This window comes from Crotalus tigris, unplaced genomic scaffold (genome assembly GCF_016545835.1).
Source record: "Crotalus tigris isolate CLP2741 ecotype Arizona unplaced genomic scaffold, ASM1654583v1 scf7180000017695.2238764, whole genome shotgun sequence".
NCBI lineage: Eukaryota > Metazoa > Chordata > Lepidosauria > Squamata > Viperidae > Crotalus > Crotalus tigris.
This window is the reverse complement of record NW_024096573.1, coordinates 1,309,224-1,375,556: the sequence shown is the minus strand read 5'-3', so window position 1 is coordinate 1,375,556 and position 66,333 is coordinate 1,309,224. Positions and strand designations below refer to the sequence as shown.

At 43.3% G+C, this 66,333-nt stretch overlaps 1 protein-coding gene and 2 long non-coding RNA genes across 6 annotated transcripts; 2 read left to right on the top strand and 1 right to left on the bottom strand.

Annotated features, from left to right (window-relative positions):
• Positions 1–5,629: 5,629 nt before the first annotated feature.
• PITX2 (paired like homeodomain 2) lies at positions 5,630–48,519 on the bottom strand. Of its 4 annotated transcripts, none has more exons than XM_039338338.1 (5): positions 47,529–48,519; positions 34,368–34,423; positions 33,505–33,642; positions 11,009–11,214; positions 5,630–7,189 (listed from the first exon to the last, which is right to left on the bottom strand). In XM_039338338.1, the coding sequence occupies exons 2-5, from the start codon at positions 34,411–34,413 to the stop codon at positions 6,626–6,628; spliced, it is 954 nt and encodes a 317-aa protein (XP_039194272.1). In that variant the 5' UTR covers positions 34,414–34,423; positions 47,529–48,519; the 3' UTR covers positions 5,630–6,625. The 4 variants fall into 4 exon arrangements, with proteins under 4 accessions (XP_039194272.1, XP_039194271.1, XP_039194269.1 ...); XM_039338337.1 differs by lacking the exon at positions 47,529–48,519 and adding an exon at positions 46,162–46,305; XM_039338335.1 differs by lacking the exon at positions 47,529–48,519 and adding an exon at positions 39,796–40,249.
• LOC120305916 lies at positions 7,677–9,796 on the top strand. The gene is made up of 2 exons (XR_005556129.1): positions 7,677–8,237; positions 9,252–9,796. It is a non-coding gene; the product is annotated as an uncharacterized LOC120305916 (long non-coding RNA).
• On the top strand, positions 13,822–15,190 carry LOC120305915. Its single transcript, XR_005556128.1, has 2 exons — positions 13,822–13,959; positions 14,463–15,190. It is a non-coding gene; the product is annotated as an uncharacterized LOC120305915 (long non-coding RNA).
• Positions 48,520–66,333: the final 17,814 nt, after the last annotated feature.

The following is a 66,333-nucleotide window of genomic DNA, read 5'->3' as shown; positions in this document are numbered from 1 at the left end:
CAAGCCTAGAAAAAGAATTCTCAGCTATTGAGAGCTTAGTTTGATTTGAGAACAGCTGTTTATGGAAGTTTCCAAACTCTATGTAAATATTGATTGAAGGTGATTCATGATCATGATAACATTATTACTTGCTCTATTCATCCAGCTACCAGTTCAACTTGTTCATTTGCTGGGAAGACAGTTGTTACAGAATAGATGCTACCAAAAGGCATGTCGTTTAAGCAAATGGACTTGCACCAAAATCTAGGGAAATCGTCCGTCGGTTATCTAATAGCAAAACAGATTTAATCAAGAATAAACTGGAGGATTATGGTGAAGGTCACTCAGTAACAATGGGTGAAACATTGCAGATGGACCTATGATCCTGTCTATGTTTGTTCCTTTGCAAGTCTGGCTCATTAGAGGGGGAAAAAAATGAGAGTAGCATCTGTATATCAGTGTGCCTCAAGAAGTGGAATTTTGTTTGGCTGCCTGTCTATTCAATCTAGATTAAAAACTGTACTTGGTGGTTCTGTTTTATGTGCTTGGATTTAGATGAATATTTGTTTAGGACAACCTTTAGAGGCATACACACATTGCACTCATCAAAATTTAGATGCATTAAAACACTGACATAAAATAAATGTCTGCAGTTTAAATTCATAAGGGCACACTATGTTCCAAGGTGATATTGGTCATAATAAAGCAGCTTAATTATGAAATAAATGAAAATATTGTCTCATCCCACCACTCTTGCTTTTGTAGGAAATTCCTCATGTGACCTTGCCACCACTAAAATAAATTCCTGGCATTCTTACTCCCACCCCACTCTGCCATTTTTTTAAACTGTTAATTGCTCTTCAACTCAGCCAAGATTGAGTCTTTAGCAGCCTACTTTGCCATTAACTCCAGAAAGTAGAAGAACTGAGATTGCCTATTTGGGCACAAAAGGAAATGTAATTTTAATAGTCAATTTTTAAGGAGAGGCGAGAGTTAGACTGAGTTTGAGTTTTGACTGCTTGCAGTACCAAACCTCCTCAGAAAGAAGTCCTACTGTGCATAGCAAGACTTACCTCCAAAAAGTTAAGAAATTGCAGATTTTATGAATTCCAATGGTCGATTAAAGAACTCCAACAAGATACAATTCCTAAGAATTCCAACAAGATACAATTCCTCCTTCCCTCCCTCCCTCCCTCCCTCCCTCCCTCCCTTTGCTAATTCATTTCCTTCTTTCTGTCTAGAAATGCTTATTCTATCCTCAATTACAGATGACCAAACTCTTGCATTTTCCCCCAGTACCACCCATCCTTGAATTCAGAGTATGGCCACATTCAGACGAGCTGCACCTTCGGAAGGGTTCCATGGCTGGGGAACCAAGTCGGGAATTGGAAGAGTCCAAGCAGGGTCTCTACTTCCAGGCTGGAGGTCTTCCAGGCCTTGCACGCGCGCGCACACACACGGGACTCGCCCAGCTATCCCTGCCTCCCTGCCTGCCAGGGCCTCGGAAGGAAAGGCAAAGAAGAGGCAAGGGCTGTTGGGGAGAGTTGTCTCTGGACTCAGAAGGGTGGGGAAAGGAGAGAGGGACCCTGCCGGGGTTTTTTTCTTTTGTGGATTGCGATGTGGATTCCAGCCAGACAGCCCTGTTTGTTCACACGCCTGGGCTCAACCGTGGGGGATCTCGCTGGTGTTTTTAATAGACTCCTCAAGGGAGCAGCAGCAACTCCAGGCGCTTAATTGATGGCCTGGTGCTTAAGACCTGCAACTTTGAAAAGCAATGTGGATTTCTTCTTTAGAGCCCAGGCTTTTACTCCTTCTCCCCACCCCATCTCTCTGCCTTCTTCTTCCTTCCCGCCTTCCTGTCCCTAGGTCGCCTGCGATTCTAACAGACAGTTGGGGGAGCCTGCCAAATCTGTATGATTTGCTATGAGTAAACCCCAAATATTGAGAGAGAAGAGAGAAGAGGGAAAGAGAGAAGAGAGAAGAGGGAAAGAGAGAGGGAGAGAGGGAGAAAAGGCACTCATCGCTGCCTTTCCATTTTTGGCCAAGGAAAGGGATCAAGGCATGCAAAAAGTCCCTGGGAAGGAATAGATGGTCATGCAGAGCCAGAAGAAGGAGGAGACGAAAAAGGAAGAGAAGGACACGGGGAGAAGAACAAAGAATAATCCCTTAAAACGAGGTGGGGACCATCATTTCCTGCACCCCCTCTACCTGCTGGCCTGAAAAAGAAGTTTGTCTCCCATTTTAGACAATAAAATGCAATGTGTTTTTTGAGAGTCAAGCAGGATTCACGGATCTCGAGTTAACAAGGGCAGAATCCCACATGGGGATTCATTGGGCTCGATGTATGGGTCGAATCCACGTACATTTATGCTCCATTGCCACGAATGAGATTACAGATACACACTAAGGCTGCGGTCCGGAAGCAGGTTATGCGGGAAGAAAGGCCCACTGAAATCCAGTTTAATCCTGAAACGTCTATAGGACCCGTCTATAAACTGCAACTCCGTAATCTTTGAATGGTAAATAAGTAAATGCCCTGATTTCTCCGAAACTTGTTTCTAAATCTCCTTGACGCCGGAGCCCTGGCCCTCTCTGTTTAAGGCCCACCGCTCCATCCCAGAATGAACGGGCAACACTATAAAATACATTTGAATGAACAGAATGGGCGAAAAAGAGAGACCGTAGCCAGGAATTCTCTTGTTCTTTTTTCAAAGTGCTGGTTCGGGTTGCCCGCAGCTGGATTAATAATTACCATTAATTTAAACACTGTGCAGGTAGGAGAATAACCGTAATAAATATCTCCCAGACCCCTCATTCCCCAATCTGAAGTGTTGACAAGAGAGAATCAATAGACAGCAAACTCCTGGCGATGGAACAGCGTGATAAGGAAGAAAGTTCCCGATCCGGCTGCCTCTGTAGCCTCCCCCCCCCCACCCTTCAGACCGCCCTGCCTTTACCAAAGTTGGAGCTGGGGTGAATGCAGGCCACTGACACACACACACACACACACACACACACACACACACACATACACCGGCCTTTTTCACTCTGAGGCCTCCCGCCTTCAGGCCCTCCAGATGCCTTAGACCAGGGGTAGGCAACCTCGGCTCTTTTATGACTCATGGACTTCAACTCCCAGAATTCCTGAGCCAGCTATGCTGGCTCAGGAATTCTGGGAATTGAAGTCCATGAGTCATAAAAGAGCCGAGGTTGCCTACCCCTGCCTTAGACACCAACTCTCAGGTGGCAACGAGTGGCTGCCCCACGCATCTGGAGGGCGCCAAGTTGTGCACAATCTGCATCCAGATAAAATCCAGAAAAGATCGATCTTCAGCTGTGATTTTGGAACCTCAACATTCCAACTTTCAGATCTGACGGGGCGCGCGTTTCCCCCCCCCCCGGATTCCGACTAATTTTTTTTTTTTACTCGAAAGAAAATGTCACCTGGTGTTTGTGCTGATTTTTTTTTTCCAACCAACGTTTCCCCCGAAACCTGAAGATTATATAATCTAAGTGACTCAGAGTATCCCGCGCGGGTGAGTGAGTTCGGAGGGGGGGGGCTTCAGCCCTTTGGGGTTTTGCTACGAGAGCCCATTTTTCTTTTTCTTTTTATTAAAAAGTTTTTATTTTCCCTTTATTCATACAAAATAATTCAATTAAAATAAATTCCTAACCATTGGTACCGCCTGCCCATTCCCCCCAGGCTGCGTCCACCCTCTCTAAACCTTCCCTACTTCCCTCCTCTTTCTCTCCTCCCCTCCTACTCTCTTCCCCTCCCCTCCTCCTCTAACCATTTTTCTTGATCTGGACTCTGGGACATTGAGCCCACGCGTGTCTGAGTTGCTAGAAGGGTCTGTCTTTGCAGACGGTGAACTATAAATCCAGCCTTCGCCGAATCCTATTAAGCGGCGAGGGGTTTGTGAGTGGAAGGGATGCGTGACAGGTCAAGCCAAAAATGGACGGTTGAATGAGCTGCCTGCTGCCGGATTTCGCCGCAAAGCGACTTGCAAGTTGGCTTGGGCTGAGGCGACTTCAGGTGCTGAACACTTCCGGCTTCCCCCTGGCAGTCTTCCCCCTCCTTCAGTTCCCCTGCCTTTCCTTCCCTGTCCACAAAACGGGGAGGGGGGGGGAGAGAGGCTTTTGTGCACAGGCAGGGGTCTAGCCTGTTGTGGAAAATCAAAAAGGAAGAAAAAGAGAAGTTGCTCTGTAGGGCCTGGCCCTCACCAGCGATGGACTTTAACTTGGATCTTTCTCCCCCTGCTATTTGGCCACGATGCAGAGCAGAACAAAGGCAGGTCTGTGTGCTGGGATTGTTGATAAAGTTACAACATAGCAAAACCCGCACACACACACACAAACACACACACACACAAATCTGGGCGTCCGGGGAGAGGTGGGAAGACTTTCAGTCTCCAGTGACCAGGGGTAGGCAACCTTGGCTCTTTTATGACTCGTGGACTTCAACTCCCAGAATTCCCGAGCCAGCTATGGATTCGGCTATGCTGGCTCGGGAATTCTGGGAGTTGAAGTCCACGAGTCATAAAAGAGCCAAGGTTGCCTACCCCTGCGAGTCCAGTCCTTTGGCCATAACCACTGTATTCGCGCTGGATTCCCCCCCCCCTTCTCTCCTAATTTTACCGTAGTTTTGTTTTAAAACCTTTTAGCTCTTGTCTGTCCCTGTGTCGGAACCTCCAGGCTCGGAGAGCTGGCGGGCTAATTCATCCTGATTTGCTAATTCATCTTGCCGCAGACACGCAAAGCATAATCCGAAATGATTTTAAGAACCAGCAGCTCAAGATGCAAGGAGGTCCACCCTGCTGGAAGCCAAACATTGCAACAAATTGCCGACCAGCCTCTTTAAAGGAAACACTCAGCCCGTTTATTCCCCCCCACCCCCACTGCCGGTCCACAAGGGAATTGTGGGTCATTGTTTGGGGAGTGGGGGGGAGGCGCTCGCATCGATTTGGGGCAAAGGTCTGCTCCTCCTTAATTAACGGAGGAATCTCGTTTGAAAGAGGCGGAGGGAGAAAGAGACAAAAAAACCGGTGGGGGGAGAAACGTTAGGGCGATCTGACCACTTTATTGGTCAGTTATTTGGACTAGGCACACTCCGGCCAAGGTTCAAAACTGTAAAACCTCAAGTTTTAAAATGGGGGGGCAGAAGAGCAATCTTGTAATGGGGAGAAAATTCCGGAGATTTTCAGTGAGGCTTTACTCCAGATCAACCTCTGCTTTAAGGCTGCTTTTAGTTTCTTCGTGGAGAGTCAAGAGAATCAGACCTTCTGGATCAAAGCCATTCAGACATGGGTTGATTCGACCCAGGAAGTAAATGACAGGCCTTAATTCTCTCGGTCCTGGAAAACAGGCTCCACCTTTGCAAGACTCGGCACTTTATTTACACCTCGTTCATGCTGCTATGCCGGAGGCAATTTCCGAGGAGAAAAATCAGACATTTTCAGGCTTAAAGGCCCCAATAAAGGTTTCACGGGTTTGGTTTTTTTATTTTTTATTTTAAAAAAACCGAAATAAATTCCTCCCCCCCTTTTTAAATAGCAGGTTGATTCAGAGCTAAGTATTATTTTTCCTTAGTACTTGGGAAATCCTCTCTGGGAAATTCATTCAAAATTAAAAAAAAAAATCCAGACCAAACTGTATGCTGTATATTTTACTCCCATGAAACACATTTTTTTTTCCAATGTTGCTGAAAAGGAAAACACTAATTATACGAAATGTTATACACGGGGTATGTTTTACATTGCAAGTTTCAAAAGTCACCATTGCATCCACCAGAGGTACTATTCTAAAACTGATATTCACACAATGGGACTTCCTTTTTAATAATAATAATATTAATAACATGTTAGAAACATACAGTGTTGCATTTAGTACAGTATATACATTCCCTTGCTCGCAAGCGGAAAAAAAAGGAAAAAAAGGAAAAAAAGAAAAAGAAAAAAGAAATCCCTACTCTCTTGTGTAACATGCTTTATTTTAAAGCCTAACTTTTTAAAAACACTGTGGAGATATTACTAACAACTGCTTTTATAAAATTAATTTTGACATTTCAATATATATATACATCCTTTCCCGTCATTTTTTTTCCTTTCAATGTTAACAATGCTAAACATAAAAAATAACAAGCTTATAGGAACATTAAAATGTCATACCATATCCAGTCAAACGTTTTGTCCGTATTTTATATATATTTATAATATATGTCCTTGTCTCGGTCGGGAACGTTTCTTTCCCAATTTTTTTTTTTTTAAAAAAACCCTCTTTCCATTTATTTTAAGGAGCCGAAGAAGAGCCCCCTTTGGAAAGCAAGGAAGGCCGAGATTTCAAGGGTTTTCCCTCCTCTGCCTCTCCCTCCGCCTGGGTAGATTCAGTTCGGCCGCCCGGTCGCTCCTCCTTCCGCTCTCTGCCCACCCGCCCCAGCGCCCGTTTGCTTTGGGTCGAAGGCTCCAGTCCTCAAGAGGCCGAGGCGAAGGAGCCTCCTCCGTCCCTCCCGACTGTCGCGCGCGATCGCCTGCCCTCCTTCCCCGCCCTCCCCCTCCCTCCCTCCCCCCTCCCTCCTTCCCACGCAGCCAGGAGAGCAGCCACCCCGAAGCCCCGGCCGAAGAGGCTGGCCTGGTCCTTCTCCTCCACCTCACACCGGCCTGTCCACGGCGTACTGGCAGGCGCTCAGGTTGGAGGCCGGGGTCTGGACGCTGGCGTAGCCGAAGCTGGAGTGCTGCTTGGCTTTGAGTCTCAGGCTGGCCAAGCTAGAGTTACACGTGTCCCGGTAAACGTAGGGAGGGGTCGGCGGGGCATAGGGGCAGGCGGGCGTGGGCACGGCCGAATTGAGCGACGGGTTGCTCAGGTTGTTCAAGTTATTGAGGCTGTTGAGGCCGGAGCCCGGCACGCCGGCCACCGCCGAGGGCACCATGCTGGAAGACATGCTCATGGACGAGATGGAGTTGGGGGGCGAGAACATGCTCTGCGAGGAGAGCGGGTTGACGTTCATGGAGTTGAAGAAGGGGAAGCTCTTGGTGGAGAGCGAGGCGGAGGTCAGCCCCTTGGCGGCCCAGTTGTTGTACGAGTAGCCCGGGTACATGTCGTCGTAGGGCTGCATCAGCCCGTTGAACTGCGGCCCGAAGCCGTTCTTACAGAGTTCCGCCTGCTGGTTCCGCTCCCGTTTCCGCCACTTGGCCCGCCGGTTCTTGAACCAAACCTGGAGGAGAGGGAAGAGAGGGGGGGGGGGAAGAAGAGAAACAGAGCGAAGGATTGCTGGTCACTGCGGGGAAACCAAAGGACACCAGCGTGCCCCACTCAGCCCTCCGAGACCCCCGCACTACGGGGCTTCCCGGGCTCCTTGGGGGAAGGGAAGGGGCAAGCAAGCGGCACAAACCAGAAGCCCCCCCCTCCACTCCCCCCACACAGACACACAGGCACACTTCTTCAGTGCTGCCTTCCCTCCTGCTCCAGCCTCGGAGTTAATCAGCTATATTAACTGGTTTTTATTTTACCAAAAATCTCTTTTTTTTTTTTTGTTAGGCCGCCTTAAAAAAAAAGAATGTTAAGTCCTTCGGCTGAGTCTGAACAATAAACGCGCGCCGCGCTCTGATATGGCAAATAAGGCCTTTCAAGGCTGCTTTACACGAAGGGGCGGGAGAGAAAAAAAGGCTTGGAAGAGTTGTCCGAACGTGAAATGTACCGTTATTTATCTAACAAGAGCCTCTCCTGGCCCTCCCGTTTTTCGAGAGAAGAGCACCGCTGAAAATCTTGGGCATCCTCACGACCCACAAGATCTCGCTCTCAACAAGACTCCCTTCCACGAAAACCTTAAGTAACCTACACGGAAATGTGCGGGCTGGGCTCCAGAGTTAAAGGCCCAAGACCCAGTAAAACAGCGCGAGGTTCTGTTGGCAGAGACCTCCCCCCGCTCCCCGCCCCCCCGAACGCCATTTCCTTGGATTTCGCTGAAGTTAGCAGGCAAACCTGTTTAGCCTAGAATGTTACTCCTTTCACACAAACTGGTCCAAGGAGGGAACGGTTTTGTTTCTCTGGCCTTATTAACGTATTTATAGCTGCGTAAACAAAGCGGTCTACCCCTGGCATTTACATTCGGATAATAAGCACACAAGAGCTGGCCTGCGCCGAATTTAACGAATAGGCTTCTCCAGAGAGAGGCCAATCTCCTTCTCCTTAAAAGGGACAAAAATGCTTATCCGAAACTGACTTTGAGACGGGGAGGACTTTGTTCCTAGCCCCAACAAAAGGTATGCTGAGGTCCGAAGGCAAAGATAGTTCATAACAAACTCTGATACCTAGCCAAGAAAACGTCCTATGCATCTGCTGGTTGGTTTTCACCCCGCGTTTCTGCCAGCTCTCTCTCTCTCTCTTTCTCTCTCTTGCTCTGCACTTCATTCATTTTGATCCGAGTGGTAATCTTGAACAAAAGGGATGGGCTCAGTTTTTCCTCTCCAAACCTCTAACTCTCCCTTCCACCTCTAAAAGTCTCAGGCAAGAAAGTTAATCCGCTTTAACACCTATTTTCTACACGGGAGAGGAAGAACGATCCTCACGATTATATTAGTAAGCCAGAAGTAGCTTGAAATTTAAATCCGGTCAATGATTTTCTCTCCAGCAGCCCGAAAAACAGAAATCAACACAAATATCGGCTAAGAAACCTTCGAATAAACCTTTACCTTAACAGCTTGTGACGGGAGGGTCTTTCTTTCATGTGCTAATCATTAGCAGAGCTAAGCCGCGTCCGCCCCAGCTTCTTCTCCTGCGCTTTTGGCAGAGTTTGCTCTTTCTCAACGCGCCAAGGACGGGCGCCTCCACCGCCAGGACAAAGGCGGCAGGCGCGCGCCTCCTTCGCCAATCCACATTCCCAGTGGCCGGCTCGGCCCACCCGCCTCCTGCCACTTTCTTATGTGGATTCGGACTGTCGCTGCTCTTTGGTTGACCCCACGCGAGGTCTGGTCTAGCTAGACCCTCCGCGCTTCCCCCGCGCCACACCAGTCGCAATCTAGGCCGCCCTTCGTACTGCCCTCTGCACGGCCAAACGCTGAGGCGGCCGCTCCAGACTGCAGACAACCTGCAGGGTGGATCGTCTTTCCGCCATCCACAATGGAGGGCAGGGCGCCTTTTGAGGGCCCCACGAGCAGAGAGCCAGGCGCTTTCGGAGCAGAAGATCGGACTGCAGCATCGCGCGCAGCTGAAGGTGCATTGTTCAGTTGTGAGTAAAGGCCGCTTCCCTCCTCCAAGTTTGTTTGTTTTTTCCCTAGGCGCCTGGAAAGACAATCCGACATGTTGCTACAGAGTAAATCAGTCTCCATGTGGTTTACTGCTGATTGGAGCCACCACAACAGCACAATTGGAAATCGGAGGGTAATTGCATCCAACAGAAACACAAACTTGCCTAGAATCCCAATCATAGCAGCAACAGCCAAATCTCAAGAGCAACAATTCTATTCTATTAGAAAGAGCCAAAATGTCGCAAAGGAACCCGGAAGGCTGCTTCAATACACTGTTTCCTCATTGTTTCCGAAATTTTCCAAGCCGAGGACTCAATTCGAGGCCAGCTTAAATGCAAGCACTTCGGTTTAAATAGTTTGAACCGCAGGAATTCCGGATGAATTGACTGAGGAAGGCAAAAGGATCAGCTTCTTATACTTTGCCCTATTTTCCCCAGTCGCGTGTTGTTTATTTGCACTAAACTTGAGTCCCAGCCCTTCCGATTTTTAATTTTAAAAAAAACTTTGGGATTTTGTATACTGTCTGAGCAATTAAAAGGGATTCTATTGCAATTAAAAGGGATTCATCCAATGGACGGTATGGAATTGATTGGTGTTCATTTAATCTAGGAAAGACGTTACATTGGAAATGCAACACTTGCCCCCCCCTCCGTAAATATGGATAACTTTGTCACGAAGTTCTTTCCACTCTATTCTTCAGTGACAAAAGTTTGGAAAGGAACATGGTTAAGTAAGTTCTTCCCTTTCATAGCAACTGTTTTGGAGAGTCTTTTTCACTCCCGTCCAAGAAAACAACTGTGTGGTTTTTACACCACTGTTTTTTTTTTAATTGCTCCTTCCCCCCTCCCCCTTTTCTTATGTGTGTATGTCCGTGAATGTGTATGTGCGCGTGTGTATGAAACAACAGCAGCGACAACATTGAAACAAGCTGATCTTTGCTTCTCTGGGCATCTTCACACACACACACACACACACACACACACACACAACCTTCATTTCACTGACTTCAAGTAAACCTTGGCATCAAATCCAAAGGTTCACTTACCAGCTTTCCTGACTCCGAGCAGTAGTAATTATTCAAACCCTTCGGAGCTTTACAGTCACTAATGCCATCGAATTAAGAGAGCCCCAGCTACGAATTTCTGCCTAAAACCTAAACTCAGTTTACACCAGGAAAACTCCACAGCCGCGCTGGATTCCAACTGATTTTCCTACCACGCGCGAACTATAATCTCGGTAGAAAAAGGGCCCGTCCCCGCCCCCTTCCTCCTCGGCGCTTTGGGGAAGCTTTATTATTATTATTTTCTCTTCCCCTCCGACTGAGCTGCCTGATCCTGTCGGATTTCAGGGGCTTTGCGATGGAGCCATAAATCTAAGGCGAGAAGAGGGACGGGGAATAAGCCACCGGAGTTGTGAAAGCGGAGGGGAAGGAGGGCGGCGGCGGGGGGGGAGCAAAGAATGCAGAGGAGGGAGCGTCGCGGGGGCCCCGGGAAGGCGGCCGAGGCCTGGCGTTTGGCGCATTTGGGCTGGGCGCACGTCGGAGCCTGCCCTGAGCCGCTTTCTTGGCGCAGGTTCCCTTTTGCTCCTTCGCATCCCGTTCGGAACACGCCGCACAGTCGGGGCCATCCATCATCTTCGGAGGGGGGAGGCAATCCGTCAGGGCCTGACAGACACGGCCGAGGAGCTGCGCCCGGCCAAAGCCCGCCTCGCCGGAGGCGAAATCGAAAGCGTCCTCTCCCCGCGAAGTCCCGCCCAGCGGCCCCCTCGCACCTCGGCGTGTCTCTTACCCGGACTCTGGCCTCGGTCAGGTTGGTCCAGACGGCGATCTCCTCCCGCGTCGACATGTCCGGGTAGCGGTTCCGTTGGAAGGTGGCCTCCAGTTCTTGCAGCTGCTGGCTGGTGAAGTGAGTCCGCTGCCGCCGCTGCCGCTTCTTCTTGGACGGATCTTCGGCGCCCGCCTCCTCATTCTTGCTCGGCTGGCTCTTCTCTTTTTCTGCGGAAGGGAAAGCAGCGTCGGGTCACGGGGGCCCGTCGGGGAGAGGGAGGGTAGGAGAGGAGGGGAGGCGCGGCGGCGGCGGGCAAGGCAAGGCAAGGCAAGGCAGGAGCAAAAGGAGTCGCCCCCGGGCCCCCGGCCGGCTTCCCAGGCCCGCGACTGGAAGCCCACGCGAGGCCAGCCTCTGGGAAGGGCTGCCCCCCCCACCCCGCTTCCTTTCAGCCCGCGCCGCTGAAAGCCAAGGGGACTCGGCGTGCACCATCCGGAAGGAGCCAGCGCCACAGCGATACGGTTAAAACGCGAGTTAAGAACCACTAAAAAAAAACAAAAACAAAACGACAACCCAGGCGTGCAATCAGGAACGGGAGCTCCGGAGAGAAGAAGTAGAAATCCGAAGGGCTGCTTGAAATGAAGGCGCTTCCTTCCCAGTGAAACAACCCAACTGAGAATGGAAAAGCGCGCTCTCATCCTTGGAGTGCCTGTCTGCAGGACGAGTGCCACACAGGTGTGAGTGGGTTCCTTGTGCTGTGGACTCTCCCGGGCTTTGGAAATGTTACCAAAAACCATCGGCTGAACATGGGAAAGGAAGGAAAAGAAAAGGGGATTCCCACTGCAAAAGATACCTGCTTAGACTTGGAACGCGGATGGTGTAAATTAATCACTCCCAGCCTGTGCGTTCAAACTGCCAGGTCCAAGCAGGTTTGCTGTGAATATTCCAGGGATTGCTCACTCCTTCCCCCTTAAGCATACGGTTTTATTGCAATTAAATATACAACCACCGGTGATTGTAGTGGGACAATGCAAGTCTGAACTGACAAATCTTCCGTAATATAGAACATGAATCTACTGACAATAAGCTCCATTGCCCTGGTTTAGGGCACACAAACACACACACACACACACACAAAAGCTTTTAAAAGGACATACAGGTATGTATTCATTAGAAATTACCTCTCAAGATTTTAGAAGTACAGAGCATTATCTTGCATATGCTTACATTTGTAGACATGCCCACTTTGGGGGCATCCAGAAATTATATATACTGTACAATATATAAATATCTTGATTGATACAAACTACCAAAAGGAACAAATGCCGAATGTCTCAAAAAGTGCGATCAGACTGAGAATCCTTTCAGAAGCAGTTGTTTTATGCACTGCAGCACCGTTTTATGTACAATATGAATGGCAGCAAATATCTATGAATCATATAAAGATAGATACACTGATCTCTTTAGGTCTCAAGATTGTCCTTTATATAAATTAGTATTAATTTATGAGTTAAAATGGTTTGACCTTAGTATAATTTGAGGTGGTGACTCTAATCCATGGTCCATATCCAGTGAAAATCTGCATTATTCTACTCAGAAGGTCAACTTATCTGTGGATTTAGTCCCAAATAAAAATGTATGTGGTGTTAACCCAAGACTTGGGGGTTGAACCTGAACTAAAGTTGACCATATTTACTTGGGCTAAAATACTGTACATTGCATATTCTGACAGATAGTTCTGAGCTATTGCACACACGAACTGTAATTGCAGTTGAACTCTTTGCACATTAATTCTAAAGGCATCCAGTTAACAGGACTTACTCTTGAGTAAGCACAGATAGGAGTGGCGTTGTCTTTCAGAAGCATCTTGTGCATGCTTTAGCAGAATTTCCCAATGCAGCTTTTTGGAAAGTCTCAGAAAGTTGCATGGAGGCTTACAGCCAAACAGTTTCAGGTTTTCTGAATTCTGCTCTTTTGCAATCACATTATTTTCACTAATCTCAGATTTTGAACAACCTAGTTATTTCAAGAGCTCCCCCTTCCCCCCCCCCTTTAGTTTCCAGTAAGGAAAGAGTTCAATTAGTGACTCTTTTTCAGAGAGAGATAAAGACTGCCTAAATCAGGTGATATTCCTGAGAATTGTTGCTCTGACGGCTTGCACCTTAGTGGTCCGAGCTCCCGTTGGGTTGCTGCCCGACCAGCTTCTCTCCCTGGCGAACACAAAGGTTGGCCCAGAAGAGGGTATTAAAAATTGCCCCCATTCTTTGCCCTCCCTATACCAAAAGCGGCAAATACCCGACACAGTCTGATTCTTCTTCCCCACCTTAAAAGAAGTGAAGAATTGCATTTTGTTGTTGTTGATGTTCCTTTGCTGTTCTCTACCTTTCTAATTTCTAACTATGGAAATAACGGATCAGGTCCATAGGCCGCCAAGTTGTCGCTGAATTACAATGGGGGAAGAGTGTCTCTAAAGCGAGAAGCCGAGGAAGGTTAGTGGCTGGATTGGGGCAAGAAGCGCCTTACCTGCGGCCTCGGGGCTGGAGGTGTCGGAGATGGTGTGAACCTCCAGCCGATGTTTGGCAGTGTCCAGGGCCGATCGCGGCTGGCCGGGGGTCAGGGCTGAAGCCATAAGCAGGGCCGGCTGCTGGTGGTGATGGTGGTGGTGGTGGTGGTGATGGTGGTGGCAAGACGAGGAGGCGGAGGAGGAAGAGGAAGAGGAAGGGGAGGTGGAGCAAAGCTTATTCCCGGCTCCCAAACGCTCCAGGCTGAGAGGTTCTTTCAGGCAGTTCATCGAGCGACGCCAGCCAGCCAGCCAGCCAGCCAGCCCGGGCGGCCGGGCGGCCGGGGGCTGAGCGCTGGCGGAGAGGAGCCCCGGTGGAGGAGGGTGAGCCGCTGCCAGGGGCGGTCGGTGGCCCAGAAGAGGCGCCTGCCGGAGCCCCCTGGCCAGACTTCGCTCTTTCCCGGCCGATCAGCAGGTAGGCGGTCAATCCGGTCCGAACTTCAAGGCAGGGGAGCTCCCTGGCCGCCCCCCGCCCGGTCCAACGCCGAGCCCCGCCGCATCAGCCTCTGCCAAGCGGAGGCTCCCCGGGCAGAAGCGCCCCCGCTGGGAGAGCGCGGGCAAGCCGAGCCGGAGACTCCCAAGGCGGACGGCGCAGACCATGAATAACCACCAAGAGCGGGGCTCGCGGGCGGGCCAAGGCGATCCGGCGCAGGTAGACCGCGGTAGATCCAAAGCGAGGCCGGCTGCAGAAGAGCCAGCGATCCCGGGGCGAGCCGCGCGCGTTCTGGCCTGGCGGTGGCCGCCGCTTCCCTCCCCTCCTGGGCAGCTCTGCCGGGCGGGCGGGCGGGCGGCGGGCGGGCGGGCGCTGGGAGACCCGGGCTGCTCACTGGCTTCCCTGTTTGCCCAACACCTTAAACGCGGAGGCCGCCTGGCCGGGCCAGTGATATCACCCGGCCCCTTTCTCTCTCCTCCTTCCAGCCTTCCCCCCGCGGTCCAGACTCGCTGCGGAGACCAAGACTGACGCGGAGCGCAACCAATCCGAAAGCGCAACGCCCCGGCGCAGGCTATAATAAGAACAGCCTATCGGAAACTTAGGGCAAGGCTCGATGGAAACCTTCGCTCTTCGTCTCTCTCCCTCTCCCTCTCCCCCCCCCCACCCCCCTTCCCCGAACCCCTTCCCTCCAGTCAAATTTTCAAGCTACGCGTTGCAAGTCAGCAAAGGGAAAACGGGAAAAACCAGGGACGGGGAGGAAATCCGTCGACGAGGCAACCTTCTTATTACCTAAAAGCTTTCCACCTGGAAGCCGCAGAAGAAAAAGCTTTTCTCCTGCCTTTATTTCGGAGATGCCTGCAAGGGCTCTTGGAGCCGCTCGGCAAACCCCAATCTGGGAGGCGACGGTCTTCACACCGCTCCCTGAGCACACAAAGGACCTTTCCCCTTAGATTAAAAGAAAGCAGGTATCCCCGGGGGAGAAACGCAGCCTGGAGAATTTTTTTTTTTTTTGCGGTAACCTCGGACCTTTGTTTCAGTGACTGCAGAAGAAGAACTACACTTTTTAGAAGAAGCAGCCGAAGTGAGCGAAAAGGAGGCGACCGCAGAAGCGCAGAGAAGCTTCTTAACCACTTAGGACCCAGTCTGTGATTCGCGGCTGTCAATTGTTATTACACTGAATACACAACGTAATAAATGTCCCCGATTAACGGTTGCAATAGTATGGTTTAAAATCCCCGGTGACTTTGAACTACTTCAGATGATTTTCACTGATCTTAATGTACTTCTTTATAATTGTCTACCTCTCGGATTCTAAAAGATCTTTGTAATCCCAAACACATTTCACCCTTTTGTTGTAAAGGCCGCGGAGATTTGAAGCCAGTATCCATCAACAAACGGTCGCAATTGGTGGTTGAGCACCTTTGCCCCCAGTAAAACCAAAACTGACGCATTGTCTACCTATTTTAACATGCCACTATATTTTCGCAATTTCTAAAATAAAAGAAGTCCCTAACATCCTTTTGCTATATTTCATTTTCTGATAATGAAAATTGGGGTAAGAAGAATGAAAAAAATCCCTAGAAATAAAACAGATGCTGAAAAAAATGGTTAATTTGGTTCTCGCCTGGCACTTAAAACAAGCTTAGGTAAACGTCAAAGTCAACGAGGCTCCCCCGCAGAGAAAGGACCTTAAAATATACCTTTTACTGAGCCGCTATCGGGAACTAACACTACGTGATTTTACTCTGCTGGAATTGTGTTTCCTACCCGCAAATACAGCATTGGAACTTGTTGCAACGTTGCGACAAAATTGGGGCTTAAATCTCTTTTTAAAAAGACACGCATTTGAGCCAGCCTCCCTACACAGCAGCAGCTCCGCATTTCAGGGAACAAAACTAAATAAAACAGAAATGCGCTTTTCTGCCATGCCTCTGTACAGGTGAAATTGGCTATTTTTTCCCTTTTCGGGTTGTTTTTTTGTGTGGTTTTTTAGGGCGGTATTATATTACAACCTTTAGGGAAAGGCAAAGAGAATCTCGGGTAGACTTTGCTTCTAGGCGGGCTGGGAAACCTTATCTATCCTTTGAGAGTGCGGGGCAGTGCGAACACCCCAAAGCAAGGCTGTCTTTCTATCTCCCGCAAAAATCCCCTCGATTTATGGTACCCTCGGCTGGTTTAAAAGGTGCTTTGTATTCGTTCCTCAGTAATCCGGATTTCACTCTGGATTCCCAGTTGTTAAAACCGTGGAGCTCGCAGCCGCTTTAGCAGGAGGATTGATTCAGCCTGGTGGATGAGAGAGCTAGGCTCAGACTCGCAGGACCCCGGCGTCCCGCTTTTGGGGATGCACCCAAGTAAGCCGCCGCTGATCCCTGGATGGTGCCGTAGGGAGGATGCCTGAGCCGGTCACCTTCAACCCCAGCCCCGTTTCCATCTCCCCCACCCCCGCCCTTTATGGAGGGACGGGTGCCCGCCCCTTTTGTCGCCTTCCCCGCTAAACTCCGTTTATAATTTTAGCAGTAAAGCTAAGGAAAAGCAGGTCTCGTTAATTTACATGCTGCTCATTATCCGCTCTTTAAACGAGGAAGCTTTTATCCATCAGATTTGGCAGCGACCTGCCTCTCCTCGGGACCCCTCAGCGTTTGGATGCAGACAATTCTCTTACATTTGTAGTGGGTTTTAAGCTGATAAGACTCTAATTTGCTTAAGTCTTTTAAATAGGGGCTTTCAATGATTCTAGCTCTTTTCTTACTGGATTGCCTCTAATTCCCCCAAGATCATACAGTATATGTATAAAGTAAATAGTTTCTCCCTAAGCGCCGCCAGCAGATGACCTATAAGTAAATCAATAAGAATCCGAAGCTTTTCTCCACAATTTGTTTACTAACCGTAGCCCGGTTCTCCTTAACCTCCCAGGGCTATGAGGGGCTACACACGCCGCGTAAATCCCTCCAAGCCTTATTAAAGCGACGGACGGCGCGGCCGCGGCAGAAGCTACTCAGTCGTGGCAGGCGGAGTGGAGAACAGGGGGCAGGAAATGCCGCAAACCCCCCCCCCAAGAAGAAAGCAGGAATTTCTCCCCCCAAATTTGGGGAAAGAAGAAATTAACGGGCCGGAGAAGGGCTTAGCACAGATCAGTCCTTTGAGGTTAGGTGAAAGAATATCATCCTTTCTCCAATCGGATTCAAAATGCCTCTAGAAGGGATGCCTTCTAAATCCAAGAGCTAAATCCTAACGCTTGTATTTAAAGCGATCCTAAAGATGCACCCCATCTTCCATTAAGTTAGGAGGGAGGGGGGAACCAATCCAACGGACTTTGCATTCACAAGGAGTGATTACAGCAGTGTTTCTCACCCTTGACAATTTTAAGGCATGTGGACTTCAACTCCCAGAATTCCACAGCCAGCAATGCTGGCTGTGGAATTCTGGGAGTTGAAGTCCACATGCCTTAAAATTGTCAAGGGTGAGAAACACTGGATTACAGTAAAGCTACAGAGAAGGAGATACAGAAGCCAGCACTTGCCCTCTGCAATCCGAAATATATCTACACAGAAGCCAGCTCCCCTGTTGTCAGTGAGTCTTCCAGTTAAGGGTATATATAAGAATGCTGCCTTGATCATTGAGTTCCGAGCTGAAGAAGAGAGGTGGAAACACCAGTTTTAGTGCTTTTTAAAAGAAACACAGCCGTAATGCTATTGCTACCCCTGAGAAAAATGCAGATCCCCCGGATTTTAAGAAGACTAGCCATAGCAGTCAAGGAAAAGAGAGAGATTTAAACCCGGTTAAAGTTGAATTAACGACGTTACATACCGGTATATTACAGAATATGGCCCAGTATACTGTACATAGTGGTTTGAACTGGGGAGATGTGGGAGACTCAGGAAGAGCGTTACTATGCCTAGAAATTGCGCAGCAGCAGACCTCATCCTGGTGCCCATGGGGGTGGGGGGGGGTAGGAATTCAACCCTTACAATCTCATCACGCGGTTTCAACACATTTTGGAGGGCACCTGGTTAGGAAAGGCTCCTGCAGGCATTTCTCTCTTCAGTTGAAGTTGGGAGCATGACAGCCTAACAACCTAGGATTCCTACGTGATTAAAAAAACCTCCTTGACAATCTGGATTTAACCATCTAATCTAATCTAATCTAATCTAATCTAATCTAATCTTCCAGATCATGAAATCTAATTACTCTTAACTAGTAGCAACTCTCACACAGAGGCCATTCACGAATTCTCTCCTCTTTTGAGGTGGATTACTAGGGCTGAACCTGGACCGTTTCTGTAGAAAAGAATCCACGCTTTACCATTAACTTTAGCGATCAGCTTCCAAAATACCAACCGTGGGGAAATGTGCATTAACATTTTCTGAATGGCTACTCCAGAGGTGGGGAACCTTGGCTCTTTTATGACTTGTAGACTTCAACTCCCAGAATTCCTGAGCCAGCCATGCGGGCTCAGGAATTCTGGGAGTTGAAGTCCACAAGTCATAAAAGAGCCAAGGTTCCCCACCCCTGGGCTACCCCATCCAGACTTCAAAAGCTTGCCCCCAATTTTGAGTCAAAGCTTCGCAGAGGGCAGAAAATAGCATCCAAGATAACACAACTTTAAATCACTGATGATAATGATAATGTTGACAATATTAACGATAAACACGATCTGCTTCTGGACCAAAATCAGGGAGGGAGATGGGCAGTTCAAAAATGTGAAAAACAAACAAAAAAGTGATTTATTCTGGAAGACTTTGTTGGCTTCCCATATAGTTGCTCAAAAAAAAAAAAATAACAAATCCAACATTAGTCTAGTCTAAGGCTAATCTAGTCTAAGTGCTTAGTGGTTTAATGTGTCATGGAAATGTGTTCATTGCTTTAACAATGTTTTTGAATCAGCGATTAAATAGTTTAGTTAGGTTATTTATTTATGTCTATCCCATCTTTATTATCTTTACCAATAAATTAATGCAGTGAGCATATCTTATGCCTCTTCCTTCTCTTAATTTCCCCACAGCCACAATCTTGTGAGGTAGGGTGGGCTGAGAAAGAATGACTGGCCCAAAGACATGCAGCTGACATTCATGGTTAAGGAGGGACTTGAATTCAGTGTTTCCAGGTTTCTAATCTAGTTTCTTAACCATTAGACCAGGGGTTCTCAACCTTGGCAACTTTAAGACTTGTGGACTTCAACTCCCAGAATTCCTCAGCCAGCAAAGCTGGCTGAGGAATTCTGGGAGTTGAAGTCCACAAGTCTTAAAGTTGCCAAGGCTGAGAACCCCTGCATTAGACCAAACTGACCTTTATCATATTAATACACTCCCAGCAATGCTCCAAGGTCACTGCCATCAAATAACCATCAAATCCAAATAAAATACACCAATGTCTTAAAATATTATAGCATCATAAAACAAATAATAGCCACATTAAAAAAAATCGGTAACAGCATAAAAAACAGGGCATCAGCGTTCAGAGTCACACAGCAGATTAAAACAGACACTGCAGGAAAGGCTAATAAGTTTGTATTTTTCTTAAAATGGTGTCGTGGAGAGACCAATTGCTCTGTACCACAATCGCGCTTTAGTCTGTTGTCTGAATTCAGTTTGTCCAGTGCCTGGTGCAAAGGCACCAGCTTCAGTCTTCATAGGAAGCAGCCTTATGCCAAACCAAACCAGTAGCTGAGTATTTCCTAAACCAAAGGCGATGGGTTTTCGATTCCAGGTCAGGGATGGGTTAGAACTTTTGGTATGTTAACCATCTCTTTTGCCCTTGAGAAAGAAGTGTTGTTTGTGGGCAAGGCGGGTTTCATAAGATTCACCATTCCCACCCTCTTGCTGTGTTTTATCCAGATCCACAGCTGGGTGTGGGTTTCTACAGTATAACTGGATTGACCAAAGCCACCAATCTCAGCTTTGGAAAGTGAAAGGGCTAATCCCTCAACCTGGTAGATCCTGTCCAAGGGGTGGCATATGGCATAACTTTCATGTCCCTAATCTCCCTAGCTTTTCATTCCTGCTCATCTAGATCATTCTTAATTTTTTTAGAAATAGAAATCTTGCTTTATATCTCTGACACTGGGACTGGAAAATAAAAAAAAAATATGGGTCACGGGCTGGAGCCAATGGGAAGGTCTCTTGCTCAAATGCCAAGCACTGTTGATCTTGGGCAGTATTTTGTTTTTCTCAGAGAGGTTTGCATAATATAATTTTCTTTTATATGCATATGTAGATTATCCTAAACTGTAATCCTATGCCGTTCCTTGCATTGATCTGCATGGGATATATTTTTTACATAAAGTTGCAAAGTAAAAACATCTGCGTGGGGGTATCTCACCCAGGTTTCTTCTCACTCCTTCCAAATACTGTCCCCCTTAAAGCAGTTCATGAGGGATCTACCAAAACCTAGGCCAGGGGTAGGCAACCTTGGCTCTTTTATGACTCCTGGACTTCACCCCCAGAATTCCTGAGTCAGCCATGATCGCCTAGGCCAGTGGTTCTCAACCTGTAGGTCGGGACCCCATTTGGGGTCGAACGACCATTTCACGGGGGTCACCAAACAAGGCTGTCCGCCATTTTTTCCCCCTTTGGCCACGCCCGTGGCACCTGGTGATGTATAAGTGTTTGGGGGTCACCACAACATGGGGAACTGTATTATGGGGTCGCGGCATTAGAAAGGTTGAGAACCCCTGGCCTAGGCAATAACTAAGACACTCTGATATGATTTCTTGTCTTCCCTAACACCAACCTAATTGGTTCCATCGTTCCAAGGTGCCTGCCTCAACCCTTTAGTGAAAGAACAAGGCAATCCAGTTATGCTACCAGCAGCTGGAAAGCTGGCAGGGAAACTACCTTTCCCCACGGGCGGTTCCAAACCTTACCTTAGAAATGCAAGTCTGTCATATTAAAATTAAACAAACAGACAATTGACTGATAATTAATAGACACCCTCTTTTGAGCTACATTTTGGTGTTCATATCATTCGGGGGGAAACAAGCATTATTACTTTAGTGCTATTTCTAGGATGGTTAGATAGCTTGAGATAGTTGGATCATCAATGGTATGGTTAACTGACAATGTTAATTGGTAAGAAATGATTAATATTCTAAAGCTAGTAGAACACAAAGCTACAGAGAAAGAGGAGATAACAACAACAACAAAAAAAATCCCCATCCTCTCTTGGCTCTGATAATGAACTGATAATTTTGTAGTGAACTCATGCTCACTACTCAGGTACAGTAATGGGCATGCAAAAGAATATATAGCGTTTTAAAACTAGTTAAATATAAGCTGTAAGGAGCTTGAAATGATGAGTTCCATAGATTCAAATTAAATTCTAATATCTTAACTGGTTTGTAGGCAGAATTATACGACAAAGAACAATTCAAACAGTCCTTATAAATTCATCAGCTGCCTTTTAATTAGGAATAAAATGTTGACTCTCCAGAGTTTGAAAATTCATCCTCACTGATGTTGTTATTGATAATTTTAAAGGATAATTTAGTCATGATTAGTTCTCACCAGTAAATCTCAGAATTGTGCTATTAAAAATACAACAGACTCTTATCATTCTTTTTGTTTCTATCATACCCTTCCTTCAAATAGATTTAATTTTATATTCGGAATGCCCTAAGTTGTTTTCTGAAGAACTTTTTAAGGTAGACTGATTAGCCCGAAGCCACATATGCAACTCTATGATGTGCCCTTAAAAGGTTTACAGTGTTAGGTTTCAGACTTATAGAAAAAAGCTGTAAAATATTCTGAAGGCTATTTTTGAAGAATGACACACACATGTAAAAAATGAAATGAAATGAAATAAAGAGCTGTACTGCTTAGTCAGGTGATAACAGATCCACAAGGATGATCCTTACTACCACTACTTCTCAATTTTCTAATTCCTAAAAGTTTTGCATGGGTCCATCCCTCAAGATTTTCAGAGGCAAAAGTAGACTGGGGTGAATTCCACAGCAGGCGTGTATCCATGGCAGAAGATGCACTGTGGACTTGAGGATACTTTATGGCCCATCCTAGTTAAAGGATAGGGAAGTGAAAATTGGTCCAAATCACATGAAGGGTTTGGATAATGGACTTTTTTTCATCCAAAGCAAATGCTAGGCAAAATCAAGGGCCAGTGTGCTGCAATGACCAAAATGTTGGATTAGGACAAAGCACAACCTGGTTCAGATTTGCTCTCAGACAAGAAATTGTGACCAAGATGTTCTCCTTGTTAAATAAAATAAGTAAACAAAATAAGGCATATAGCATAGCAGAATCAGAAGAAATAAAAACCATGCTATTCTTCCTTGTTCATTTCTATAACTGGAAGTTCAGTTGAATTTCATTTCGTCCTGTTCTCCAGAGTTACAATTCCCGAATAAAGCTTATTTTGTCAGAAACTAGATCTCTGACTAATTAGGATCACATTATGGAAGCCAGTCGGATAACCCTTGTTAGTATGTTGGTGAAAACAATAAAGAACATGATGAGTCCTTCAGGACTAACCATGTTATTATTGACCAAGAGGAACCATTCCTTATTTTTAACAGTCCCCCCCCCCACTAGATTTAGAAAATATAGTCTATTTCCAGCTTGTGCTACAATAAAATGATCACTCTTCAATTAGCACAGGACTCTGTTGTTTCAGCTTATGGAGCAAAAGGTTTTTAAAGCACCCTCATGGGTGTTCCTTAAATCATTTCCCGGGGCCGCTAATCAATGTGAAATAAACAGGGTCTTCCTTTCCTGTTTTCACAGTCACCACTTCAGCACCGAAGAACCAATTTTCTCCTAAACGCTCTATGGACAAATGCAAAGCAAACAAACAACACCTACCCATCTATCTTGGGTGGGCGAGCAAGGAAGAAGCTAAAGAAAGAACTCAAATAAAATGCAAACGAAAGGTAGGAAAGTCAGGAGAAGCGGAACCAATTTAGCTGGCGGGAAAGAGAAAATTAAAAAAAACAAAACCAAAACAAAACTCAGAACCGAACAGAAAGAACAAGCAAGTAGAAAAAAGGCAGGGAGGGAAGGAAGAGCAGAAAGGAGAAATATGGAAAGAGAAATAATAGCTAGCAAGCAAAAAAAAAAAGTGGACATCTCTCTCTCTCTCTCTCTCTCTCTCTCTCTCTCTCTCTCTCTCTCTCTCTCTCTCTCTCTCTCCCTCCCTCCCTCCCTCCCTCTTCCTGATTTTTATGGCGCTGGTGAGATCTCCTGTCTTTCCTATTTATTCCCTCACTGTTCCCAAGATCAGTTGTTCTCTCCCTTGGCAACTTTAAGATGCCTGGACTTCAGCTGGCTGGGAAATTCTGGAAACTGAAGTCCACGCATCTTAAAAGTTGCCAGGATGAAAAGCGCTGCCTTAGATCTCGCCAGCCTCTGGGCGACGCTCGCTCCTCCTTCGGGTTTAGGTCACCTCGCAAGCGTTTTCTGGCAAGACCTGTTGCCTTTAAAACAAAAACAAAAACCAAAAAACAGTGAGAAAAAGAAGAACGGTGGCCTGTTGTCTTTCGCCTCTCTCGGATTACCGGCTATTCGCCTTGATGAGGAGCCATTAATTACCCATTCAGTCAATATTAGGAAAGCGACAGAGGTGAGTTTTTTTTTTTTTTAAAGGATTAAGGAGACCTCAAATTGCTCCATTAGCGTATTCCTGATCACGACTGAAGCTTTCGTTGCGCAGCGCTTTTCTCCGCGCGGCCGATCTAAACCGGCTGCATAAACGAGGAGCCGAAAATCACGAAGGCGCAGCCGGCGTAGTAGGATGTGAGCGGGTTTGTGTGTATGCGCAGTCTACGTTGGCACGCGTGTCTGCCCCGGGAGCCGAAAGGAGCTTGTCGCCCCCGCTTTGCAGAAATGCTGCAATTGGACTCCACGCGGAATGAACGGTTGGTTTGGTTCCCTCGGTTGGGGGAGCCAGGCAAATCTGTTCTGAAAGGAAGCGTCTCGCTTTGGAAAACAGGTCCTGGGCTTCGCTGCCTCTTCGCCCTTTCTTCCTGCCCTTCATTTACCGCATTCCTCCCAACCCTTCAGCAGCGGTGCCCTGAGAGCTCTTTTAAAAGAAAGGCAGCGTTGAGAAAACGAAGAAAAAGTGGTTCTAAAACAGTGTTTCTCAACCTTGACAATTTTAAGGCATGTGGACTTCAACTCCCAGAATTCCACAGCCAGCGTTGGAAAGTGGAACGAAAACTCCACAATATGATGTACAATAAATGGACGGCTTGTGGATCGTTTTTGAGTCTTAGCTGGTTGGCTAAGGACGCTTTGGAGAAAAGTATATGCGAAGGTTTTAATTTCAGGTCCACAAACCAGCTTATCAGCTGAATAATGGAGGTGGAATTTGAATTTGGTTCCGGCGGTCAAACGCAGCATTCTTGTTTCACTCTTTCATAGTTCAGTGAGCAAGAAATGCTTTTCCTTACACTGACGTCTTTCCAATTGTTCTCGAATACAAGAGGCGCATTGTTCGATAATTATAGCAATTGCAATCCAGACACCAGACTGAGGGAGGCTAATTACAATTGCCCAACACGCTTTATCTTCCTGCCTTGCACCTTTCGGCATTCTGGTTTGTCCAAATTACAACATTTTAGAGACTGACAGGCAGTGGATTGCCAGTCTCCCAAAGGTTCCATGGACCAAATTTTGGCCCCAGGGTACTGGTTGGCTAAGCCAGCAGAAATGATGAGAGATGCAATTAAAGATCTTGAGGACAGCCTGTTAGAGAAGTTTGCAGAAGCTAATCAAAGCAGTTGAGGGCGTTTTTGGCCCATTCTCCATGTCTAGGAGAGAGAGGTGGAAGAATTGAGAGAATACTTGCACATCTTGGAGACAAGGGTTCCTAAAGCTTTCAGAATTGCATCTACATCCCAGCTTCCCTCCCTTTCTTATCATCAATGTTATTGTCATTGTCACCACTGAGGCAGGGCGGTCTGTTTTTCTCCACGTTTAGGGTCGCTTGGAGCCAACAGAGCAGTTAAGAGTGAAGAAAATTTCAAATACTAAAGGAAAATTATGTTTAACGTATCTGATCCAATGCCTCAAAGAAAAAGGATCAATTCATTTGATCATTTCAAATCCTGCTTCATGCTTTGGATGGACTTCTCTTTACGCAAGGAGCAGAGGGCAATTATCCATTCCTTAAAAATCAAATATCACAAGATCCCATTCCTTCTTCATTAGGATCATGGTTTCTGGCTTTTTGAGGAGTACTGTAGAAATCAGGGGTCCTCAACCTTGGCAATTTTAAGACTTGTGGACTTCAACTCCCAGAAGTTGAAGTTCTGGGAGTTGAAGTCCACAAGTCTTAAAGTTGCCAAGGTTGAGGACCCCTGCTGTAGATGGAATGTTTACTTGCACTGGCAGAGGCCTCACTAGAAAACCCCCAAAAGTTCTTATAGTAGCTAAGGCATTCTTAAAACAAAACACTGAAGCTAAAAATGCCTGTGAATCAGAACCAGACAAACTAAGACAGTTGAAAATGCTTAAAAAGGGAGCCAATTGGGGCAGAATAAGTTAAAAGTTAATCTACCATTTTATTAAACACACACACACACAACAACAACAACAACTACAACAACAACAACATGACCATACTAAGTTAAAGGTTTGAACCATACAGATGGCCCAGGAAACTGCAATGCTATTAAATTTAGAAAAAAACCTTAAACCAGGCAGTCTACAAATGTATATGCAGATTCAAATGCAGTGCTTGGCAGTTTCCATTCCTCTCGCTCCCCAGTCTCTTGAAAATATCCTACAAAAATGGTTAACTCATAAAAAGCAGTCTGCTACTATTTACTGGGATAAAGAATTCAGAGAGGGAAATTTCTAGGCCAGTTTATTTAGAACTATAATTTGTGAAAAACAAAACAACACGACCTAAAGAATGTTGGATTGTAAATGGTTCTTCTGATTCTTCTATTCATATGCTACTTTTCTGGGGGAATTTATTTAGCATCCTAATTGTAACATACTTTGGAAGCCCACATATCTTGGAAAATGGGATACATAAATATAACAATAATACATTTTCCTCTGCAAAATCAGGGATTTGAGTAATTGGATCCTATGAAGCTTACTCAAAAGTAGACTCTTATTTTAAAGATCCTAAGGGATCCTATTCATTAAATTAATTCTAAAGGGATTAATTCCTGTGCCTAAGTAGTTTATTCAGAAGTAAACCATACCACTTCATTAGGTTTTCAGCATGATAGACATACTTAAGAAATATTCCTGCTTCCCAAGAAAATCTTCATGGACCTTGACTCCCTTGCAAAAACTATAAAAACTATCAGGACACCAACAAAATTGAAGGTGGTTTAGAAATCTGATGCCTGATGCTCCCCCTCATAAAGGTTTTTTCTGGAAAAGAGATTCCACACATGTAAGAAAAACTCCCATTGTTTTCCATATTGCTTTATGTGGTTTCAGGTTTGAAACACGGTGTAGAAATAGGGATGTGGTTCAAATGTAGTCAGGACAGCTCAGATGACTTTCTGGTTGCTGAAATTATTCTAAACATCTTTACTACAAGAAGGAAGTCCCACAGAGTTGCTCCCCAAATAAAAGGCTGCATGCACTAACAAAAATAGATGATAAATCTAGGACAGGAAGGATGCTTGAGTTTGCCATTCTGGAGTCGCTTATCTGAATTCTGATTCAGAACTGAATACAGAAGAGATAAGCATTACGTTGTATTGTTAAGCTGTAATCCAAAGAGTACTTTTTGTCTGTTTGTTTCTTAAATCCGAAGCAGACCCATAGGTCAGTTACAGGAGAACCCTGATAAATTACCCAGAGCATCACTGACAACCTTGAGCTGAAGAAATTGGGACATGGGAGTGCCCTTTCTGCATTGAATTGAGATAAACTAACATTCTGCCTATGGAAAACTGCTGTATAGCCCTTTGAAGAATAAAACTCTTTGGAAGCTTTACAACTATATAGGATAAAGCTCTTTGACATTCTTATATATACAGATATGTATTTTACTTATTTTTACCATAAGGTAACTCTAGGCAGTTTACAGTAAAAAAAACCAGGATACTGATTGAACATACGGATATTAAGTACAAATGCAATTAAGATATGTTTTGGTTAGAAAAGTTACCTAAAACTGACATTATTGATATTGTGAGAAAAATGTGACAAAGATGTTGAGATTCAATTGTATATTTACTAATAACAATAAGAATTGTATTTGCCTAGTGTGGGAAAATAGGTACTATTGGAAGAAGAGAGGAAATATTTGTTAGTGTAATATTGGATCTAGACTGAAGAAGACTAGACCACTGAATTACTAATGGACCCAGACAACAGGTTGTCTATTAAATATTTGACTGTAAAACTAGAAAATTAATAAACTATTTATAAACAAAAAGATATATATATACATTAAAATATAAATAAATTAAAAGCAAGAATTAAAAATCAAAGACACTTAGGGAGAGCAGGGGGAGATGGGATCTGTTGTTAATCAACCACCTCCATTGTACAGTTCCCCCACTGGGCCCCCAGGCCAACTATCAGAGCCAGGACTTTAGGCCCTGGGAAAGGGTAGCAGGGTTGGGGCCAACCTCACATGGGAAGGGCAAGATGTTCCAGAGGGCAGGAGCAACAGAAGAGAAGAACCTCCTCCTGGATCCCACCCAACTGAAATAATTGGGTTGGTGGGATCCATAGCATGCTTCCTATGCAGGCACAAGTGGGATGAGTAGGATGGGCCAACTCCAGTGGGCTAAGATGGTCCCTCAGATAACCTGTATGTCCTGTATTGGATATATGTCCATTCAAAACAGGAAAGTTGAAGTCAATGGGAGGTTTTCCTGGGACAGTGTTAAAGGTGTACTCCCAAAGCTCACTTAATGCCTAATCCAGTATTTCTCTGGAAACTACTCCCACTCAACTCAGATGACTGACTTTCCCAGTATCAACATTAGGTTCCAGTTCAGTGGGGAGATCTACTCAGAAGGTGTTCAACTCCTTCTCTCACAGCCCTGTTAAATCTTGTGGATTGTCTTGTGGATTTTTTATAATTGAAATGGAAAATACATTATCTGACCTAGTAAGTGTTGCTCAATAAGTTACACATTTCAGTGCTTGCATTAATACAAAATGAATTTCTATACAGGAGAACATTAAAGAAGTCCTAAAAGATGTGGAGAACATAGACAACTTGAGTAATAAGACTGTTAATGACTTTTAGGATGAATGCATAAAAATATTCCATTCCTACTATCAGTTGACCAGAGGCACTGCACTAAGGCATCCCATTGACATGGAAACAAAGGCAGACAAAAAAAAAAATACTCTTGGTCTGATTCAGTTAGGTTTTCTGATATCCTTGTGCTAACATGTATCAACTATAGATGGAAAGCAGAACATAAATGTTAAAAATTGATGAATTGTTCTGATCTGGCTAAGATTGATTTGGAATTTAATTTGAATCAAACACCCATTTTATTTGGTTTAGGACTCATTTGGATCATTACACACTAGGGCATAATGTATTTTTTACTCCAAAATTACCACCATCAATTTGGACTGAGATAAATACGATCTGACATTCCAAACTGATTGGAATCAGTTAGAATCACTCAATATTGCTGACATGGTGGAGAAGGTAAAGGCCAAGATTGAGGAGACTCAGAAGAAAATTTACCCACAACCTTGGAAGCTCATTGGGTGATTTTGAGCCAGTTATTCTTTCAGTCTAACCTACCTATCAGGGCTGTTGTGGAAAAGTTTGAGAAGAGACTTTTGTTAACATTGAGATATAAATCAATAATTCAATACAGACACAAATACACAGTCTTAATTTCAACGCAGTTGAATCTTTGCATAGTCTATAATAACAACAATACTATAACAAGAAGAATGTACTGGTATGAATACAAGAACAGATGGATGGATGGATGGATGGATGGATGGATGGATGGATAGATAGTATATTTTAATGTTAGACCTAGTGCACTAGTATTATCTTTTAAAAAAAGTATTGTCTTTTACAAATAAAATGCCTCTTTGAAAGTGTGTATTAAAACAACAATATCAGGAACAACAAATTTAAGCTAGGTGGTGCTGAACTGAGGCATTGTTTGGGGTCAATTAACATATTTAAAATCTATGAAGGATTAATCCCCTTAGCAACACGTCTCCTTTAAAAAGAAAGAAAGAAGGATAAATAGGCAACTTAACTTGTAAACCTTTCTCAATACTTCTTTGAATTAGACTTTTAAAATAAGTAAGGTTTACATTTGCCTGGCTTACCTGGACATTAAGATTTCAATTAAATGCTTCTAGCTTAAATTTAAGCACTACTCAGGATAGCACCATTTATTTATTTTTTTGCCTAAGTTCAGGGAAGCTTACTTTCTACGAAGCTTGTTTAGCAAACATCACACCCAGACTTAGAAAAACTGGTTTGTCACAAACAGGGTTGTCCCAACCAAATCCTTTTTTAAAAACCAAAACCCAATGCAGTGAATTCAGCCCCTGCTGCTTAAGGAAGGCCTGGCCTGGAATTGCATCTGCTCGGAGAATTTGTTTTAAGGATTGCAGGAAATCCAAAAGTCTTTCCAAGACCTTTGGATGAAATACATCTTAAGGTTAGAGTTCTCAGATGTCATTGGATTGATCATAGAGCTACTCTTCAACATATTCCAAATAATTGAATTAAACTAGTCAGCAACATTTGCATTTCAGTTATTTTGATAGCATGCACATATTTATTTACAAGTAAGTCCCACTGAACTCAAGATTTATTCCAAGTTAAATGTGTATTGAACCGTTGTTGGAAGAAGAACGTCTAGTTTTACAAACTGCTCATTGCCACCCAGTGAGGTTGTTGAGAATGTATTGAATACATATTCTCTCATCTACAGCACCCATCCTCCTCAATCATTGGCCAAAAAAACCCTAGAGATTATGAGTAGTGGTGGTCCAGCAAGTTTGAAAAGTCCTGGGATAGGAAAGTTGATGAATATTTGGTTAGCGAAGTCAAAATATGGGTACTGTTGTGACATTTGCAAATTGTTCTAAGTTTTGCTAGCCACAAACTTTCCCACTGCATTTAAAACAAACAAACTGGAGGGAGATGTTTGAGTTCCAATGCAAAATATCTTCTTTAACAAAACGAATCCTTCATTTTGATGATGAACGCTTTGGTGATGAGTCCAGGAATGCAAGCAGACAAGAGATGGCAATGGAGTGGCCTAAAATCCATCAATGGAAGCTTCTTTTCTTTCTCACTTTGCCAAATAGGTTTTGGAATGAAAAGGACACACAACTCTCCTGAAACTAACTGGCTGCTTAAGATGATTTTATTGGGGACAGTGGCCATTCAATTCATTGAGGCATCCATCAGAAATCTTTTTCAGATCTGCTTTTGAGGCTCTTTTTGCTAAGCATAGGGAAGCTGCTGAAAACAGTAATCCTATGCCTTTTACTTGAGAATAAGATTGGTCCACATCGATAGTAAGTCCCATTTATACTGTATGAAGGAAAGCAGGAAGCAGGGAAGGATAGAAGATGCAAGGCAAATTTTTGAGTTATGTTTATTTCAAAGTCACTTGTGGTAAACATTTCCTGAAGTCTTTCTTCTTAACATCTATGGCATTTGGACACATGCATCTTATCGCTTTATGTATTTTAAATTCCACAAGCTGAAGGTTTGAATCTCATCACCAGCTTTCTTGAATCACTTGCCTTCCAGATATCTAGAACTGCAACTGTGATCATTCTTAGCCCACATAGTTTAGTCCCACATACCTGGAAAATAAAGGTCTGAGCAGACCTGAAGTCCCAAAAAGTTTAGTTAAGAATCTTTCCATAATGATCCCCCAGAATTCTGCCTTTCAAGACTGTCGCCATTTTGAATCCATTAAAAAAAAAAAAAAAACAGAACACCCAGCAGTTGAGTCCTATGGTCAACTCTATCATTCTTACTTAGGATATATTTAGCCCTGGAGTCTCGTCCCAATATTATACCATCTGGTCCTTAGCTTAGTACAAAAATGGTTTTTTTTATTCCACCTTTAGTTTAAGCTGATTTTTTCCTATTTTTTTTTCTAAAAAAGCAACAATAACTTTACCTGTCTATTTAGCCATTTCCTTTCTAATTCAAGAGAGTAAAAAAGACCTTGTGGCATATTGCATAGGACAGGAAATGAACAGGGCAAAAAACTCGCGATGCAGAAGGAATGGTTAGAAAAATTACGATTTGTTTTCCCGGGGAGGCCATGGCAGAGGAAAATATCCTCAACTTTTCTTTAGCTAGAAGTCAAACTCATCTAGTCTAGTCCACGGCTCTGCAGCCAATATCTTCTATTGGGTGCAAGGATAGCCATTCTGGAAAAGAACGTTTCTGCTAGGCTTAGACGTTTTCACCTAATTCGACTCGGAGCATCCACAGAATAGGGAGGTACTTTCTGTTGGGGTTCCCGCTTCCCTCCTAAATCAAGGTTGCCTTTTTCTGTGCGGATCCCAGCTCCCCCGCCTGAATCTGATCTCAGCAGACAACCTTGATCCCTGAACTGACTTTCTTCAACACTTGGCTCTTCCTGGAAAAGGGTAGTTGTTTTTTTTTTAACACCTCGATAACGTACCTTTCAACATGATTTCCCAACTCATCATCCTCAGAGGCGTTCTTTGCACGGGGATCTTTCGCCTAGAAATTATGTCCCCTTGTTTCGAGTCAAAACCCTTTAGGATGAAGGTCTCTTTGGTGGCGTAGACACAGGCCTCCAGCCAATTCGCTTTTATTGTCTTACAAAGGGATTTTCAAGGGTGGCGGAATTCTTGCACGGGCGCAACTGCACGGCAGCAAATGCCACCGTTCCTGCGCGTTTAGCAGGAAAACAGGAGGTGTTCACGCCCAGCCACATTTTACTCATCACTGGCATAGCTTGAGACCTCGCCCCGACGCAATCCATTCTGCGGAATTGCCCCGAACTAGTGCGCGTTTGTACACACTCTCTTTGCAGTCAATCTCTATGGCAAACGTTGTTCTTTCAACCAACCAGGTGGCCCCGAAAGAGCGCCAGACTTGCCGTGCAAAAGCGCTAGGTTGCCACTCTGATCATCCTGAATCGGCGCTGTCAACTCCGCTTCCAACTCCCGGCCATGGATCCCCTGGCTGGGAATCGGAGGAGCTGAAATTTAGGTCAAGGGGGTCACACGGAAGGCAGCTACCCTCCTCTTTTACCAACCGCAGCGCGAACACGCCCCGTCAACACGTCTTTTTCTGCCGCCGGCATGTGTGGAAGAGGTTCGTTTGTGCTAAAATGACCCCAAGGAAGCCAGTGGGGCAAGGGTGTGGTATTGCGAGCTACTGTCTAATCCCCTTCCTACGCATTGTGTGTAGCGGTGGCTTTTGAAACAACTTGAGTGGCACTTCTGCCCGGTACTTTCTGGAGAGGGAGGATGTGCCACTGGAACTCAGTGGAACTTTTTCAATTAAGAAGCAATTGGAATTACGATTCGTGCGATTTCTCATAAACAACCGGGCCCATCTGCATAAACAATGCTCCAAAGAAAATTGTTATTATCTCGGGGTATTAACGAAATGGCATTTCTGCTAATTAAACACAACTGCCTTCTAAAAACAAGAACAGCCAGAGCCATCTTATGATTGTAATATACCGTATACCGCTGGAAAAAAAAAAGAGGTCTCGTTTACTTTTATTTCCAGGTTGTCGGTTTAAAAAGCAAAGGGGCTTGTTTTTCCTTCTTCTTTTCTCTCGGGTGCATTTTGGATTGGGAAGCAATTCGGGCTGCTAAACTCGCTTTATTACGGAGCTGTTTTTTTTTTAAATACGCGGGGACATATTTTTGAATAAACATCGATACTTAACTGAAAGAAGAAAGGGAAATTCCACCTGTCTTTTTCTCCGAAGATGGCAAAAAAGTAAAGACCTAACGCCGCCGCTTCAACCTAGTGTACGTCCTACTTTCTACACACCTACCATTATTACTAGCCCTTTAGCGATAGTTGTACCTTTGTTGATGAATGCTTCGAAATCAGGGACGGCACAGACGGTACGGTCTTTTTTTTTTTTTTTGCAAAAGAACATCGCCAAGGGTGGCATTTTCTGGCAAATATACATGCTCCAGGCAAATATTTCCCGTCTCCAGGAAAAACCCCGGTCAAATTCCCTTTGCTACAGGCTCATTTTCGCCGAGCGGCTCTCCGCGCCGCACCCACCCTTAAACAGCAGAGGGCGCCCTTGCACCGCCTTCAGCTCGCCGCCCTGCGCCGCGAGGAAGGCTGGGGGAGCGCGCAACCCTCGCCCGGGTCGCCGCAGACGAGCCAACAGCTGCTCAGAAAGCTTCGGAAAAGAGGGGAGACCGCCCCCCATTTTGGCTCTCTCCCCCCTCTCCCACTGCGGCGGGATCTTTTCCGGGCGCAGCAAACAACCTGTCTTTGTCGTGGGAGCCCTGAGCTGGCCGTCCTTAGAACCCCCGGGTGGGGTGGGGGTTCACGGTACGGGGGCGCCGATTCTCTCCCCCCCCCCGTTGCGAGCAGGCAGAGGGGGCCGCCTGGACTCACCGTTGGCGCTGGGGTGGGGCCTGCCGAAGAGTTTGCTGCTGGAAGCCTCTTTTCTGCCTTCCGGAGCCTCGCCGAAGTCCCCCTTTTTAATATCGGAGTCTTTGGAGAAGAGACATTCGACCGCCGAAGGCTGCACCCCTAGGAGGGAAAGAGAAGGAGGGCTGTTTGTTCCGCAGAGGGAAGGTTGGGAGGGGGGGGGGGAATCTGAAGTCCTTAGTGGCTAAGCTAGGCTAGCTGGGGATGATGGGGCTTGGGGGCCTAAGGGATGCCCCGTGGCCACCGGGAAAGGCTGGCTCAGCCAGCGCGAAGGTGGAGGCGCTGGTCCCCTATGAGAACCCCATAGTCGTCCAGCTTTCCCTGGACCTCCGTTGTCCCCTTTTCTCTCTCACACGCCCCCCTCCGTCGCCCTCCCAAAGGAGCTGCTTGTCCTCCTCAATTGGGCTCGGAAGAGCGAGGCGAACCGGGGCCTCGAACTGCAAGGGCGCTTTGCCCGGGCTGGAAGGCGCGCGGCTCTTTTCAGTTGGAGAGCCACGAAGCTTTTGGCTACAACCCCCGAAGGGGGACAAGCGCCCTGGGCAGCGTTTGATTGACCAAGGCCGCCTTAATTCTCGCCTGACCAACGGGGGTGGGGGGGGGGGGCTACGGAATTTTCGGTGGGCTTCTGAGCCCCGCATTTTGCCCCTGACTCAGCCCCCCCTGAAGGTACCCAGTACCGGTATATACGCTCCCCCCCCTCCCGATCTTTTAAGGTCTCTTTTTGAAAACGGTCAACAAGTAAACGGCGCGCAAGCAAATTTCGACCTGAAGTCGTTCTGGTTAAAGGAAAAAGCAATTTCGGGGCGAAACGTTTTTTTTTTTCTTACCTAACTGGACGCAAGCCGATACAAGTTTACGGCAGTTGGACTCCATAACCCGTTACCTGCAAAACATTAGACGTATTGGCATTGAGTTGACGTGCGAAATAAACGTCAGCTTCACGGAGTCAAACGAAAACGACAACAACAACGCGTTAAAGAAAAACACAACGCGTCACAAAAGAAGTCATCCTTGAGTAATGGATGGGGAAGGAAAAAGTGGCCCTTCTAGACGTGTATTTATTTATTTATTAAATTTGTTTGCCGCCCATCTTGCCCCGAGGTGACTCTGGGCGTTGGCCTTAAAATAAAACCATAAACATAATGAATAAATACATAAAAATCACAATAAAATTGCAATAAAGTTATACCTAAAAATTGATTTCAATTTGTCATAATTTTCAGCCAAATACTGTGATTTAAGCTCCGGTATAGATGCCAGCTAGCATACTGAAGTCTGGAAATTGGGGGAAAGGGCGTGTATGGTATCGGATTGGAAAATATAGTATAAAAATTCCAGGAGCAGACATTCGGTTCCAAGAATGCTTAGCTCCAGAGGTGTCCACAGGGTGTGGTCAAAAAAAGTCAAGGCGGTGACCACAATCACACAATCCAAATTTTGCCTATTATATGTATCAACTTTTTTGATCAAACCCTGTGCACAGCCCCGATTTGAGGTTACCTCTGTAAAACCTATTTCACCTCCCCCCCCAATGTGGCATTTGTGCGTGTGGATATACATTTGCATATCTCTTTCATCTGTACAGCTCAACGCAGAGAGTGAAGCAGATATACTTCCCATGCTTTAAATTCTGATGCTCCATGTAATCAGGTTGACTAGAGATTTAAGCCTTGACTTTAGAAGAAATTTAAGGCCATCTAGTTTTCTCATTCATTGAATTTGAATTCTGACTCTGCATAAACTTTATTTTGAAATAAATTCCCTCCCTCCCCCCCCCCTCTCTCTCTCTCTCACACACACATCAAGTCCACTGATGCAAACCTAATGTGAATTCACGTGCAACATTTCACGCCTGGAATCTGACAAATGCCCGGTGGCCCCAGGATATTTGTCTCCTGACAGAACCTTTTCAAAGCACATAGATCTGTAGGGGTTATAATTAGAAGGAAAAGTGGATTTTCTCACAGTTTTTTTTTATAGAGAAGAAGAAGAGGAAGAAGAAGAAGAAGAAGAAGAAGAAGAAGAAGAAGAAGAAGAAGAAGAAGAAGAAGAAGAAGAAGAAGAAGAAGAAGAAGAAGAAGAAGAAGAAGAAGAAGATCTGATCCTGAGCAAAATCAATGAAATAAAAATGCATTTGTAGGAAAGTTCTATTCCCTCCTCTGTGTGTCATAAAAAGCCTGCTTCAATTTAACTACCCAAAATGAACTTTTTCCTCTTACACTGGAAATTGCACATTTTTCCATCCATCCATTTCTGATGGGGAACCCCCCCCACCCCTCACGCAAATACAATCTGTTTTCCTAGAAATGGGCTCGTCTAAACTTGCTGGATTTTATTTTGATTCAAACCAACAAGTCGGTTTCACTGAGGAAATCAACCCAAGGACTTGAAGAGAGCCTGCAGTCTCCTTCACAAAAATTATGGTCTTAAGGCTGGGCATTTACCTGGAAGCAAAGCTTACCTGATTCAGTGCAACAGACTTCCAAATAAAACCAAATCTGGGCTGTTCGTGAGTTAACAAGGGCTCACTCAGCCTGATCCTATGAAATGTTAGTCTCGTCTAAGTCCACTGGAATAAAGCAATAGCTGACACCTTTGAGCCAGGAGACCACATCAAGACATTCAGCATACAAACGCTGTAATTTACATAACGGAGCAGGAAGGTTTGATAGGTATCAGCCTCCCCCACGTGGGAAGGGACATTCTTTTCAAGAGGCATGAGCAGGTGTGTGTCATTTTCCATTTCCAAAGATGTGCAGTGTCTACTTCACCCAGCCATCACCCTGCCACTATAGCCTTGGTACTGCCATGGCACAGATTGGCTGATGTTGCTATAAATCACTAGTGTGGATTGGCCTTTAAAAAGAGGAAGGTCTGGGTCTGAATTTGCACTCTCCAGGGACTCTGGCTTATTGGGAGGCCCTTTTGAGATGGAGAGGAAGCAGGGGCAAGAAAGGCAGTGGACCACTCCCCTTCTCCGCCTTCCTCCTTTGGCTGGACATGGCTGGGCCGAGGGCTGCTTTCCTAACACTTTAGATCAGTGTTTCTCAACCTTGACAATTTTAAGGCGTGTGGACTTCAACTCCCAGAATTCCACAGCCAGCATTGCTGGCTGTGGAATTCTGGGAGTTGAAGTCCACACGCCTTAAAATTGTCAAGGTTGAGAAACACTGCTTTAGATGCTACCTTCACTTCAACTTTTAACTCTTCTGAAAAGTTCTTTTTAAACTTAACAGAACAGAGATAACACAAAACAGAACAGAATAGAACAGAAAACAGAACAGAGAACAGAGAACAGAGAACATAAAACGGAACAGAACTAACACCGTAACACTAAAAAAAGAAAAAAGGCACAAAATTAGCGCCTGATTGAGACGTCTGTTTGGGAGATATTACAAAAATCATCACCAGAGCTCTCAACTAACTCGATATGAAGCAACACAGATGGGAGGTTATTAGTCCAGGCTTCAAATGTTTACTTATGGTAATTTTGATAGAAAATTTGCATGTCCTCTTCAGTTGGATAATTTAACATCCCGATTCCCCAAAATCCCCTTCCACTGTTTCAGTGTGTTAACGGGTGCTTACCCTTAACCAACTTATCCTTCTGAGCCTTCTCAGAAATCCCTGGGGGGACAGGGCAGCTCTGTCTAACTGGCTAATCAGAAACAGCCAGGAAGACGAACAATAATCCCCTCGACTTAATGATGAGGATGATGAGGATGATACCCTTCCATCCTTTTTTAAGCTGACTTACAAAACATGCATCTCACAGGGAAACCTGTTTTCCAGTTGAAGATGCGTTTTCTTACTCCAGGGAGAAAATTCCTAGAAGCTAGTAAAATTGCTGACTTCTTCCCACCCTGGCTGGCCTTAAAATCTCAGACCAGAGTCAAAACCATCTGATTTCTTTCCAAACCATCAGCTATTCCTAGGTCTCTTAGAGTAGAACTGGGTGCCAGCAATGGATGCAATTGAAATATTGCTTCAGTTTAATGTATATGGAGAAACCCATAAGTTCTTTATTTTTCAGGAGTCAAGTCTGACATGTAAGATGCCCCCAACACTTTACCTTCTGAGCTACAAAAAGGATAGAAGAAGCAAAGGAGACACTTTCCCCACAATGGAGGCCTAATTTGAGACCTGTAGTGAAACTCTTAGAAAAAGGCAGTTAAGAGTCCCTTTTAATTTCTCTTGGAGGGTCCTTAAAGTGGTTTTTGTCAAGCAGGTTTCCCAGGATAAATTCTGGGATTCATTGCTTGCCTTACTGGCTAATTAATTGAACACACAGAAATAAGGTGTTAATTTTGGCTTTAAGTCCTTCACTTTCAAAAATTGATCCACTAAAAAATATTATTCTAAAAATGCGATATCACGAGTTCTATTTATCCATTGTTTTTAAATATTGTACTTACTTATTTTGGCATATAAATATTTGATTGCAAGGATTGCTGACAGTTGAGAAATAAAGACATTTGCAACTGACATTTACATAGATTTATATGGAAGGCAGTACCAAGTTAAGACTAATGGCCAAGTAAGATTAAGGCTACACTGAGAAAGAAGAAAGAAACCATGATTTTTGCCAAGAAAAAAAGAAGTGACCATGCCATATTGATTTTTTAAGACCTAACCTGCAAATTTATCTGTTGGGGGAGGGGACAGGAGAAGGCTCTTGGGAATGACTGTTAGGCTTTATTAATATTAGCCCCAGATGCTAGACTGCTCATAGAATACATGCAAATAACCCCATAAATAGAATAAATGGGACCCTCTACCAAATAATTTGGAGTCCATCAATCAATATTACAATTAGAATCATATTCTTTTCTGGACTCAGTTTTCTTAATACACTTGCCTCTTACTTTCATTTTATTGTTTTAAATTCAGAAACTTAAATTGCTTTTATAAACAACACATACACACTTTAACCCAAAATAGCTAAAATAAAATAAAATACATTTTTATAGAAATGTAAAATGAAATACATCGCATTGCAGATTAGAATTTGGCATTTGGTTTTTTTTTTCCTTCCCTCATCAATATCAAGTGACTCACAATTGCATTTTTACAGCTTTTTAGATAGACCTATAAGCTGATTCTTATTGATACAAATAGGAGTTCTTGAAAAAGTGCAAAATTAGGTCAAGAAGGTGGATGGGCATCAAAAGCCATAGCCAGAAATTGTAGAAGGCTGGATTTGTTTTCATTATTTGGAATATTTGAAAAATTAAGAGAATAATGTGTTGCATTTCTCTTCAAAAGTGGATTCACGCCATGGAATATAAAGGAACTTTTGTAAAGCCATCTAAATTAATTAGAGGGATCCTCCCCCTTTTTTCCCCTAAACTCTTATTTCCTGTCTGATCTCTTGCTTAAATTAGGTCTCCTTTTATTGATCCTTAAAAATAAAAGAAGCACAAATTACTCTTTGTACTGCCTTTGGAAGAGGAACCAGATTTCATAATAGGGACACGATGGAGTCAGAAGACAAGACAAAATACCCCCCCCCCCCCAAATCTGCCACAAACTTCAGAATATGAGACTACAAGAAGCACATAGAACATCGAGGATCGCGCTAAAATTAAGTAACCCAAGTTTCAGAATCCTGATGCACACGACAGGGTTTACCATAGCAGAGTGTAAACTATCCTAGGAGTAATTGCAGTTGTGTGTTTATCAAAGTTAATTCAGTTACAGAGCAAGTTTCAGCCTCACTGTGGCAATCCCTTCGCAACTTGGCCTTCTCGACTTTTTCCAAGACTGGATGAAAAACATGAAAGGGCACGGAAGGCTAATCATATTTTGCAAAGGATTATTCCATTTGAGAAAGCTCCGTAGAAGGACCTGATCTCTCTCTTTCTCTTTTTTCCCTTCCTTCCTTCCTTCCTTCCTTCCTTCCTTCCTTCCTTCCTTCCTTCCTTCCTTCCTTCCTCCCTCCCTCCCTCCCTCCCTCCCTCCCTCCCTCCCTCCCAGGGAGATCGCAAGGCCAGGATGCCAAGGCGTGTTTGTCAGCCACAAGGGAAAAGAAGAGAAAAAGGAAAAAGGGGAAACCAGAAGGAAAGGGCAACCGTCTAAGTCGGCCCGGGGGAGAACCTGGAAATGGGCGAGAAGCGCAGGAAGCCGAAGTCTCGGAGCGCCCCAAAATCACCGGCCGGGACCATCCGCCCGAAATGGACCCAATCTGCAGACCCGCCTCCACTCTCACCGCCGGCCCAGGGGCGCTGCGCGGCCGACCTCCGGGATCGGGCTTACCGGCTCCAGTTGGCCCTGGGGGCTCCTGCCTTGCCCGGTGGGGATGGGTCCTGGATCCCGAAGCGCCGAGCAAATCCCCGGGCGGGTCCGGGAAAGGGGGGCAGCGCCGCCAGCGCCCCGAGCAGCAACTCCCGAGGCCCGCCTGAGTCGGAGAAGGGCGGCAGCCCAGCAAGATCCCCGGGAGAAGGAACCGGGGCGTCGAACTGCCCGCGGAAGGGAGGGGAGGGCAGGGGAGGCCGGGCCCCGGTGGGTTGGCGGCGGCGACGGCGACGGCGACAGCGGGCAGCTTCCCGGCGGGCGACCCGGCTCCCCCTGCCTGGCTCGGGCTCTCCTTCGGCTCCTGTTCCGCTCAACTCCGTTCGGCTCGGCTCGCTCTGCTTGGCTGGGGGAGTCGCGTGACGTCAGCAGAGATTCCACCAAACTGAAGTCGGCGGCCAAGCCGAGCGGCGGAGGGAGGGAGGGAGGGAGGGAGGGGGGAGGGGAAAGGTAGGGGTGAATAACGGGGGGGGGAAGGAGGAGAAGACAGGGGCGGCCCAGCTGCTGCTGCTGCTGTTGGGAAAGGAGGGCGCCCAAGAAAGGGGGTTGCGGGGGCAGAAGGCGGAGGGGTGGACCCTGGATGAAGGAGAGAAAGGTTAGAGCCACCTCCACTCAAGCCGGGCGCGATGGAAGTAGTGGACTACACTGCCTATGGGCCAGGGATTGACGGGAAGTAGAGTCCGAGAGATGTCGGAGAGGGCGCCCGTTTAGCAAAAGCCCGGGGCTCGGCAGAAACGAGCTGGTGACAGAGCAGGAAAAACCGACAACCGCCGCGACAGAGAGAAGAGGCGCAGGAAAGGGAGCCCGGTAGAGAACTGGGAGGGAGGCTCAGCCGATCCCAGAGTCCTTCTGCACTCCAAGTTTCACTAACAACACTTCAAGTTTCCGAGGGAGAGGGCGAGCGTTGCGCGCTCTCTCCCTCCCTCCCTCCCTCCCTCCCCCTCTGTGTGTGTGTGTGTGTGTGTGTGAGTGAGTGAGAGAGAGAGAGAGAGAGAGAGAGAGAGAGAGAGAGAGAGAGAGAGAGAGAGCATACAATAGTCCACAGCGTCAAAAAAAAAAAAGATGCGGCGGAGCGAAGGCGAGAGAAAAGGCAGCGGTCAAAGAAGCGTAGCCCAACAGGCGCGGAGGAGAGGAGCGGTGGGGAGGCGAGCGGTGTCCTCCGCACGGGGGAGCGGGGGAGAAAGCGAAGGAGCGAGGCCGGGCGAAGGGGAGCTCTTCCCCCAGAGGCCTGCTGGCCCTCCCTTTTCTGAGCTCAGCTACCTTTTCTCCTCTGAAGTCCGGGCTAGGGACCCGGCCGAGGGAAAGTGCCGGAGCCGGCGGCGAAAGAAACAAAGAGGGCGGCGCCGCGGAGGAGGTAAAGGAAGGTCGAGGCCCGAAAGGGACCGGCCGGGAGAGGCGCAATGCAAGGGCCGGGTCGAGCAGTGGACCCCACGCCGGGCTTCCCAAAGGTCAAGCCGGCTTGAACTCGGCAGGAAACGGGGCCTTTTCGCTTGTTGCGGTCTGCAGCTGGGAAAGGCGGGTGGCGGCGATGGCCGGTGGGGCGCGAAAGGGAAGGCGCTCCGGGCTCTCCGCCGACCTGCAAGAGCCCAGAAGCGCCTCGCAGTGTAGAATTTCCTCGGCCGTCCGTCCTCTGCCCCCGGCAGGTTCACGCGGGGTCACCGACCATTCATTTATTAAAATGACGAGGCGCGAGGCGAAGGGAGAAATACGGTTTCCGAACGGCGTAGCTGCCGCGCAGTTGGCGCGCTTTCTGCAGAGGCGGTCGGGGGCCTATCCCGAGCCAGGCGCGCTTCCTCGGGAGCAAAGAGAGTAACGCCGAGAGATCCGGCCCGCTCGGTTACTTAGCCCCTAACGAGAAGAAACAGCGCACAAGAATTTCCGTTTACATTGGTGATTGATCAGGGGAATCAAGGAATATTGAACTATTAACCAAAAAGGCCAGTAAGATCTACCGTAGCAATTACAAAGACAAACGCCACCCGCACGTTACTTCAAAAGTTAGGTTCTAATCTAGACACTACACTTAAAACGCTGCCAAGAAATTGTGACCGCGTTCTTGCGTTTCTTCCACACTCGCAACAGGCCGTTCAAAATAAAATCTATTTTTAAATCTCAATTCAGTTTCCGTTTTCAGACCACCATTACATTTGACTGTGTGTACAACCGTTTTGCAAGGAAAACGGTTGTACGGCAATTGAAAGAGCTAACTCTCCTCCCCCCACCGAAAAATGAAAAAAAGTTGCTTGAGTTCGACGCTCTTATTTCAACTCTCTTACTGTAGTAGTTGGAAGCTGGGAAATGGGTTGTTTCTGGCGCAGAGAAATGGGCGCCATTTTGGAGTGTCTGGTTCTCAGCCTACAAACCTAAACACACGGGGCTTAATGGATTCTGATTTACCTGCATTTCATTTTTAAGCATTTTCGTTTCTTTTGTTGAAAGGGGAATCCTTTCCTACAGCGTGGCTGTAAACCTAGGCCCATTTACTTGGAGGCAAAAAAATAAATAAAATAAAATAAAATGTATGAACAAACATGAGAAGGATTAATTTATGAAACACAGGAATTGTTTTACTGAGGAACATTCTGATTCCATCGATACTTTTTTTTCTTTAAAGCCCCTTCGTGTCTAAACATCAAATACAGTGTTACCACTTTTAGGCCATTTTGGGATTATCTTCCTCCTATCGTTTGTCCCACCTATTTTATTTGAAAAGGTAAAGGTATTTAGCAAATTCTACAAGCCTCAAACATGCACCGTAGGCCACAACAGGCACCTTGCGTCGGGCGAATCGGGTAGTTTTACTGCGGTTCACACACCACTCCCAACTGCACGTGTGAAACTGGAGCAGATCAAGCCGCATTCGTGTCCTTGGCAAGAAGAGCCAGGGGCCCGAGTCATTGTTTGCAATAAGGAACGTGAAGGAAAATAAATCCACGGGGGTTAATCCTGAAATCTCTCTTTCGGTCGCTCTGTGAAGTGGAGGGGTGGGTGGGTGGGTGGATCGTGAGGGTGGGGGCTGGGGGTGGGTGGGCAGAGCAGGAGAGAATGAAGCCTTTTGTTTGGCTTTCAGAAACTTCCAGGCGGCCCTCCCGGAATACCCTGATGTTTCATACACCTAATTAATGTACGGAGGGTAAAATAACCAAGGTAAACAGACCTCCGTGTTGTGACTGCCTTTGCTTTGAATTCGTCTGAGGACCGGGGGGGGGCTGTTCCTTCTCCTGCTCCTCCTCCCAACACGAGCCCTGGAAGATGCGCGCCTCTTCCCCAACACTTGCCTCTTTCAGGCACTTCAAATTAGGATCTGTCACAGACCTGCTTCTCCGCCTCTCCCCTCCGTCCCCCCCCCCCAAGTCCCAGCCAATGCTGGCTGGCTGGCTGGCTCTCCGTCTGTGCTACCTAGCCAGACTGCCAGTCGGACTCCAGTTGCTTTCTTCTCCCGCCCCTGTTGCTCCCCGGGCTGCCTCCCTCGGCCCCTTCAATGCCGGGGCTTCAGATCGGAGAACGGCTCGGGCCGGGCACTTCTCTCGCTAGCTAGGAATGGGTGCAGCTGAAGTGAGCAGCTGGTGGGAAATGCAAATGGCTGGTAGAGAAACATAAGATACAGAGTGATTTTCATTCCCTCCTCGAGTGCGTGGAAGAAGCTGGACATACGTTTCACGCTCCTAATCCTTCTTTTACATTTTTAGTCATACTCCTATTAAACAACTAATTAATGCCCAGAATCGCTGGGGAATATATTAGACAGGCTGCCTCGAAACAGGAGTTCTGCAAGGTTGTCTGGAAACTCTGGAGCTGCTTTAATGCGCGGATTTTAATTCTTTCTCCCTCTCCTCCCTCCTCCCCCCTCCGTCCCCCATCCCAGCACCCTTTCTCTTTCTCCCAGTAAATGAAACACAATCCTGGGTGGGATGAAGGCGCTATCCCCTTTCGGTCCTAGACAGCGCCAGCCGCTTTCCTGAGCAGGCAGACGGTCGTAAACGAAGTGTGTAGCGTCTTAATTAGGTGGACCCTTGTGGCTTATCTCAAGGTTACCTCCGTGAGAGGATGCAGTGGTGACCAGGGTTGCACGACCAGGGTTGCACGACCAGGGTTGCACGACCAGGGCGCGACTTTCCCAGAGACCATTTCTAAATACGGCTATTATCCGAGACTCCCTTGTAGGACACTCCGAAAGCATCCTTGCTCCAAAAATCCCTTCCCCGTCTTTGGTCCCTTTTCCGGCTCTCGCAAAACTTCTTCGCCTGAAGTCATTTTGCCGCGAAGAAGTTTTGTTAACGCGGATTTCCATGAATCTCGAATTGAGCAAAGGCTGGGTTGAAGTCTTGGTTAATAAGCAGGCGGAGTTAGTTGAAAGTGCAAATTTCGGGCGTTTGATTTTCCAATAAAGGACCGCTGGTTTATTTAGGATACTTAAAAAAAAAAATAAAGACCTCCAGAAAGATTCCCAAAGGCCGATTTTAATTGGCTATTAGTTATAATGGCTACTAACTGACTACCAATCCACTGATATTGCGGGGAGCGATTCTTAAAAAAAAAAACACATTATTTCTTCAAAAGGTGATGATCGGACTAAAACAAACTAAACACAAGCCCTTGGCTTCCGGAATCAGTTGGACGCGTTCACAAATCATTTTCCCTTCCAGATTCCAGAAACGATTTTAACTGCCTTTAGGTTATACTTATTTAAATTGATGGTTAAAAACTGTTCTTAATCAAAATGCTGATCCTGGAAATGCACAACCTCGCTTAGTAGGAAATAATTCCCACTAACTTCAACGGGACTGACCATGAGATGGAATCCAGGCAGCATAATCCTCAGAACTCGGTGCTATGAAATTTGGTAAACTGCATTAAGTTCAAAGCTACCGATTCCCAAACAAACGGGCAAAGAATGCAATTGCCTCTTAGCCAAGAATGAAATCTTTTTGAAATCAATTTCTCTTAATTAAATGAATGTAAATCTTTTCTGTTAGTTTGACTACGGATATTGAAAAAATGCTGCTCTAACATCTGTCTATTTTTCCCCAATAAGAATGTCTAAAAATCTATCACAGTTAAAGCACACCAAATACCGGAAAGAAAAACATGTTGCTGATCGGTTAGCGGTCCAAGAGGGGAGAAAACGTTGTTTCAGAGGAAGCATTTTCGGATGGGAATGCAAACTAAAAATGTTTGATATAGTAGCTTAAGTACATTAAAATCATATCTTAGCACCTTACTCTAATGAGAAAAAAAATGAAGAGGATGCCTGATAAGAATTCTATTTACAGACATTCAACTGATTTCATCAAGGAATTGAGATAAATATGAAAACTAGGAAGAGAAAGAGAAGAAATGTCAGCAGTAAGGAAAAAAACACCATATCTTTGATTTTGTATCTTTACTGGCTCATTTGAAGACAGGTGAATATTAATCAGTGTGAAAGAGTGAATCTCTACTTATTTCCCCCCAGTTTTGAATTATGTTGTCGAGTCTTCGTCCTTCTTCCTCCAATTTTGCGAATGGGGTACAAGTTTACAACACACGCGTAGCACTTTTGTTTTATGACTTCTGCCTCTCCTCTTCCTCCTCCTCCTCCTCCTCCATATATTCTTTATGATTTTATTTTCGTATTACTCGTCTAGGCATCTCGATTCCATACAAATAGACGGGGGGGGGGTGGGAAACCCTTCGAACGGACCCATTCATTTGCATATAAATTAAAACCCACCCAGCTCCCTCCTGTGTTCCGGTAGCCTATTCTCATGGCGAAAGCAGGGACGCTTAAATACTTCAGCTAAGAGAATATATAAATGTCTGTCTTGACTCAGTAATGAACGACCTCATTAAAACGTCCCATCCCGACGCTCGGAATTAATAAAGAAGTGAAAAGAATTAGGAAATACCCCGGCAGACAGACACACACACACACACACGTACACGCGCGCGCGCACACACACACACACGCGCGCACACACACACAGAGACAATGCGGAGGTGGAAATATTGTTCAAATCCGGACCTATTCGGGCAGAAGGCAACAATCCATGCAAACACAACAGGGGGATCCTTCCCCCCCCGCCCACCCCCAGTTTCCGGAGTCTTCTCGAAAAACCAAAGCGAATCCACAAAGGCAGACAGACCCCTTTCCGCGCCTGGTGGCCGCGCCAGCCGGGCCGCCGCCTTTGCCGGCGGCCAGAGCCGCCGCTCCAGATCCGAGATCGCCCTCTAGCCCGGCCGCTCGCCTTCCCCGCGCCTTCCCCCGCCCTCCTCCCGGGCCGTCGAGCCCCGGCGGGAGGCAGGCGGCTCGGGCGCGGCGTGAGAAAAGCCCGCTCCGGGAGCGCTTACCTGGGTCCGGAGAAGAGGCGCGGAAGGGGCCCTTCCTGGACGGGGCGGCGCGGCGCGGCGGAATGCCACAAGTGGCAGGGGAGGCGGCGGCGAAGAGGAGGGAAAGCGGGGCAGGCTGGCGGTGGGAAAATCTGTCGCCTCGGGGCCCAGGCAGGAGCGCCCTTTCATTGCAAGCGCTTATTGATTTGCCGTTGTCGTCTTTGGCCGCGCAGAAGGACCCTTGAAAGAAGGGCTGGTCTCTGAGAGGAGGTGACCCGGCCGGCGCTCTCGCCCGGACCTTAATTACCACCTTCGGGCCTTGGGAGGGGGGGGAGGGGAGGGAAGCAAAGGGAGAGGAAAGAGACTCCGCCACCGAAGGCTTTGCTGATTTGCAACTTTGTTTAATTATTCCAGGCTTCTCCCCGGGGCGACCCCCTCCGCTCCAGGCAGCCGCCTCCTCTCCCCGGCCTCCGCCTCTCCCCGACGATCGAGCCTCGGGCGCGCCTGCCTCCGAGTCCCGCTTGTGTGGAGGGAGCCGACCGGAGGGCGCCCGGCAAGGGCAAAGGCTGCCCCCGAGGAAAGAGTTCCAAAGCTGGCTTCGGGTCTCTCTGACCAGCCGGTTGAATTCGAATCGTGGAAAAAGGGAAGAAAGTTTGCAGGGTCGGGGGTCGGGGTGGGGGTGGGGGAAGAGGGCTAGCAGAAAGACCCGACGTTCCCCTCTGCCAAGGGCTCCTCGGGTTTCACTCCTGAACTTGGGTTTGTGAGAAGCGGAGGGGCTTCTGAAAAAGCAGGCGAAGGGTTTTGTTTGTTTGCTTGCTTGCTTGCTTTTTTTTTTTTTTCTGTTGATCGCGGCAGCTCTCAACCAAGGGCTGGGGGGGGGGATGGTGACGTGGGAATTGTGCCATTTACTCCTGAGTTCCTGCTTTGGGCAACTTTACCTGTCCTTACCAGAGAGAAACACTCTGCTGTACTCCAGCTGTTTTTGAACTGCAATTCCTACCAGTCTGGCTAAGAGCCAGAAGTCATAGATAGAAAGATAGACACCCCCCCCCAAAGAAAGATCCGAAGGGCACCGGGCTGCCTACTCATCATCACCAGGTTTTTAGATCTTTCCCCCCCCCTCTGCAATTTCCACACGAGAGATTTATTGTGTTCTTTAGCACCATTATAGTAGGGCGGGCAGCGGGCCGGGGCTAGGTGACAGCTAAAGATATTATAAATAACTGGGGAGGAAATGCCCCCCCCCCTTGACTACTGGGTTTTTTTTTTTTTTTTTTTTTGCAAAAAGGAAAGTCGAGCAGCAGAGATGAAGGAGGAGGAAGAGCGGTCTTCTCAACTTTTGGAACCAAAGTGTCTACTTCTTTCCCCTCCCCCCCCTTTCCCCGTACCTTTGGGAAGAATTTGGCCATCTCCAAGAGGCTGGAGGAGGCACCAGGCAACTCCGTGTTCCTGGAAGAGATGAATCCTAAGTTTAAAACAAATCGCCACAATGAAAGGAACACTGAACAAACCTGAAGAACCTGTCCAGACTTCGACCTTGGACTAAATGGGCAGGGGAGACATTAGAAGGATAGTGACAGAACTATAAATAGTTCAGTTGTCAGACTGTTTTGGTATCTGTCAGTTTCCAGAAATGGAGCATAGAAAGTAGATTTCCACAGGGTGAAAAAAGACAAATAGCACGACGGAACTCTTTTATTCTCCCTAGAATCAGGCTGTATTGTTAATTAGACTAGGTCCAACCAAATGCTTGTTTAAGCAACCACTGTCCCTATGCCACGTTTTTGCAACATACAGCCTTTAACTTCCCAGGAAAGTTTCACATCAAACCAAGAATTCCCAATGGAAGTTTTACAGATTTCTTAGGCTCTGGGAGTAATGCTAGGATCTCTTTGGAGAACAAGCTAAACTTTTTACGCTTTCTCTTTGGATTCAGAGGTGGTCTTGATTTTGCCTTTGAGTTTATCAGCAGTTAGCGGCCCTATGTTTGCTGGGAAGCCCCTCAGAAATGCAACCATTTTGATCAAATTGTTCTACCATTTCCAGTGTCTGCCTTGTGAAACATTATCATTAGCAGATGTTTTACATAATAATGTAGCAGAGCTAAATCAAAATCAGCCTGAAACCATATGAATAAGATGCACATAAAAAGTGGGCATCATTCTTAATTATTGAACTTATTATTGGTATTCTTTTCTGCTCTCCTTCGTATGTCCAAAGAAGCATTACATACACCATATCTACAGAAATCAGAGGCCAGTAGACTTCTACTTTTTCAAAAAAGATTGATTCTAGGATGGTAGATCACTTTCAGTTGCTTTTGGATTCTATGCTTCTGATTAACTGCTAGTGGTCCCTAACCTTCAGTTGACATAAAACAGGCAATCTTAAGTAGTAGCAAAGCTAATATTAAAATACAAAACAGAGGAGAGAGAGAGAGAGAGAGAGAGAGAGAGAGAGAGAGAGAGAGAGAGAGAGAGAGAGAGATAAAGCAAGTGTCTTTTATAAAGCCAGATCATTGGTATGTGTAAAACTGGGAACAGGATAGATGCAAAATATATTCTTTATTGTTAACTTCAATCTCTACCCTAAAATATCCCTAGATGGGATATTTCTTCTTATACATACTGTATAGGTATACTTTGTAAACAATGGATTGGATGGTGAATCCACAGAAGCTTTTTTCCCCCAAGCTTAAAAAAGGCTGTCTGAGCTCAATTTTCCATCCCCATATAACATAATAATTTCCTTTTCCCCTGTTTTTCATGTTGATTGATTGATTGATGCTGGGTATAGTTCAGAGCTATTGGTGGTATTTCTATCAGTAGAATTGTCTTCACATTGATGTCTAGAAAACCTCTGTCAGTGAATCCTGAGAACTAACATCTTTCAGTGAACATAACATTTGGTTTGACCCAAATAAGGCAAGTTTTAAAAGAGTCAAATACTCCTTAGATTGACATGGATGCTTTCCAAGTTGACTTGGGGATGAATATGAACTGAGATTCAAAATTTTGAAGTGTCATGCTTCCTGTTAATTGTAAATGCCAGTCAAAAGGATGACATTTAACTGTAGATCCTTTTGAGGATGTGAAATCAGAATTCAGACAACTAAGGACTGGTGTGTTTTTGTTGTAATATTCTCTAATTTTTTAGTGCTTTCTAAAACAAGGAAATGCCAATATATTTGTATATGAGTGACAAAGACTGTGTGTATATGGGTTTGTGTTAGTATGTGTGTGAACTGAAAAATTGTAAGCATTGTTGCCACCCTTGTGGGTATTAAGCCTGCAACATTTCAGATAGATCATGTTACTCATTAAGATACGAGTTAAATCTTCACAGTTTTGAGGTGAGTAATGTGTGGCATCTATCCAAGGACTTGTCCACAGTCTGTTTTTACATAGCAATAATAAAGACACACTAATTTATAGAAGATGGATCAAGATTGTGAACAAATGTAGTAGGATGGAAAACGAAAGATATAGGAAAAGGACTGGAAGATTAAGATGAAATGGTTTGGACTGGAATCAGGAAGGGATTAAGTGCTGCACAAAAACAAAAATTATCTCCATTTCCTTCCTCTTCAAAAAGTCTTGTTTTGTTGAGTCAGAATTAACAATGAATACCCATCTGGACTGAGCACAACATATAAAACTCCATATTTGTTTCACAAAGTGAATAGTTGTACACTTTAGTAAACCTTTGTGTGTACATTTACAAGGTAAATGGGACAATCACATACTTCCTTTTTCCCAAACTTCATATTGGTGTTACACTAAAATAGTTTCATAATAAAATAAAATAAAAATAAGGCCATGTTTGCCCATGAGACTGGAAAAATCAGTTGCTGGAGTTTTGATCTTAATAAAGATGAATAAAATCCTTACACCCCTAGTTATGAGTTTGGATATAGGTATATACTTATTGTAGAGGTAATTTTCTAGGAGAATGCTCATACTGTAAATTTATAATTCATATATTGAATGGAATCTTATACTGCATTAAGTCATTTAATCCAATACTATTTATATTAGGAGAGGTACTTTGGTGTAGTGGTTAAAGTGTCGGGCTAGATACTGGAAGACTGTATATTCTAGTCCTATCATGCCCATAAAGCCAACTAGGTAATCTTGGGCCAGTCACTTTCTCTCAGCCCTAGGAAGAAGGCAATGGCAAACCATTTTCAAAAAACTTTGCAAAAAAAAAAAAAAACTTTAGCTGGACATGATTGATTAGAAGAAAACAATAATGTTCCAAGCCAGTCTTGGAACTGACAACTTAGATACAAAAATGCTATCCCATTTATGTCTTCAGTTCATGGGTTGTATTTTTTTCTCACAATGATGAAAAAAAATGGGAATCTATATATGTAATTCCTATTGTAACAATGGATTGAATTTGACGGGAAGGATATACTTGTTTTAAAATTCACTGCATGAGTTCTTACAGCCTACTAAACTAGACTGGATAGTGCAGGGGTAGGCAACCTTGGCTCTTTTATGACTCGTGGACTTCAGCTCCCAGAATTGCTGAGCCCTGGGATAGTGAATAGTGTTAGCAAACTATGCATCAATCTGCCAGCAAGTATCTAGGAAAGTGGTGGTTACCTTTTAAGAAGCTCTACATAGTCTGGAATATGGATACATCAAGGCTATTATATCATGAATGATCCTATCCATCTAATCTGAACATCTAAACAGGGCCTTTGGAGAGTCGCAGCTCCATATGAAGTGCAGGGTATGTAGACCAAGGGCTGGCTGGGCCTTGTCAGTCATACTCTTCTTCATGGAATAGGCTTTCCTACAAGTACATCTGATTACTTCTCTTTTCATGACTTGGAGTATTATTTTATTTCAATGGTCTTCACCACTTAGCATTACATGTACATGATTTGGCATGTTTATGTCGATGGTTTTCCTAAAGCGAACCCTGCTCAAAATCTTAATAGATTGCAGCAATATGCTAACATTGTAAAATAAATATATAAATGCATATTAAACCATGGGTATTGTATATCTTGTGAATATGGAAGCTGTCCTGTTAACCTGAAATTAGAGAAGCAGCTACTCGATCTCGGCTGCAACAAATCCGACTATCAGCAGAGGGCAGCAAAGAAAAGGCAAAACAAACAAACAAACAAACAAACAAACCCAACCAAATATCTTTGCTGCCATCTAGTGATCACCTGACTCTTTGCAGCCCACATCTGGTACCCCTGTTCAAATTGTATGTTAAAATTTAGGTAGCTTAGTTTATAGAAATTATAGTTGAGTTTTATTTTTTCAAATAAAATTATTTAATTTACAGTATAAATAAATGAGCTCCAATCGTGATATTAATGATATATTCCTAACTATATTTACAATGCAGCAATTTCTTCTTATTAAATTGTAACTTAATTTCAGGGAAATATGTCTATTGGGGTAGATATAATGACTCTGCTGATTACTCAGTTGCATTTTTCATTGGCATCCCTGGCTAATTATGTTCCTTCAATTCAAATTCAACTATGTTCAGAGATGGATGTGATAAAGTTGTTTGTAATTTAAATAAGGCAAGACTTTCTGGCAACTAACAGTAGATGAAGGTGAACCAAAAAATAAAATTACCCTCCGTATCATAAGAAACATTATTAAAGGATATGTTATAGCAAAGAGACACATTTTAATCTTTTGAATAAGATAATATAGACGGATTGTGTTTCTATGATGCCTTCACAATGGTTTATCTAACCATGCTTTGATCAACTAACCTAATTAAATCCATTTCTGGATTTATATGGCACATCAAACCATATATGCCCACCTACACAGTGGGCCAAACTTAAACATGGTTGACTGGCTGGCAGACTGGCATATTATCTGGCCCCTGCTGTAATGTGGTGTTGCACTTTGTGCTGAAAAGTTAAGTTCTACTGCTGTCAGTGGGACTTGCTTGAAGGGAAACATACATAGGGTTGTAGCTTCCCAATTCATAATTTTAACAAAACCAGGACTGGATTCAAAATATCAGCAGTTGGGGAAAAAACTGACACTATATCATAGGAACATTGGTAGATGATAACTGCAACTTTCCCTTTAACTGTACCTTGGAAATGACAAAACATTGACTGTCAGTTGAGAAAAGCACTGTTTTAAGGGCAAATTCAGTGGCATGCAGTAGATTGCTTTTTGTCTGGGAGATTTGCCAAGTTCTTTTACTCCCTATAATATACCATGTCAAAAAGTTGACTCTTTATTATACAACTTTTTTCCCCTCTGAAAATCTGTTTCATCTGGAAGCAGAAGGGTACATTTGCTTCTCCAGTGGAATACTCCTTTGCAAATCGCACTACATTTCTTTTGGCAGCAAAATAGTAAATTTTCTTTGCTGGCTGAATATGGCTTTCAAATCTTTTACTTTTATATGAATCAATTCTGGCACCGTCTGTCAAAACAATACGCTTAAATGCTTTTAGAAAACATTTTTCTGATTAAATTTATTACATGCTGTCTTTGAATTTATGGAAGACTTAATGTGATAATATAGATAAAATAGCTCTCAGTGACATGGTTCTTATCTGATAAGAATGCTCACTTGGACTTCACTATGGAGCTTATTAGGGAATGGATTGTGTAAAATAATGCATCATACTGAAAGATCACCAGATTGAAGAGGAGCATCTACCACCCACTTCCCCAAATTCTGACATGAAATTTTTACTAAGTAGTCAAACTTAACATCCAAATCCAATTCAAAACCAGGTGAGAATTATGGTAGTTTTGAACCACAGGGCCACTTCAAGTTGTTGAAAGCTGAGTTGTCATCACAACATACTTCTCTTTGTTAAGAGAAAGCACAATGAAACAATTATCCTTCTCTCTTTATAGGGTCACCATAATAATAATAATAGTAAAGTTGGAAGGGACCTTGGAGGTCATCTAGTCCAACCCCCTGCTCGGGCAGGAAACCCTACACCATTTCGGACAAATGGCTGTCCAGTCTCTTCTTAAAAACTTCCAGTGTTGGAGCATTTACTGCTTCTGGAGGCAGGCTGTTCCACTGATTAATTGTTCTCACTGTCAGGAAGTTTCTCCTTAGTTCTAGGTTGCTTCTCTCCTTGATTAGTTTCCACCCGTTGCTTCTTGTCCTGCCTTCAGGTGCTTTGGAAAATAGCTTAATTCCCTCTTCTTTATGGCAGCCCCTGAGATATTGGAATACTGCTATCATGTCCCCCCTTGTCCTTCTCTTCGTTAAACTAGACATACCCAATTCTCGCAACCGTTCCTTATATGTTTTAGCCTCCAGTCCCCTAATCATCTTTGTTGCTCTTCTCTGTATTCTTTCTAGAGTCTCAACATCTTTTTTACATCGTGGTGACCATGTATGGTCATAATTTGGCTGTTTTGTAGTCTCAAGGACAGGAGTGTGTGTGAAGCATTCAAAACAACAATGAGAGTTTTACTTTTTGCTTCAAAACTGGTTCTGTCCAAGTTTTGGACAAATTCCAAGATCCCGACATTGGACATGATGGCTGAATTATTGGGATTGTAATCCAAAACTACCAAGAGTGTATCATATATTGTACCCATAATTTATTATACTTGGAAGTTATACTGAATATAATGATTGTTATTCCCAGGTAATATAAAGAAGTGATCTGGTGAATAGAAAAGGCCTTTAATTCTAGAACTTTTTCCCCAAATGAAGACTTTGCATTAATGAGGATCACATTCACATTATTTTATCCATATTGTTGCATCTGGAGTACGTTGTCTGCTTCTTTGTTAGTTTGTTTAATATCCCTACTTGTCATTGCCGTTATAGAGAAGAAGGTTTTCTTTTACCCTCAGATTGGCTGAAATGTTTCAAGATATACATACTTACACACACACACACACACACACACACACACACACACAGAGAGAGAGAGAGAGAGAGAGAGAGAGAGAAAGAGAGAGAGAGAGAGTTTATTAAAGTATTAAAGTAGATCTTTATATAGTGATGAGATAGCAAAGTGTTTAGCTTTCTTTAAAAAAATAGCTAGAAGGGCCAAAATTTAAAAAATATCTTTAAAAAATGTTGTTATCCCTTGTGTAAAGGAAGCCCAAACATTATTCACTACTTTAGTTTGTCTGAAAACTCATTTTGCTCTGATGTATCAAAGGAAAAAAATGACTTTTTAATCTCTTGCGCACCCAGTAAAAGAAAGCTGAATATTTTTCTAAATAACTTGTTCTACTGATGAACTTTTCTTATTGTTAGGAACTCTGTCTTAACATTCAGCTGGGATTTGTCTGTCTTATTTAGAGTCTTGCCATTCAGAAACAAATTACCAGGAGTTCTCAAACATAATACATAAACCATCAACATATTCTTTCAGTACACTGAGATATAATCCATCTGGCCCTGGAAATTTAAGCTAATTCAAAGTAAATAAGTACTCCTTAATCATGTTTCCACCACCCTTAGTTTTCAATTCTGACACTTCATCCTGCTCTTCACAATTGCCTGGTAGAACACAAACTCTTTGTAAGAAAAGGCTGAACCAAATAGAAGTTCAATAGGTTTGCTTTTCCTTTGTTACCTGTCAGCTTTTTGCCACATTCATTGAGCACCCAGGACTCTTGACGGTTCTTTCAATATTTTGATCTTATTAGAAGAAGACCTTTTAGTTGTTCTTAATATCCTTCACCAACCTCAGATCACTTGGTGAAAGCAAAAAGATGACATGGTTCTCATAAATCAGGCACTTCAAATTGTCTCAAAGCTTCATCTGGCAGTTTCAGTAATTGGAAGAAGCTTCTCTGCATTCATCGTGCATGTGCAAATCTTCTTCCAGAAGCTGATTGCAACAGTTAGCAGATATGTCTTTCATATGTAGCAAATGCACGGAACTCTTCTCTATCTACTGCAATTGCTGGAAAAGGCTTCCTTTCACTTTTGGAAGCAGCTGCATTGTTTCTGAAGCAGTTTTAAAGGAATGTATTACATAAAGCTTTGTTAAATGAAAACACACATCAAAGCTTTGCACAGTTTTAATCTAAATAATAAAGCTGAATTTACTTAGTGAAATCAACATTTGGCTGTTTTTTAGAAGGAAAATCTCTTTTTCTCTATCTCACAGGTTAACAGCAGCAATATCCAATTTCCTCAAAGTTTGCTTTGTTGCAAAGTCTTTTATTGTCTAAGGAGTTCCAATATAAATTATGTCCATTACATTCATTCAGAACAAAGAAACAAGGAGAAGTAGGAAGCTGGCCTATCATGGTCTATTCCTACATGGAATCTTCAAGTAAGATGCAAACTATTTTAATATCAATGTTTTAATTTACCTATTATAAATAAGAACTGTGCAGCTAACCATTGAGGGGTAAGGTTTGAAACTCACCAGTGACAGGAAAAATGCAAAAATATCATCACTTGATTATAGGGCATGCAATCTCCATTTAAGACATGAAAGATCTTTACTAGAAATGGAGCATGGCAAATGTCTCATACAACGTTTTCAAAATGGGTGTTGTTGTTGGAGATTATTTAGGCTTAGATGGGGAAAAAAACCTTGTATTTGTGTGATTAAAAAGAAAATCTAGCCAATTTCTGTCACAGTAGAAGCTGTGCTGCCTTTTTCAACTGACATGCATGCCCTTAGAAATCAAGTTCTCTTTGTTCTACTGCTATCCCTAAAGCATGCAGTAGAGAACATGGCCACCCAATTTTTCGGTTTTAAAATAGCCACAAAATCTTGTTATAAGTTGAATTGTTGAATTGTTTGTAGTATGTACATTGAACCAGAGAAGTCCATTTCTCAATTTACCCCATGGAAATATCCTGCCCTCTTTTGTTTATGTTTGAATGTTGTAGCATGCAGGAAGAAACATTTTTTGTCTGGTGGGTACTGTCCAAATACTGACTTATTTGTAGCACACCTTGCCTTGTCTAGGAAGACTTATAATATCTAAAGGCCAAAGGACTCTGGAAGAAAGGAAGAAATGTATAACAGTAATAATAGCAATAATAGTAATAATAGTAATAATAATAATAATAAAGTTGGAAAAGACCTTGGAGGTCATCTAGTCCAACCCCCTGCTCAGGCAGGAAACCCTATACCATTTCAGACAAATGGCTGTCCAGTCTCTTCTTAAAAACTTCCAGTGTTGGAGCATTCACCACTTCTGGAAGCAGGTTGTTTCCAAATTGGTTAATTGTTCTAACTGTCAGATAATTTCTCCTTAGTCTAGGTTGCTTCTCTCCGTGCGATTAGGGTCTCGATATGATGCTGGTGCTTCTTGTCCTGCTCTTAGAGTGTGCCTTGGAAAAATAGCTTGACTCCTCTCTTCTTTGTGGCAGCCCCTGAGATATTGGAATACTGCTATCATGTGAGTGTGTTGGCGGCAGGGACTGAGCTCATGGCAAATTATTATTTTTTTTTTTTTTTATTGAAATTTTTCAAAAGTTTTACAAATAAAAATCCACCCCCCCCCTCCCCAACCACCCCACCCCCCCCCGACTTCCCAGAACTGGATATAGGATTATTTAACAAATTTTTTAAAAATAACATTTACAATTTATAAAATAGTTAATAATAATGATTAAAAATCACAATAATAATATATATAATAATAATATGCATAACATAAACTTTAAAATAAGTAATATATACTAAGAAAAAAAAAAAAAAAAAAAAAAAAAAAAATGAAAAAAAGAAAAGAGAGAGAGAAAGAAAAAGGAAGAAAATAGACGAAAAATATATATGAATAATAATACATAAAAATTATATATATATAAAAAGGAAAAAGAAGAAAGAAAGAAAGAAATAGCATTCATTACAAATTATGAGAAAGCTAAATAATATTTTTCCATATCCAAATTATATTGTATGAAATTTATCCATTTTTCCCATACCGCAAAAAATTTTTCTTGAGATTGCTCCTTTAAGAAAGCCGAAATCTTTGCCATTTCTGCCAAATACGAAACTTTGTAAAACCATTCTTGTAAAGTAGGCAAAGATTCCTTCTTCCAATATTGTCCTATTAATAGCCTAGCGGCTGTAATCAAATTTAACATCAATGTAACCTCTTTAGCATCACAGTCAATAACAATACCTAATAAAAATAATTGCGGCGTAAATTTTACCCTCCTTTTAAAAATTCTTTGAATATTCCACCATATCTTAATCCAAAAAACTTTTATATGTTTACAGGTCCACCAAATATGATAATAGGTAGCATCCAAGTATCCACATCTCCAACATTTCGGCTGTAGATTAGGGTACATAATGGACATTTTCTTTGGGTCAAGGTGCCATCTATAAAACATCTTATAAAAATTCTCTCTTAAATTTTGCGCTTGTGTGAATTTAACATTTCTTATCCAAATAAGTTCCCAAATATCCATTGAAATCGTTTCACCAATATTCTGTGCCCATTTAATCATACAATCTTTAACTAATTCAGGTTCTGAATCTAATTCCACTAAAACCCCATAAACTCTCTTAATATGGGTTGGCCTTTGGTCTCTTACTTCTTTTAAAAAAATTCCATCTTCTCTAAGCCAGCCCATTTTACCATCCATCTTCCATCTATCCACTATTTGTCTATATTGGAACCATGAATAAGTTAAATTTTCATGTGTTAATTCTTCCAAAGATTTTAACTGACAGTCTTGGCCATCCCATCTTAGTAACTGTGCGTAAGAGACCTTATCCATATTTACCCCTTTCCTTATACCTTCTATGGCATGCCGAGGTATAGCCCATAATGGTATTTTGAAGTCACTTTTATAATACTTTCTCCACACTCTTAACAAAGAGATTCTTATAATATGAGACTTAAAAACCCAATCCACTTTTTTATTAAATATTAAATAGGCATGCCATCCAAAAAGTAGGTCCCAGCCTTCCAAATGAAGTATTTCTATATTTGTTAAATTCACCCAGTCGCTAATCAAAGTCAGTACTACAGCATCATAATACAATTTCATATTTGGCACCTTGAGTCCACCTCTCTCACGAAAATCTTGCATTATTTTAAGTTTCACCCTTGGTTTCTTCCCTGCCCAAACAAATTTATTAATACCTTTTTGCCATTCATCTAAGTTACGTTCGTTCTTTAAAACAGGTAGCATTTGAAATAGAAAAATAAACTTTGGCAGGACATTCATTTTAATAACTGCAATTCTACCCAAAAGGGATAACTGTAAATTATTCCAATTTTTTAAATCCTTCTGTACCTCCATCCACAGCTTTTCATAGTTATTTTTGTACAATTTTACATTAGAAACAGATAGTGTAACCCCCAAATATTTTACCTTATCAACAATTTCAAAATCTGTTAAGTTAACTAAAGCCTGTTTATCACCATTAGTCATATTTTTAGCTAATATTTTGGTCTTATTATTATTAATTTTAAAACCAGAAACACATCCATATTGTTGAATCAATTGTAATAATTTCACCACCGAGGAAACAGGTTGAGACAAAGTAACAACCAAGTCATCTGCAAAGGCTCTTAGTTTATATTCTTTTTTATTAATTTCTATTCCTTTTATTTCTTGAGACTCCCGAATTTTAATCAACAAAATTTCCAATGTTAAAACAAACAATAACGGGGATAACGGGCATCCCTGTCTTGTTCCCTTTTCTATTACAAAAGCCTCTGACAAACCCCCATTTACAATAATTTGAGCAGTCTGTTTTTGATATATGTTGGATAATACTTGTAATATATTTTGTCCGAAGTTCATCTACTTAATTAAACACAACATAAACTGCCAATTCACTTGGTCAAAGGCTTTTTCAGCATCCAAAAATATCAGACCTGCAGGGACTTGGTTATTCTTTTCTAAATACTCTAGTAAGTTAATAATTTGTCTAACATTATTCTTCATGTACCTTCCAGTTATGAAACCCGATTGATCCCTGTGTATAAGCTGCTGCAAGATCCCCATAAGCCTGTTAGCTAAGATTTTTGCAAAAATTTTATAATCCACATTTAAAAGAGATATAGGCCTATAATTTTTAGGCAAAGTGAGATCCTGACTATCTTTTGGAATCAGAGATATAAATGCATTACGCCAGGATGGAGGGATTTCTAACCCCTGTAATAACTTATTAAACAGTTCACACAACGGTTGAATCATCTCTTCTACTAAAGTTTTATAATAAATAGATGTCAACCCGTCCGTACCCGGCGCTTTGCCCAATTTTAATTGTTTAATAGCTGTAACAATTTCTTCCTTAGTAATTAAACCGTTAATCTTTTTTCCCTGATCTTCTGTTAATTTAGGAAAGTTAACTTTGCCTAAATAATTATTTATGTCTGTAGTTTGAATATTAGAACCCTTATATAATTTTTGATAATATTCTAAAAAAGATTTCTTAATCAATTCTTTCTGATAAACCAATTTACCATTATAATTTATTTTATCTATATTCCTCTGTTTCTGTTTTTTTCTTAACTGATAGGCCAACCATCTCCCTGGTTTATTAGCATTACAAAATGTATTTTGTTTCATAAATAGCAAATTGGTTGCAGCTTGATCAGCCATCAGCATATTAAATTGTGTTTTTAACAATTTTAAAGCTCCTTTAACCTTTTCATCTGAGGGATTTGAAATTAAAGATTTCTCTTTTAATCTAATCTCCTCTTCCAAGTCTTTCCGTTTCTGAGTCTGTTCCTGTCTATGCAAATTATTCATTTTTATCAAAATACCACGCATGAAAGCCTTACTTGCATCCCACACCATTGACATTGATGTTCCCTTATTCATATTTAAAGTAAAATATTCCTTTAAACATTCCTTTAATTTGTGAACATTTTTTTCTTTTTTTAAATAAGTTCTCATTCACCCTCCAGGATCTCCTGTCTTCCTTCTCTGCAAACAGTTCCATCCAAACTGGACTATGATCGGACAGTGTCCTAGGAAAAATTTTTACATTCTTTACCCTGTTGTATAAATCTGTTGTAATCAAAAAGAAATCAATTCTTGAAAAAGATTGATGTCTATCTGAGAAAAACGTAAAATCCTTTTCTTCTTGATTACGTTCACGCCAATAGTCTCTCAATTCCCAATCTTCTTTCATATCGAAGAAGGCTTTAGGTAGTTTAGCCTGTTTAAAAAAGGTAGAAGAGCCTTTTTTATCCATTTGTGTGTCTAAGACACCATTCCAGTCTCCCATTAAAATCACAGATCTATAATCCAACAAAGTTATTTTCTGATGTAGTAACCTGTAAAATTGCTCCTGTTGCTGGTTTGGTGCATACAACCCCACAATAAGGATTTTCTTACCATATAAACCAAGTTCAAGCATAACATATCTTCCGTAAGGATCTGATTCTAACAGGGTAGCAGATAAATTCTGTTTAACGTAGATGACCACACCCCCTTTCTTCCCAGGGGCGGGAGATACAAAATGAGATCCCAAGCGAGGATTATTTAAATATTTTTGGTCTTTAGCTGTAATATGAGTTTCTTGCAAGCAAATGATGTCATTGTTATGTTATTTCAAATAGTGGTAAATTTTTTTTCTCTTTTGAGGAGTGTTTAATCCATTAATATTCCAGGACAGGAGCTTTGCCATCTCCCTTGGCCTTCAGCCTGGAGAAAATCCGCTCAAATTCTGCTGCTGATGAATATGTAGCAGAGCTTTTGGGTCTTGCTCCTCCCACCGGCACTGAAACAATTTGCTGAGTCGATTCTCCAATTTCTTTTTCCTTTTCTTTTTTCTGTTGTTCTTTTTCTTTACGTTTATGTGCTGCACGGGTCATTCTCTGTTCTTTAATCTCTGATTGAGACATCCATGCCACCTGTCCAGCAGTCATCATCCCTGTAGCTTCAGATTTCTGTTCCATCTCTTTATCACTCAAAACTTTCTGCATCATGGGCAAAGGAGAGCCTGCTCCCAGGACCGTTTTATAGAATTCCTTAGCTTTAGCAACTGTGTTGAGTCTATAACGTGTCCCCGCATGGCTCAAAACAATGCCCATCGGAATCTCCCATCTAAATGGCATTTGTCTTGCTTTAAGTTCATTTACTAAAAAAGCAAAATCTTTTCTGGTTCTTAAAATTTTAGGTGGAATTTCCTTTAAAATAATAATATCTTGAGCAGCAATCTGAAATCTTTTATTATAAAAATTTTGTAGAATCTGATTTCGCAAAGACTTCTTAGCAAAATATATCACCACATCTCTAGGCAAATTCCTCTGTTTTGCAATCCAAGAATTAACTCTATAATTTCTTTCCACATCCCCACGTAACTCTTCTTTATCAATATTCAAAATAACAGCCAAGTCATTAATCACCATTTCCATCAAATCTTGAGTTTTATCTTCTTTCAGACCCCTTATTCTCAAAGCATATTCCATCTGTCTGTACTGGAACATAAGAATATCATCTTGTGAAGCCTCCACTTTTTTCTCCATATCTTGAAATTTATAATCCAGAAGTTCAACTATTTCTTCAATTTCCTCTACTCTGGAGTCCAGCTTCACGACCACTGAGGCCATTCCAGATAAAGCTAAAAGTATATCATCCCTCAAAATAGCATTATTCTGTTCTAAAAGCTCCTTCATCTCTTTCTTCATTTCCTCCTTAGTTTCAGATTTATTCTGATCCAAAAGTTTTTTCATTTCCTCCCTAAACTGTGAGACAGCACTTACCATTATTTCTTTAATGTCTTGTGCTGATGTGCCAGATGGGGGAGGTGAAGGTGGAGTAGATTTAGGTTGCTGCACTGAAGGTATTATTTTAAGTTGTTGCTGCACAGTAGAAGTAGCAGGAGAAGAAGTTACTTTAGAGGCTGCAGTAGCTGGTTGTCGTTTTGAAGCCATTTTAATTTATCTTCCTTTCTTCTTAAAAGTACCAATAAAAATAAGTAGTCCAAGAAAAAATTAAAAATAAAATAAAATAGAATAAAGTAAAAAAAAAGCAATATTAAACAACAATTCAGCCGAACCGTCTTCTAAAGAAAAAAAAAGTTTCAAAACGCCATTTTGCTTTCACTCTCACTTTTCCGCCCAAAAAAAAAAGAAAGCTCGAAAAAATAAAAAAAAATCAGCACAAACTAAATAAACTAAATAAACTAGAAAAAAAAAATAAAATAAAACTAAACTATAAATAAAATCCTTTAAACAGTTCTGTCCGGTTTAAGATTACTCACGGTTTCTTTATATTCGGAGATGGTAGCGGCGTCTCGCTTTGTTTCTAAAGAAACAAAGACAGCTGAGAGGCGGAGAAGCAATGAACTCCGAGGGAACCTCTTTCTCCCCCTAAAAATAAAAATCCAGGGAGAGTTAAGAGGTTCTACCTCTATTCATGCGATCTCTACCCCTTCCCTTCGCCCGGGAAGGGGATTGCGAGCCGCGGGCCAGCTGGTAAACGCTGTGCTCCGCGGATCTGACACCTTCTCAGGAGGACGGCTACAAAGTAGCCGCCATCTCCACCGCTTCAACCACCGGAAGTCTCCTCATGGCAAATTATTATTCTCCATGAAACTCAGTGGAGATGATCTCAGAAGCATTATTGCTGTTGATTTCCAGCTGTACCAGAAGAGGAACCCCCCCCCTCACACATATCCTTCTTGCAAGGAACACAGTTTGCTAAGCAATAGTGCTAGTAGATTGCATCAAATGGGTCAGCTGGTTTGCAGCTGGAGACTGCTGGTAACTCAAACTTCATCCTTTGCATTCTTGCAGTGGATTGATATTTCAAACGTCTCATTCCCCTTTGTTTCCCTCTAATACTTCTATCATCAAGGCTAAACCGATGTCGGTCTGTGGGGCAATGTGAGGAAATACAGCTTCTGTTCAATGTAAATCTCAATTTTAGTCAATCACTGAGCTTTATGGCAACGTAAGACTCAAATAGCATTCAGATTTGAAAAAGATCTTTCTTTAAGCTTAGAGTTTTAAATCATTGATTTGTTGTATTTATTGGAGGTATTATGAAATTGAATCAACTTTAAGTATTTGACAATTTTCTTTTTTGGAGACTAAAGCATGTCTGCATATCCTTGTTGCAATGAAAAGAAAGGATTGTGCTAATTCGTCACATACTGTTTGAAAAACCCTTTTGGAGAAGGTATGGGTTAGAATATCAATTCCTTGCCTGTAGGATGCCTGCGCTTCAATAAAGTCCTGTTTAAATTACCTGTAAGAGGAATGAGAACGTGTTACCTGTGCCCCCACTTTTTGAATGTAACATTGCTATCTCTCCTTTGACAGGGGATAAACATTGCCTTTTTCTCCTCAAATAAAATCCAACTAATAAAAAAAATCAAATATTAACACAGTGAAATGAAATAAAATATGATAAAATTGCAACAGCAGCAATAGTAGTCCAATAAGTCTAGGGCAGGGGTAGGCAACCTTGGCTCTTTTATGACTCGTGGACTTCAACTCCCAGAATTCCTGAGCCAGCCAGCCATGCTGGCTCAGGAATTCTGGGAGTTGAAGTCCACGAGTCATAAAAGAGCCAAGGTTGCCTACCCCTGGTCTAGGAAGATGACATGTCGTTAACTAATTAGGCCAAAGCTTGTTGAAATAATAGAGACTTTAGATATTCTTTAAGCACCACCTAAAGAGGGACCCAGGTTTATTTCCAGCTGAGTGTGAGAGCTCTGCTTTGGGTGTCGACAAGGAGAACACTGCCTCATGTGTTTCAGCTAACAATAGATCTTTTCTATATCCAAATAATGTAAAGAGGAAGTCATACATTTCTTTCTGTGTAGGTTGTGGGAAGAGAGCTAGATAGTGTATTGTAGCAAAAAATCTGAAGGAGCCCAGTAGGACCTTTTCTGACTAAGACATTTTATATGAGGCAGAAGCTGCAGCTCACTTCATCAGAGAGGAGAGACTAATTGTTCATCAGTCTAGCTAGTCTTTGTTTCTGATGAAGTGGCTGCAGTTCACCAAAGTGTATGCCTCGTAACAAAATTTATTAGTCAGAAAACGTGCTATTGGGCTCCTTCGGATGTTTTTTTGTCCAGGTGCAGCACTTGGCACTTGAAAGTGTGCTGGGGACCACCTTCAAAAAATAGATGTGAACAGAACAAAAAAGATTGTAGGTGGGCTGGAGGCCAGACGTAAACAAAATGGGATTTAATGTAAGTTACATCATCCACGACTTAACTTAATAATTTTCTTATAAAGTTATATTTGGATCTGACTTTTGAAGAGACCCTAGGGGGCTGTACTTATGTTTTGGGAGCTGCATGTGGCTTTGGGAAGCCACATGCATCTTTAACATAGAGAAAGCAAAATCAGATTTTTATAAAAGGAAACAATCTCTTAGTTATCCGAGATCCAAGACATTTAGGCTTAAAATGAAAGCTCCAAGAATTTCAGTTCAGCTTGGAAACAGGCTACAATGCAAACATTTCTCTTCAACAAAGGGGGCTTTCTTGTCATTTGGTTTCATTGTTCTCTTCTTTTAATTCTTTCTGAGGTTCTTATGCATTTGTATCAATATTTCCCAAAGATGCTTTTTTCAAAAGGCAGCTAGGCTTTGTTTTTTCTTTGAAGACATTTCACTTCTCACCTAAGAAGCTTCTTCAGCTCTGACTGAATGGTGGAGGATGGAAGGATTTATATTCCTTATAGTCATCTGGTCGTTAGCATTATTTCTGAGAGTCATTAAGACCACTTGAAAGTTTATTTATGCTCTCAGGGTCACTGCATAGTGTAATTGGGTGTGGAATGATGACTGAGAATCTCCATAGGCATTTATATCAATAGTAGAAAGAAAATATTGTTCTACTACAGGGATGGTAAATTATAAGACTGCATTTTATTTAAAATGCATTTTATTCAGTGCATTTAGATAAATTTAGACAAGATTTTTTTTGAAACATTGAAAACAAAGTAAATGAACAGGACGGGAAAAATGGAGGTTCTTAAAACTGAATGTGACAAAAAAGCAAAATTGATAGGCAGATGTTTGTTTAAACTGCTATGTAATTTATGGTTGTGAATTATTGCAGTTGACTCTTACTTTTAATAGTTAAGTGAGAGAATCTCCCTTCCATGGTTATAAAAAGTACAGCTATATGATGTGCAACTGTAGAGTTTTAATTTTTTTCAATAAGAATTCATTCACATTTGTATTAGAATACAATTTCAATTTTTGAAAAAAATTGGACAGGTATTGCTTTATCCCTAAGTTAAAACTTAATAGGTTTAGTGGGCTTACCTACAACTATTACAGAATTGTAGCCTTAAGTGAGGATTCACTTGCATTCCAAACATATTATTATACTTTATAGATACATATGTATGATTCTTGTTTCTCATTTCTATGACCATATAGAGATAAAGATGTCCTGGTCATGATTAAAATTAATCTACCATGATATGGTAATTCAAAGCAACTGGGTTACAACTCATGCGTGAAGAGATACAGTATGTTGTGTGTGTATGTGTTTTTGTGTGTGTGTGTGTGTGTGTCAAATTTAAGCATGAAAAAGTTATCTGATCAATAAACTTAAATGACATCTGGATTTTCACAATATGTGGACGCTAATAGACTTTGATACTTTATAATGAACTGCTGTTTTGCATACATAAATGAGGAATTTGTCCTAGAACCTGTGTGTGATACAAATAGTAGATTTGTACAGAATCGGCTCACATCTTCATTAGAAGGCATGAACAGATAGAAATAAAGTTATTAATGATTTGTCTATGAACTAAGCTTTTCTTTCTTTGCAAACAAAAAATATTGGCTTTTTTTGCATTACAGACTTTCTCCTTTCACAGAAGGTAGGTCGTTTTTCATCTGAGATTAATTTTTTCCTGTGACATTTGGGATGAATGGTTCAGCAGAACAAATTATTCAGTATGTTTCAGTTTCAAGGTTCCAAAGTGGAATTCAGGTTTTAACATCAGGATCCAATTAAATGATAGTTGGATCTGACTGCAAGGAATAATGGCCCAGAAGAGAAACTAGTATTTGTTGATGGTATTTTTCGGTGTTCCTATTTAGAGTCCTCCTGTTTTAAATAGAAATCTGGACAATGACCAGCAAAATATAAAACCATGTATTCCATTCAACAGCTGAACACATGGTCACACCCAAGCATGACTGCTTTATTTAACAATTGATTGTTTTGCTCTAGGCTGTTCTTAGGTGCCTGCCAGCATCTGCGAACTTGGCTACAACTTTAGAGTTGGGGTAATGCTGTGAAAGATTCTTTTGCTACTGATCTGCTGTCCT

Coding starts and splice junctions, on each gene's coding strand:
- PITX2 (XM_039338334.1), bottom strand. CDS start 13,775: ATGAACTGCCTGAAAGAACCTCTCAGCCTGGAGCGTTTGGGAGCCGGG. Junction 11,215..13,507: donor CTCCAGCCCCGAGGCCGCAG/GTAAGGCGCTTC, acceptor TCCCTTCCGCAG/AAAAAGAGAAGAGCCAGCCG. Junction 7,190..11,008: donor TGACCGAGGCCAGAGTCCGG/GTAAGAGACACG, acceptor CCTCTCCTCCAG/GTTTGGTTCAAGAACCGGCG.